This window comes from Epargyreus clarus, unplaced genomic scaffold, assembly GCF_041222505.1.
Source record: "Epargyreus clarus isolate Ecla_fem2 unplaced genomic scaffold, WU_Ecla_fem_2.2 ptg000024l, whole genome shotgun sequence".
In the NCBI taxonomy this organism is placed as follows: domain Eukaryota; kingdom Metazoa; phylum Arthropoda; class Insecta; order Lepidoptera; family Hesperiidae; genus Epargyreus; species Epargyreus clarus.
The window spans coordinates 6,099,091-6,152,854 of record NW_027332231.1 but is presented as its reverse complement, the minus strand read 5'-3'; the positions used below and the strand labels follow the sequence as shown (position 1 = coordinate 6,152,854).

Genomic DNA, 53,764 nt, shown 5'->3' with positions numbered 1-53,764 from the left:
CTTTCGACTGTGTTGAATTATGACTAATTTAGTATCAAACAAAGAACAGAGAATAAATTATGCAAAAAAACTCAATGTATGGCTAAACGTTATAAAATCATTTGATATAACGCATAATACAGACAGGTGATAAGAATTGATAAGATTAGCACTGTTTGTTATGAGCGCATTTTATTATTTTGCACTATTATGGTTTGATAGTGTACATTTAATGATTGACAAAATGGTCCTTGGGATTTGCTAAAGGAAGTTATATAAAAATATCAGTCTCTTGTTGTGTGCGCTTACGTTCACATTGATTTATAGTTTATTGTCGTTTAAAAAGTAATAAGTGTTGTTTGTTGTTTATGTTGTGAGCGAAAATGATTCGGAATCAAGAAGATGATCGACTTACGGACGAAAACTCGAATATTAATTCAGGAAATCAGATACAAAATAAGCCATACAGAGTTACGGTGGAATTTCCTTTGTTTTTCATTATGATGGCAACTATGCTTATGGGTATTTGAGTATATTTTTATATAATATTAATTACAATAATAACGGTGTACTAGGTAAGATATATTTCTGTGACTCAGCACAGTTGTTCTATAAAATGAAATATAAAATTAAAGTTAGTGTGTTGATGCTATAACGGTAATGGTGGTGCCTTCTTGTTTCTACCTTCTATATTTGGAAAGTTTTATAAGGTTAAACTTCCGGAAAGTATTTTGCCAACTTTTAAAACTTGTTAGTAATGCTAACTAGGTACATCTGTGCTCTGTGCTCCACTTCATATGTGCTCGCTTTCTTGTTTAGTCCAAGTAGCATTTGCCGGTTTTATTAATTTATGCCATGCCTAGATAAAAAATACGCCTTGGAAAATCAAAAAGACGTCTTTCAGATTATTACGATCACAACGTCACCATCGAAGAAATAAATAAATATTTTCTACGTTCTATTTATAAATGAACATACAAAGCATTATCAAAAGTGGACATATAAAATCCGTTTTAGAAGTTAAAATGCAGTGTGAGTCACAATTAATGTGTAATACCTTTATCGACCAAATTTACGACGAATAATTGAATGCGTAGTACTTAGGTATGTAAGAAGTAACTATCTACTTATTATTTACCTAACGTAAATTTGTAACTATTTACTTACTTGATTGCTACAACGAGGTAAATCAAATATATAAATAATAGTTTTTATCGTGGTAACAAGTAAATACGTAAAAATTTACGTACTAAAGGGCAGTGGGGGTCTTACTTTTGAGACCCTGGTCATTCTAGGATGACCGAAATGTAATTGTAATAGCCAACTGATGTAGAGTTGTAACATCCCGTGAATTTTGTAGTGAAATCCGAATAGCATGATAGAACCGACGAGGTTGATCACAAACACTGTAGATACGTTGCTATATTATCAATATTAGGCATGTTAAGAAACAGTCTGTAAAGTATTTTTGGCAATGGAGAATACTACCAGGCGAAGCGAGACGAGGAGGCTATGTTTACCTAATCTAAATAGATAAATATTGCAGGTGGCTATTTTTAAAATAAAGTAAGCTAATTACAACGAAATTAGTCAATTAAAACTGCGATGGAAAAAATAAGTTACAAGCTTATCTTAGTCTCTAGTTCCACTCTCAGCATAATTGATTCAATCACGCTATATTCTCTATTATGAATAATAATTCAAAAATGCGGTTAATTACTTTAATATTAATTTACTTACACTATGTGATATTTTTAAAAGTATTTTCTATCATGTTTTAGGTTCAGCCCTCACCAATATTATTATGTACAGGACATGTGTGTATGCCTTACACCACACACACGAAGAATGTAAAGGATTCCTTTCTCCAACTAAAACAAACGAAACCAATTATTTAGAGAAAGATGTTCAAAAATACACTACTATGGTGTCTACTGTGAAGTCAGTACTTGACGCGTTAGGACCAGCTATTTTATCGCTATTTCTTGGAGCATGGTCCAATAAGTATGGAAGGAGGCCTCTTATAACATGGTCACTTTTCGGTAAGGTAACTTAATGTCAAAGATAATTTGAGTCTGACCAATAGTCTTTTTACATTACCTACATATAATATGTAATATCCTATATGTATAATATGTAAGAAGAGAGAATAAGTATAGTCCACGTAAAACTACTAGTCCGCTCTGAATATAGAAATGAATCGCGTCGCCATAGTACCTAAATTGTATGACTACACCTGCTCGCAACAACTTCGGAGCGGACTAGCAGTTTGGCGCAGACTATACCTACATATAATTGTACAAAATAAATTGTATGATATCGGTGACAATAATAAGTATTATTTTTTAGGTATGACTTTAACAACAATGCTGACCGTAATTTATACCATGATAGAAACTTTAGGTCCATGGTGGTATATTGTGACAATATTACCGACGGCCTTAACCGGGGGTTTTGTGGTGCTATTCACGGGCTCATATTGCTATATAAGTGATGTCTCTCCTCCTGAGAAATCAACGCTTAGGTAATATTCCATACAATTAAAGTCTACATGCCTATTTAGGTACAAAGTAAGTAGGTAGGTACATACACTGTTTATGGATCATTCATAGATTAGTAAAGATACTTCGGCGCCTTAAATTGAATGAAGCCGCAAATGGCTTATTATAGTAAGTTCTTTTTTTGAATTCTTGACAAATAAAAACATTTTTAGAGAAAATTTACGAATAAATTAGTAATACTGCGTAATTTACATAATAAATAAATAATTTATAATAATAATTTTAAATATGTTAGGGACATTTTAGCACGGAGACGTGGCAAAACTTTTTTACGCAACTATTTCAATTCTCAAAACTGGGCACATTTTCTTGTTAGGAGTGAGTAATCTTTACTAATCTATGGGATCATTATTAAAGTTACATTGAAAATAATTGTTTAATTGCAATCGTAGTAATTTTCAACCAACACCTCCCTTCTATCAATCCACATTATGTCGCGCATTTAAATTTATCTTTTGAATATAAAATTGGATAGGTACCTACCACGCGTGAACATGGTGATAAGTTGACCTACACATACATATTTGTATCAATACATTTATATATTTTAAATCAAAATAAGCATTACGTTGCTTCATTTATAGGATGAATAAATAAGTTAGTTAAGAGAACTTTTCTATCGCACACTCGCAACTTGCAATTTTTTAAATAACTCCCGCCAACGAGTTCGAAATACGAATAGCTGAAATGAAAAGTGTGCATTTCGACTTATTAACTTATTCACGCCTGGTTCGAAATTGTCTACTCAGAAAACAATGAAGATAAAAATGAAATTAAAACATGTAGGTGCTTTATTAGGTCGGTAAAAGTAGATTATACACAATTTAGCTGAAGTTACACATAAACTGAATACAATAGTGCTGTAGTACATGAATATAATACTCAATTTTTTTAATTATTTTGTAGGTATTTGTTTTTTTTATTTGTAAAAGAACAGCAAAAAATATACAATCTTTCAGGATGGCTGTAGTAGATTTTACAGTTTCAGCGGGAATGGTAGTGGGATCGTTAATAGCAAAGGATTTGATTTTGTCAATTGGAAATGTATTTTTACTTTTGTTTGGAACGGCGTTAAATGTACTAGCATATTCGTATGCAAGCATCTTCATACCAGAATCTTTACCTGGCGCTCTAGAGGTAACCTGTTGTTATTATATTTTTGTTACACTAAGTACTATTTTAAATACAGTGTTCAACTGCTTATTCACTTGTTTGCAGGGTGGGTTCACTAAAATTCTCGACATTTCTCTAGTGAAAGATATGGCACGTGAGTGTCTCAAAAAGCGACCGAATAACGGAAGAGCACAGATACTTCTCCTCACAGCATCGAGAATAATTTCAGTATTCGTTTTATACGGAACATCAATTTTAGAATATATGTATACGAGAAAAAAGCTACAATGGGCACTTTCAGATTACAATATATTTACTGCGGTAGGGACAGTGATAGGCTTTGTTGCCGGTTTCTTAGGATTAGTTGTAGGCCAAAAGATGTTACGTATTAGTGACATTATCTTCGCAATATTTTCGGTGGCTTCAAAAGCCACTGAATTCTTTATTAAAGCATTTGCAGTTACATCGTGGCAAATGTATTTAGGTAAGTTTCTTGTGGTTTCCTCACTACTGAATTCATAACAATTACTTAACATAGCCTAGTAGTTAAGAAACTGGGTCTTTTAATTGAGGGGTCCGAGGTTCAAATCACCACGCACGCACCTCTAATTTTTCAAACTTATGTGCGTATTACAAATTAATTATCACTTACTAGACAGTGAAGGAACACATCGTCAGGAAACCTGCATACCTGAGAGATTAAAAAAAAACTCAAAGGTATGTGACGTGAGTGACGTCTATCAGTAAGCACTTGGCCAGCGCGGTGAACTATGGCCTAATCCTTCTCATTATGAAAGGAGACCCGTTCCCAGCAGTGGGACGTTCATGGGTTGATGACGTCTTAACAGACAATTAAATTTCAAAATACGATTTCACTCTCAACCCTCACTGATCAAACACTCTCCTGCTTTACTTTCTGCAATGTGATCTCTCTGTGAAAATAATGTTAATATTGCTACAAACTTTATAAAACTAGGCAGTGCAATCAGAAAAACGACCTAACCAGACGGAAATCACACACATTTTTTCATAAGAAAGTACAATTCCGATTTAATGATGATGTTCAATTCTCACTTTCCAGGTTCGGCAGTTTCAATGTTTGATGGACTATCTTCACCTTTGATAAGATCGTATTTGTCGAAGAGTCTATCAGCGGACGACATAGTTAAGGTGTTCGCGATGATGTTCGCTCTCGAAGGTGTAACGCCCTTGATCGCTCCCATTGTGTTCACAGCAGTGTATACAAGTACCATAAGCACTTTCCCGGGAGCTTTCTTCTTGTTAAGTGGAACATTGACTTTTATATCTGTGATATTATTAGGGTAAGGATAATTTATATCTGAAACATTATTTAGAGTTTTCTAAGCGCCTCTTGTCTACTGTTTTCCATGATGTCATAAGCGACAAAAAATTAAGAATGCCATTCAGACAATATTGTTCGTGCTTTGACAGTTTACCTAATCTGATTATTTATCTAATAATCAGATTAGGTTCTCTACAGCCAATAACATTTTACCTTGGTTTGTTTCAGATTAGTTAAATATTGCTCATCTAGGAATAATCAAATGGACTTCCAGCCTTTGGATAATGAGGACGTCGACTGTGATGAAAGTACTTAAATTATTGGAAGTATTATATAAATATAAAAAAGTATTATAATTATATTAAATAACTTAATACCTAGTACTGATGGTCTTTAGATGGAAAAACCCAACGAACACGTTTTTTCTATAAATTATATCAATAATACTAGAGTGAGGAAAACAGTGAACATATGTTATAGGTACCCTATTATAAAATATTATCTTATATGAATCTGCTAGTTTTGTGAGTCATGCATTGGTACTGATTGTTCACAACATATTATATTGTATCTACCTATGACGCGCATGATATCTAATTCTCTTAACGATACCTCGTTCATGGTTAAAAATAACTGCCTGTAGGATATTTTACTGCCGAACTGAAAGGTATTTTTAAAACTTGAAAATCATCACTTTATAATAAATAGTCGTCGTCAACCCATTACTGACCCACTGCTCGGCACGGGGCACTCCTCAGAATAAGAGGGATTAGGCCATAGTCCACCGGGCTGGCCAAGTGCTCATTGGCAAAGTTGACAAAATGTATCATATTTTTTAATTTTAAAAATGACGGTCCTTGTACTTTTTATTTCTTCGTAAATACTACAGAATTAAATAACACAAGTAATTAGAATTATAGCTCCTTATGACTAATATGACCCTTCAAAATGCTCTCATATTCCGGGGAGAGGAGAGGAGAGTGCAAATGGGGTATCATCTCACTGAAATTCGTCAAACAAATAAAAATGAAAAATAGTCGGTAGATAGCTTGTCAATGAAATAAGCCTTAGAGCGTTTTCAGATTATCCGATCCGATATCGGTGTCGGACGACGATAGCCGACATCCGATAGCCGACACCATGTGCTATTTTCACATATTTCCGACAAAATCGTTCCGATACGGCCATTTGCTCGATAGCTTAGTGCGGACAGGTCATCATGGCAGACTATAATAGAAAACTTTATTTGCTGTATCTCTTATATTTGAGACGCAAAAAAAGATCTGTTCACAGACAGTATTGGATACATCCTATTGTGGAAGCTAGATATTCAGAGGGAGCATTTTACACTCTTTTTAGCAAGCTACAACACGCACCTAGAAAGTTTTTTAATTACTTTCGTATGAGTGAATCCACATTCAATTATTTGCTAATTCATCTCACAAACAGTATCAAGAAACTTCTCGCCAATTATTGTCTCGGAGTATTTTATTTTTATATTCCTCGTGAGTTTTATCCCACAAGCATGGTTTAGATTCTACCAGTTCAATTAATGTAATTATATCGTATTTAAATGATGACGACGCCATGATGACAGCCAAACTAGTAAACAAGCTCAAAATGGCCGCCGCGCATCGGGCTCTACGCACACAGAGACAATTTAGATACACGTAGAGCACACATACAAACATTATCGCCCGACGGCTCACGGGCGTCCGATGGTGTCGCCAGCATATCGCTGTCGGCTCCGATATCCGATATCGGAACGGACAATGTGAAAGGCAGGTACATGTTTCATACATTTTACTTACCCCGATATCGTATCGGCGTCCGATACCGATATCGGATCGGATAATGTGAACACGCTCTTACCTGCTTCATACCATTAAAAGCTCCGACAATTGCTCCGATACCCATGACCAGGCACCCTGTATATAGATTTGCTGTGACTCATATTAATACAGAAAAGTAGATGATGGGAATTGATAAGATTAGCGTTGTTTATATTGAACGTTTTTTATGTTTTTATACTGTTATGGTTTGGTAGGGTGACAAAATGGTCTATGGGTTTTGCTAATGGAAGTTGTACAGAAATCAGTCTTATGTAGTGATCGCTTACAATTACTATAATTTATAATCTATTGTCATTAAAGTAACAAGTGTTGTTAAGTCATTAGTTATTTTGTAAAAGAAAATGATTCAGAATCAAGATGATCAAGTTACGGATGAAAACTCAAACTCGAACATTAATTCAGGAAATCAAATACCTAAGAAGCCATACAGGATAGCGGTGGAACTTCCTTTGTTTTTTGCTATGATGGCATCAGCGCTTATGGGTATTTTAATTTTAAATACATTTTTAGAATGTAACGAACACTTAGTACATTTAATTAATAATTGACAAAATAGTCCATGGTAGTTCGACTCCGGCGGCACCACCGCCACATCTATTTCTACCTAATAAAAACAGTGTTAAATACCTAATAACCCTGCTATGTTTGGGTTCGAAGGGTGCGGTAAGGGAGGTATACTTTTCCGAGGCGTTCCAGCAAAACCGGTAAGGTTTTATAGATGATGATTCATCAGTCATCTTTAATTGAATATCTTGAATTTGCTTTAGATAATCGTACTCGCTGATTAGTAAAATACAAAATAACATATACAAGCTCCACAGTAAGCCCTTACTTAGAGATCAGGGACTATAAAGTTTTAATTTAAAATTATGTCTTCCCTGGCCTGTTACCTACATACCGAACTATCTTCTTATGTCCTTGTCGGTAAATGGTTTTGTGGTAGTAAGGGATCAGCGTGAGATGCCGAAATAAAGTTGTCTTCATTTAGAAATATGACTGAATTTAAGTGTTCGTGTATTTTTCTTTGTCTACGTGTAGGGTACCCACCATACAGGGGATCCGAGTAAAGGTATATAAATAACCCATAACTTATGAGTGTAGGAAACTTTGTTTATCATGTAATAGGTACACCATTTATTGTTGATGAAGGGGAAACTTACAAAAGGTACCCGATGCCGTGAAAGCGACACGGGTTATGTGGGAAATTTATCCACTAAACCCCCCTAGGTGGCCATCATTAGTTAAAATAGAGGACATTGGGAACGCTGCCGGAGTTGTTGAAGTGTCGTGTTCTGGTCGGGCCCTACCTTTGTGAATATTTGCGCTCACTACACGTTCAGATATTTTCATACATATGCCGCCACACACACCATCATCCATCCCAGGGTCGCTGGTTCGGCTGGTTCGAGTAAGAACTCTTGCTTTCCACAACCCTGGAAGCTCCTTTTTATCATAAGCATCCTCATCTTATCATAAGCAGGAGATACTGTAGCTCTGTTCTGGTCTCGAGACTACAGGACAATCATGCTATCTACTAATGTTAACTATCCACAACATTTACACCATATTGTGGATTATTTTTAGCACGTGTATTTTCGCGTAATCTACCGAGAAGTATCTTACATAGAGTGCAATAAGTGGCATGGAAGTTATTGCGTTATGACTAATGAGAATCTTAACGAAGTAAAGATAATGAATTATGTAAAAAGACTTATAGACGTATGACTAAACACAGTAAAATAATTTGCTATATATATTAATACAGACTGGCGACAACTATTGATAAGATTAGCATCGTTTATAATGAGCGGATTTTTATTACTTTACACTATTATGGTATGGTAGAGTACATTAAATGATTGATAATATAGTATTTAAGCTTTGCTAGAGGAAGTTATCGTTCCTAAAAATAACAAGTGTTGTTAATTGTTTATTTTGTGAAAGAAAATGACTCGGAATCAAGATGATGGACCTACGGATGAAAACTCGAACCCTAACTCAGGCAATCCTAAGAAGCCATTCAGGGTTAGGCTTCTTGGGTGTCTGATTGGATCGGTGGAATTTCCTTTGTTTTTCGCTATGATGTCAACCTCACTTATGGGTATTTGTTTTTCAATAATTTTATTTTTAAAATACAATGAAATTAGACAAATCAAATTCGTCTTTACAGATGGAAAAATAGTTTCAAGCTTAACCTGGTCTGCGGTTCCAGAATAACTGATTCAATCACGATTTATTTAATAAGTGATAAATCAATAATGTTGGTATAAACATACTTATATTCGTACCTATATGATATTTTTAGAAGTCTTCTTTCATGTTTTAGGTTCAGCCCTCACCAATATTCTTATGTACAGAACGTGCGTTTATACCTTAATCAACTCACACGAAGAATGTAAAGGATTCCTTTCTCCAATTAGAACCAACGAAACCCATTTAGAAATAGATGTTCAGAAATACACTACGATGGTGACTACTGTGAAGTCTGTACTTGAGGCGTTGGTGCCAGCTATTCTATCTTTATTTCTAGGAGCATGGTCCAATAAGTATGGAAGGAAGCCTCTTATAAACTGGTCACTTTTTGGTAAGATATTATCATTAACTAGTGGTGCCCGCGGCTTCGCCCGCATTTTAAAGATAAATAATGACATACATAAAATAGAAAATTCGTACATTCATTGGAATGACAGTGGTGCCATCTGTCGAAAATTGGTCTTACCAACTCGCAAACCTTCGTGGGCTCTTGGACAACAACTTTGCAAAAGATCATCACTTGATCAAATGCATAGTTTCCGATTCTATAAAATGTATATAGACAAATGATCATTTTCATATAAATAGATAGATGATCGATTAACATGGATAAGTAAAGTAACTGTAGGTAAATTATAAAATCGAATTTCGATCTTCTGGGTTGAAAGATCGATTCATTGAATCGATCCGTTACTGGAGATCGATTAAAATAATCGACTTTTTGGTCCAAAAGATCGATTCTCCGATTAATCGATCTTAGATCGCCATCCCTAGTTCCCGTGGTATTTCCGGGATAAAAATTATCCTATGTCCGTTCTCGGGTCTCAGGCTATCTTTGTACAAAATTTCATTAAAATCGGTTCAGTGGTTTAGGCGTGAAGAAAAGACAACCAGACAGACAGACAGACAGACAGAGTTACTTTCGGATTTATAATATTAGTAAGGATAAGGATATAAAATGTAATATTAAGGATTTACGTAATTTTGAGTTGAGTATTTTTGCAGTTTCCGATATATTCAATATTTTCTGTACGTCCGATCAAAAATCACTCGAATCCAGAATTTAGTATCACATTTTAAATACCTAATGAGTAAGATCAATAATTATAGACAATAATGGAATCTGCAAGAGATCGATAACAATAACGAGAATTATTTTCTAGGTATGACTTTAACTACACTGCTGACCGTAATTTATACCGTGATAGAAACTTTAGGTCCATGGTGGTATATTGTAACAGTTTTACCGACGGCCTTAACCGGGGGTTCTGTGGTACTGTTCACGGGGTCATATTGCTATATAAGTGACGTTTGTCCTCCGGAGAGAACAACGCTTAGGTAATATTCCGCATTATTATAATATAGGTAGGTACAGGTAGATATTACAAAGTGCATAATTACTCTATTTTTGATTGTAATAGTAAATTAGGTATATTTTGGTTTAAGTTTGAATTTATCCTTTATTATAAAAGCTATGGTATAAAAAAATTGGTACTTAGTTATTTATACTTAGTAGTCAATTGTATAGCAGCAATTGAACGCTTCAATTTGCAAAAGGCAGCAAAAATATAATACACTCTTTCAGGATGGCTTTGGTAAACTTAACAATTGCAGTGGGAACGGTAGTGGGATCTTTGATAACAACGGATTTAATTTTATCAATCGGATATGTATTTTTACTGGTCTTTGGAACGGCGTTAAATGTACTAGCTTATTCGTATGCAAGATTCTTCATACCAGAATCTTTACCTGGCGCTCTAAAGGTAACCTGATGTTATTATAAATGTAGTTGCACTAAGTACTATTAGAAATGCTGTGTTCAACTGCTTATTCACTTGTTTGCAGGGTGGGTTTACTAAAATCCTCAACATTTCTCTTGTGAAAGACATGGCACGTGAGTGTTTCAAAAAGCGACCGAATAACGGAAGAGCACAGATTTATCTTCTCACGGCAGCGAGATTAATTTCATTATTCGTTCAAAAGGGAACGTCAATGTTAGAATACATGTATACGAGGGAAAAGCTACAATGGGCACTTTCCGATTACAATACATTTTCGGCGGTGGGAACAGTGATAAGTTTTGTTGGCGGATTCTTGGGGATAGTTGTAGGCATAAAAATGTTACGTATTAATGACATCATCTTTGCAATTTTTACTGTGGCATCAACGGCCACTGAATGCTTCATAAAGGCATTTGCAGTCGCAATATGGCATATGTATGTAGGTAAGTTTCTTGTTGATTTTATTTAATTCACAAATTATTCGATACAATAAAAAATCATTATTCAACGGACATTTTAATGTCAAGATGAGATTGTACCCTCACTCGGCAACCAATCCCCTTATGTACTTTCTGCAAAGTGTTGTATCTTCCATCAAATACAAGTATTACTTATATTCTTAATATAACCAAGTATGTACAGTACTTCATATATCTGACATTATAATTAAGATTATGTATTCAAAATAATCATTTTCCAGGTTCTACAGTTTCTTTGTTTAATGGACTATCGTCACCTTTGATAATGTCATATTTGTCGAAGAGTCTACCGGCGGACGACGTAGCTAAGGTGTTCGCGATGATGTTCGCTCTCGAAGGCTTTATACCTTTGATTAGCCCCGTTGTGTTCGCAGCAATTTATACAGCATCCATAAGCACTTTTCCAGGTGCTTTCTTCTTGTTAAGCGGCATATTGGCTTCCATATCTGTGACATTATTAGGGTAAGGATTATATATATCTAAAATCTAAGTTAACAATTTCAAATTATTCCTAGTTCAGTTCAGTTAGCATTAATTTCTATAGCAACAGTGTCATATCTTGGAATTTCACTCTTATTTATCTTATATTTTATTTACTGTGCATAAAATATTATTTTCTCTTCAGCCATAACAACATTGTACCTTTGGTTTGTTTCAGATTAGTGTTATATTTTCGAAAAAGCGGTCAGGGCGGCCATTGAGATATCTTTTTTTATTAAAATGAATTGTTTCCACGACAGGAATTATCATTTGATATCATTAGAATTTTCCCTGATTCACTTCAGGGGAGAGTTTTGATTTCACAATGGGTTTCAGAGCATCATAGAACCGCGAATGGATACGGTCCTATGACGCAAATCTTTCCGGGGGAATAAAATGAATAAATAGATAAAGATATATATAACAATATAGTTAAATATTAAATATTGATTGTTATATTCATAGCTGTGTATCCTGGTGTCATGTTGATATAAAAATAATGTAGTCTTATAATCTGCCTCATAAGTCTTGACTGTGAGCGATCCCTCAAGGAATTAAGAAATCGTGCCTTATCGCATCGCGATATGATACGCTACGATGAGACATGTCCCGGTCAGCTCACTATTCATGAGGTCAGTCAGAGACCATTGAGATACCTAGATAAATATCTACTTGTATTTACTATCCCGGATTTATAATACTTTTTTAATCGCTTTACAATATAAATCACTAATTATTCAAACAGAGTAACATTCTATTTTACATCACTATTCCACAGAATTGTCCCGAAATATGTGGGAGTAAGAACAAGGATGAAGTGTAATAATACCTAAGATATATGGTACATCTTTTTGTACTTGCACGACCATGAGGACAGTAAGATTTGTATAATTTCGATTATGTATAGTTTTGTATACTTTTGAGGAAAATGATAAAATAATGATTATGTGTGTAATGATATAGACAGTTTTCGCTACTTTAGAACTACATCCAACGCATTTGTTGTATATTTGAAAACGCTTGATAATATTTTCTAATTCACTAATTGTTAGCAATACTCACTGATTAATTTGTGTTGAACTTTGCCATTTGCAATGTTGTAAATTGTAATAGACTAGGTTATTACCTAATTCCGCATATTGGAAAGGTATAGTCCATTCCAAACTGCTAATCCACTCTGAAGTTGTTGCGAGCAGGTGTAGTCATACAATCTGCTATGGCGACACGATTCATTTCTATATTCAGAGCGGATTAGCAGTTTCACGCGGACTATACCAACTTCCTCTCCAGTGTAAACTAAAGGGCAAAATAAATAAAAACTTCGTAATAAGGTGAAATATTTTATTCACAATGTAGTCTTTTACAATCGGAAACAAGCGTTTTAATCTATAAAGGTTTTTTTTAAATGTCAAAAAATATTTTAATGTCTAATACAATGATACAGTACCGCACGAAACATGAGCCACTGCTAGAGTAGTGGATAGCGCTTAGTAGTCGAAAAGAATGGTTACACTGTATTCACGGAAATGAGTTAAACGGACACAAAAGGGAATGTAGATCTCGATTTGTTTCAATTCCCTTTCACCTTTAGTTATATTTGGACAGCGACTCGTAATGTAGCAACATGGTAGATTATACTCCAGGCTTACCCTAATTGAAGGGCCTGCGACATGTGGCTATCAGTACTAAACAAGTCAGTCAGCCAGCTAGCCAGCTAGCCAGCCAGCGAAGGTGCATAAGTAGCGCTCATTCAACTAAATCTGTGCATAGTTCAGGCACTAAATGAATCTCTTTCGGTGAATACATTATATGACTATTATTGCTCATTTTTAGCGATTGTACATCGCGCACTACTTTAAAAATACTTCAAGTATATAATACTTCAGTATATAAAAAAATACTAGCAGTTACACCACCGGCCATCAGAGCTCATTCTGTGCTTAACAATATACTTAATTTGTAATATTTTGTCCTTGACAAAACTAGCTGAGCCCAACCTTCTGCCAAGCCAGCCTACTACGCATACCCTGAAGTTGTTACGAATAATGTTATAATTAAGCATGTTTTTTTTCTTTCAACAGAAATTATGCCAAGCATATCGATATTTATGATGCCGCATTACCAAATTACACAATGCTAGAACTAAATTATTGAACATATAAGGCCATTTATGCTTGCACTCACAGTACAAAAACTTCATTTTTGTCTTTAGTGACTGATACTGAAAAGTAATGAAAATATTTTATTGGGACTTGCATCCAATATAAATTACCGCACATGAAACAAAACGAAAAACCTGCACCATTTATGCAGGATTATTAATATAACTGTACGCAGACGAAATCACGGGATCTCTTTGGAATATACAATAATAATACTATTATTGAGACTAGTAACGAATTACTTGTATAATTTAGAGTTTCAAAGTTTGTGAAACTTAATGAAACTGTATTTTTTTCTTAATTTAAATATGTTGATCCAAACGTATGTTCGATAATGTAGCAATAACAATAAAATAATCTACTGAAGTCTTAACATTTTTTTCATTTTGTACCAACCGAATGCTGCAGTTATTATTGTACACATTTACGGCTTTGTAATAATGCATTATGCATAACCTATTCTACTTATAATAATAATCACAGGCTATGTCAATATAAAATCTATATTGATAGGTTATTTTTAATTTGTACAGAAAAGTGCCTGTTGTTTAACAGACATTTTAAATTCAAGAGTAATGTATGAGAGAAGCAAATTCAATGACAATTGTATGGCTGCCATACTATAATCCGTAGTTTTATTTATGTTGATGTTTATGATAGAGATTCTACATGCACTTGTTACGAAGCAACACTTAAAACTCAAAACATGCACCCAATTATTTATACTAAGTCATATCTATGCTTTTATATGCCGTGAAAAATGACCTTAATGTTATTTAAAAGATATAAAAATATATATCATGTAACTCTTTTAATGAGTATGACTCTTATAATAGTATGAGTAGGCCATTTTGAAAAAAATTATATACATAAGAAAAATCACAAAAAAATTAAAAACTATTTCTGACTGAAACGATAAAAACATTTTATGGTTAACTAATTTTGGATATGTTTTATTTATTTTGTTTCTTACGCCTTTTTCGTCTGCACTATTTATTTCAGTAGATCACAATAAAACAAAAAATACTTATTTATAGTGTAATTAACTGTGTTGCTATTGGTACTGAGTTTACAAGGCAACACAGAAGGATGGCTATCTACCCAAATCTTGAGTTATTTCATCCGAATATAATTGTTTAGGAAGCTTGTCATATATAGATGCATGGAGTTAGGGGTTGCTCGTAACATACTAATGAGGATGAGTGAGAAATGCGAAACGATAATAACTAACGATTTGATACATATAAGACCTGTAAATAAAGTTTACAAATAAATGTTAACCTAAATGTACCTATTTAAAATTTAAAGTGAGCAACTTTTATAATACACATCACAGATTTAAGTTACACAATAAACAATGACACTTTTGATCAATTTCTGGACTGGCTTGTTAATAGTGAAACGTATTTTTATAATATCTATGAATAAAAAATAAAGAAAACTTAACACTCTAATAGTTAAAAATAAAAAAAGAAAACAATATTCTTGAAGAACCAAATTAACACGTTAAGTACAACTAAATGATGTATGTAACTCCCCAAGCAAAGGACTTGTGCAAATACATAAAGGTGTCAAACAAAATAAGTAAAAAAAATCAGGTTCGGAATATATGTCTGTGGCCCGATACAAGTCAACATACAAATATAATTGGTCACACATACATCAATTTAAAAATCAAACAATATTTCACCTTCTTAGTCTGACCACACGGTATCTAGATATATTATCTTTGGAAAGTGTATTATGAAGATGGCTCCATAATATGGTACGGAGTTAGAACTTATGTTACATACTAATTCTAAAATACTTGTCACATTAAAACACAGTCTTGTACAAGAGTAGGAGTAGAACACGTATATCGAGTAACTCATGGATCACACAAATGTTAGAGTTGAGGAAATTTTGTTCACACTAAGCCACTTTGAATGGGCTGGCCATACGAGCACCAATGTTTATACACGCACCACTAGTTGCACGAATATCAATCAAACAAACAAATGGTCAGTAGACACTACCGCCAAAGGACACTTTCAAGAAGTCTCTTATATCTACCATTGCTCGTCGGGCTCCTCCCCCTGTAGATCAGGTTTAGCATTGTTAAAGTCCTGAAATGTAAAAAAAGACTATTAGGAATCATGTTATGTCATTGTGTTTATTATAAGCCATTAAGGCCATCTATAAAGTATGTCACAGGAATTTTTGATTTATGAGCCTTGCGCTAATTGTCATATTCGTGAGATCCTGAATGTGTGATGTCACATATTTTCCATTTTTACACTTAGATCTAGGTAAAATTAAAACAGCAATATTAAAGTTTTTACTAAAAATTTTCAAATGACTAGGAGTAGTCATTTGAAAATTTTTAGTAATTATTTTTAGTAATTAAACCATTGTTACAGACTATCTCACTTAGTTGACCCTTAACCTGTGACGCAATTTACGGATGGCCGCTTATTATTTATGTTATGCTTAAGCTTATTCTTAAAAAACTGATAAAAATATATGCAGAATATAATTGACTATAGAAAACCTAAGAATATGGTGCGATAAAATTTTAAGTAAAACCATGCACTTGCAAAATTATTTTTAAAACAATTGCATGGTGGACTATAAAATATGAAAAAATATATGAAAAACTAAGAGACTATGCAAAATAAATCATCAGCGTTACTTTTTTAATAAATACATGAACTTATTAAAGTTACCTTAGTCCACGTTATTGTTTGCTTGGACAATTAAATGCATGTAAAATTTGCTTTATCATTTATTTAAAACATTTTAAAAACTTCATAGTAAAATCTGTATATCATTATTCATCATTCTACCATTACAATGATTTATATTTTGACTATTTACATTATTGCAATAGTAATAATGTTCATACTTTTTAGTTTGTATTATATCACCAGTCATTTCCGAAACTAACGAAATTGTGTTAATATGTATTAGTTGGTTCCAGTTTCAAAGTTAACTTTAGTCACTACATGTGTCGAGATATAAAATTTTATTTGTAGCCAAATAAAACGATCTCCAGTTCACTACTACATCCAGAGAGGCTTGGTATGGATAGCTATGGATGGATATGGAAGCAACGTATCTGTGACCTACCTCCAATGAAACACTAATTCTATCTGGGGTTGATGGGTGGCAGTAGTCACTTACCATCAGGTGGAGGGCATGCTTAGAAGATATATGTAGTTATAAAAAAACATAAATATACTGACCCTAATATCGCTGCCACCATACTTGTTGCCCTTATAGGTGGCAGTGCCGCCGCCTTTCAGGAAATCTGGCACGGGCTGGTCAGCTTGCTTCAGAATCTTCGCCAAGTCTGCTACCAGGTCCTTATCCTGTTAATGAAATTTAGTGTCACAAAATGATCGCAGTTCTATTTACAGTCATAGAACAATAGATGTATTTATACTGTAAGATGTCTACATATATATGTTCACAGATCTATATATTTATATTTATAGACATTTCAAAGTGGTTTAGTCTCACATGTAGTAATTATGATCAAAGGATAAATTTGAAACATGATTATACTGATGAGCTATATTACTGAACTGAGTATTGTAACTCAGTTTACCAATGAGTAAAAACTGTTAGTCCGCTCTGAATATAGAAATGAATCGCGTCGCCATAGCAAATTGTATGACTACACCTGCTCGCAAAAACATCAGAGCGGACATGCAGTTTTGCGGGTATTATACATTAGTACTGCTTTAGCTATCGCCAATGAAAATATGAAAAGTGGATGTTGCTTGTGTTCGTTGCACAATTCCTTACCGAATCCTCATCATAGAACGAAACAGCCTTTCCACGGTTGCCCACGCGACCGGTCCTGCCGATCCTGTGCACATATTCGTCTATGCTCTTCGGCAAGTCGTAGTTCACGACAATGTCAACATTCTTTATATCTATAAGTAAACAATAACATGAATTAAATATCAGTAAAAATAAATAATAAAATAATGTAATGAACAATTTGTAATGTGTATTCAGAGAATTTAGTGGGTAAGGAGTGAACACACACTATCCAAACATACAGTGTTATTTATTATAATTAATAATCTCCACATTTGACAAATGACGCACACATTAGTTACATTGAGGGTACAGTTAGTCCGGGGGAAGGTGATGTGCCTTAAGTGCGTGATGACCTACTGAAGCTATATTTCTAAAATTAAAAAATAGAAAACAAAAATGTTTTAAAATGAATGTAGTCCATCAATCCGCACATAGCCCATACCCCTTTCATTGCGAGGGAACCTGTACTCACTACCCTACCAGTAAAGAGCCAATGACGGAGGTCACTTGAAGTGCTACGTATGTATACTCATAGGACCCACCTAATCCCCTGGCGGCGACGGCGGTGGCGACGAGGATGTAGTGGCGGCCGCTCTTGAAGTTGTGCAGCGCCTCCTCGCGCTCGCGCTGCATGCGGTCGCCGTGAATGGACGACGTCAGCATCTGCTGCTCCGACAGCATCGCCGCTATGAAGTCCGCGTTACGCTTCGTCTCCACGAAGACCAGGATGCGTTTGCCGTCTGAAAATTGCTTAACGTTACGCAGTTTGTCCACCGCCACCGAGCCGACGGCGCCGAAGTAGCGTACATACATTTACTTTAGCCGCTTGTCCACCGCACGTCCGTCACCGAGCACAGTCATCCCGGCTAGACCGGCACCAAGATTTTGACGGGCGATGTGCCGGCAATATAAAACACGTTGGAACTTGTCCACGCTGCCGTCACACGTGTGACAGATGGAATAAAACAAACCGCCGATATCGGTCGCGGTGGACAAACTATCGCCGTCACGTCATATTAAAATCTGCCCGAAATAATCTTGTTCTCGGTATCGGCTCGGTGACAAGTTTAAATTGATGAATGGCGGGAACTTAACTGCCAAATTAATATGAAAAAAATATGTATTTTCTTAAAATTGAGGCTTTTCCTTTGGTTTGTCATTTATCATTACTTCCCAGATTTTGATCCTTATAAGCAACACTATCAGATAGTGGAATAATATACAGGGTGTATTTTTTTTTAAAAATGAACTCGTTCGATTCCCGGCTAGGGAAAAAGTTATTTTAAAAAAGTAATGATGCAGTTTTAATTTTTATTAAAATCGGCCTCGTAACTCCTTTCAGCATTTTTCGCTAATCCTTATAGTTTCGGATTTGGCCCTGAAGGCCCGAAAAATTCACCCTGTATAAGGATGCAAGAAGTGGAACTATTATAAAAAATATACAACAATACACATAAAAACATACAGTGTTGCAATATTGACTAGCCAACTCTATGATGTCGAATATTAGAATTTTTGTAAAAAAAGGATCTTTCGTAAATGTATCGTTTCGTATTCTATTGTAAAAAAAGAAGCACGACTTCAAAAATCAGTTTAGAAATAATTTATGTATATAACAGTACTCACTGTTCTCCTCAACAAGTTCGTTGAGCTTTTTCCGTTTCTCGTACTTGCTGACCTGATGGAAGATCTGTTCCACATCGGTGCTGGCCCCGCCCACTATGCCGACGGCGACGAACAAGTAGTTGTTGAGGAAACGCCCGGCCAAATGTTGAATGTCCTCAGGGAAGGTCGCCGAAAACATCAGTGTTTGTCTTTGGCCCTGTATAATTTGTTTAATTCATTATATTTATTATTTTACAAGGTAATTGCAATGAAAAGTTTGAAGGTGGTACAACCCTCCATGGTTTGACGTTGTTGGCACGATTACCAACACTAGTCCTACTTTGTGATAGCAGCATCAAGCACTGCAAAGTTCTCTTTTAAAGTTCTGCAAAGGTAGTTACAGCATTCCAGCTTTGACCTTGAGTAGGACCTTCGTCCTATAAGGATTTACTTTAGAAGTGTGCAGCATGGTAAGTATTGACCACTTACTGTCACTACATTGTATGTTCGTTCGCTTACTTCAATTTCATAAAGAAAGACACTGTCAAATTAAAAAAAACAACAAGAAATAAAACAACACAAATGACAAATAATTTTCAATCGTTTCACTCACACTAGGCACCATGGTGGGGTGATCCATCATCTTTTCGACATTGGGCATAAAGCCCATGTCCAACATGCGGTCAGCCTCATCGAGGACCACGAAGCGAATACCGTCGAAGGAGACACGGTTGCGCTCCACGAAGTCGAGCAAGCGGCCAGGCGTCGCTACCAAGATGTGGCAGCCTCTCTGTGTAATGATAATGATAAAATAAAATTTATTTACAAACATGTTTTTCATAACATCACTTTGTTTTCCATTTCCTTCTAAAAAGCGTCGTTTCACTTGATACTCAAGCCATGAGGTTGCATAAAAAAATTGATTTAGAATGAGCGCATTATAAACCAAGTTAAATAAGAGCTGGTAATAATAAAATTAAAAAAAAAACTAGCCAAGCCCCTCCTCAAATGATATATCACAGAGTACCTATTTGTGATGAAACACTACTGGAAACATAATTTTATTGAGAAGTTGCTTACAGATATATTGTCTCCTTGGTGACGAACTGCAGTGCCACCGTACGCCACGGCGATCTTCAAAACGGAACCATACGAAAACTTGCGAGCCTCATTAAATATTTGTAGAGTGAGCTCCCTAGTAGGCGACACAATAACAACCTGAAACATATTTTGAATTTAATATACGACATATAGGTTGATATGAAGATATTTTTAGAACTCATTTTTTTTATAATACAGTAGTAGCAGATGAGCAGTCCACCTGATGGTTAGTGGCCATGAACATCTGTTGTCAATCACAGATAATATTAGTTTCCGACATAAGGTTGGCCACAGATGTGCTGCTACCACTGAAGACAAAGCTGAAATGGCTCGGATAAGTATGTCACCCTTACCACACAATTCAAACCAGAACACAGCAACATTATACACTGCTGTTATTAGGTATTTAAGTAAATTTATACTGACCTGAGGTTGCGCACATCCATTTGGTCCAACGACAAGTTCACGGCTGTCTTGTAAAAGGGTATTGATTATAGGAAGCAGAAATGCAGCCTGAAATATTAAGAAATATTCATTATAACACATTGAAAGGTAAGACTTGTATTTTGAGCAATAGTGTATCAATGTCATTTTTATTCTACTTATAACATGCAAGCAATATGAACACATATCTACAGATCACAAGAAATATAAATACTATTGCTTGTCACAAGTAAAATAATAATTAAAAGGTATATTTACAGTCTTTCCCGATCCAGTCTGCGCACAGCCCATAAGGTCTCGGCCACTCATAACGATGGGTATAGCATGCTTCTGAATAGGCGTTGGCTTTTTGTATCCAGACTTCAATATGTTATCCAGGACATACTTCCGAAGGTTTGCCGTTTCAAAGCTGTCTATCGCACGAGGTGGATTTTCGCCACTAACCTAAAAAAATAATTTAATTTTGAGATATAGTTTTATCGGTATTTTACTGCCGTTATAACGTCGTTTAGGTCAACTGTAAAAGATTTTGGGGTCCAATGCGATATTACAATTAACTAACGCTATAACAAATCAAATAGAAACGAGTAGCATTTCGGCGTGAAAATGTCATTTCAAGTAGTTTTTGGGGCACTTTATTGATTTGAAATTAAAAAAAAACTGTTCTTATACTTCTATACCATTCTGAGATAATGGCCTCCCATTCTGAGAGGTAACCTGTGCCCATGGGACAAGTAATAAGTTGACAACTACAGGTACTCACTTTAACAGCAATACAGTCAAACTTGTCAAAATTAATCCCGGAGCTGATGGTGCTGCTGAATATCTCCTGCTCGTTGTCCGTGGGCTCCGGAGGCACGTACGTGACGGGTGCCTTCTTGTTCTCGTCGTCGGGTGCTTCGCCCTCGCCGCCGTCCGCGCTGGAGCGGCCGCCCCGCCCCCCGCCGCGCCCGCGACCTCGGCCTCGCCCGCGCTCACCCCGCTCTCCCCTATCACCCCTATCGCCGTCATCGCCGTAACCATCACCTTTATGGGCAACAACAATAACAGCAATAGGGTAACAATGGTGATTATATGCTGATTGTTTATTGGGTAACATCAATAATAGCCGGTAGTGTAAGACTCCTGATTAGTTTTTGAATAAGATTGGAAGTTGATGAGGGAAGTATTTGAAGGTATGCCATCAAAATGCAGACTGCTTTAAGTTAGAAGTGGGTGGCGAACCTTTTATACTTAATCACAATCGAACCATAATGGTTAAATAACTGAACTAATTTTCAAAGTACTTACACATTTTTTACTTTCATTATTGTTATAACAGCTATCATTATTTAATACTCATTTTGTGAGAATTTTAAGTGTGTACCTATTCAAAGTCACGAGATAAAGACCAATGACAGACTGATGGATAGTTGGAACTTAGCAATAGGGTTCCATTAGAAATCTTCAGGTAAAAAAATGAGAAATTCCATATTTTATTTCACATGCCATGAGAACAAGTGTTTAAAATATAGTCTAAGAAGCACTTAATCAATATCTACAAAGAACTCAAGTGCTAGACACTTGAGAAATATGAGACAAGTGCCAACAAAACAATATTTAGAGTGTGAGTTAACATAAAAAATTACTAGCATAAGAAACAGTCTATGCATGTCTATGATACTATTTGAATTTTCAAAACTTCAAAATAAATACCTTGTTATTCCCTATATAATTTTGTCTTACATACAGAGATACTTAGTATGGAGTTTCACATGTTTTAATTACTTATTATGAAATAATCTTATGTATTATGTATTTATGTATGTTATGTATCTATATTAATTAAACCCTGTAAAATTAAAAGCCTCTAGTGTTCAATATGAAAGTAGTTTAGGCCCATACAAACAACCAATCATTTATAAACCTAAATAATATTTAGAAAAATCTATAAAAAAACAGTTACTCAATAGATAAATTATGTGATATTTATTAAGAAAGTGTCTTAACAGTGACATACCATTTGTATCAAAGTCTCCGCGGTCTCTATCCCTGCCGCCGCCGCCCCGGCCCCCGCGGCCGCCCCTGCCGCGTCCCCCGCCCCTGCCTCCGCGACGCTCGCCAAAGCCGTTGCTGCCTACATCCTTTGTGAAATCTGTAATCATTGTAAGGACCCTCAAATTTAATTCACTACTTCCTAACAAAAAATTACTTAAATACTTAATTTCTAACTCTTCTGTATTGCTTTTTTTGTATACAAAAACTTATTAATTAAAAAAAATGCATGTTTTTAAAGAAGAACTCAACTTCATAATCTATGGTACTGAATGCTCGTTGAATGTTAATGTAATAGAAAATGTGTGTAAAAGATAGTATACAAACTAGAACAGTAATGGTATGCTTAGACCAGAAAATCCATAACATATCGAAAACAACATTAAAAACGTTTTGTTTTTTATACATTGAACTATTTCCTAAATTGTAACATTGGTTACAGATAATTGCATCAAGTATACATACCACCAAAGTCCTCTTGAAACGACTGAAATCCTCTTCCTCGTGACAAACTGTGACCCTCATCTACCTCTGAGCGATCATTATAGCAATTATTTGTTGTAGGAGGTGGAGGTACTACCTGTAAAATACGGACAAAGAATATGCTTAAAAATGTTGCACCTGGCATAGATAATATAAATTTTATGGTAACCTGTGAGTATGCCCCACTGCTGGGCACAATACTGAGTATCGGAAGAAGCCTACGCTCAAGTCTTATAACAAAGTCTTATTAGAAAAATGATCATGTGGATTGAATGTTTTTCATCTAGATAATGACTGATAATTCTGCACATGAATGTTACTATAAAGCCTTTTGTGTAACTTGAAATATGAAATGAACAATGAAATTATTCTTCATTGTATGTTTGCACCAATCAATCATTTTCAGATAAACATTTTATGCCTATGTATGGATCTTATGCTGAACAAAGGTTAATGAAATGTGATCCTCTTATTATAAAGCTGTATTAAGTAGTGTCAAATTCCGTTATTTAAATATTGAAACTGTAGTCCTTTTTATTTAATTTTTACTTGCAAAGTCAGCAGATGAAGTTGCCATTTTGCATATTAGTTTATGAATGTATGAATATATAAATTTTGATGTATCCTCATTTTGAGAATCGACAAACAGACAAGATGTATTACATTAAAACTTACAATTTCAGAAGCATCATCCCATTCGTCATCCATTATCTGTAAGAGTTATAGTTTGATATAATAAAGATACAGAAAGTACTGTACGCATACAAGTGTATAATTTAAATAAAAACAAATCCAATCGAATTTAAGTTAGTCAAAAATACAAGCTAGCTTTTTACAACTTTGTTGATTGAAAAAAAGTAGCTACTACAAATTTTGCAGAGCAATCATTGAGATAACATAAAATCTAATAAGACCTAGCTTATTTGTCGGTTGACAAAATTCGCAATGCCTACCCTACACTTCAAAATAAAATTAAAGAAGTAATAATAATACGTTTATAGTCCCCTAGACCAATTGAGATACAATATTTTAGTAATTATTACTGTAAGCATACAGATAGGTGATACTGAAGACCTTTAAATACATTTTTTTTAAATAAAATATATTTAGACAAGCAACAATACGATCAGATTTTAAAAGACCGGCAACGTAGATTACACGTGCTTGAATTAGCATTTGACAACAACCCTTAATTCTATTATACGTAATATCGTTTATATTTAATACTCACTGCTTAAAATTGAAGATTAAGTGAAAATTTACCGAGTTCTAACGATATAATAGAAAACAATTTCAGACAAAGACGTCAAGGCTGATCTATGGCGGCGAAAAAGGGAAGGAGGAACAGACTAGCGATGCGCGATTGTTACTAAAAACAATCGAATTATTCGATTGTTATTGTGTTCGATTGTATTCGAATAACTATCGAAATTCTTCGATTGTATTCGAATAACTATCGAACAATCGAAATTCTTCGATTGTTGGTCGATTGTTCGATTGTTCGTCGATTGTTCGATTGTTCGATTGTTCGTCGATTGTTCGATAGTTCGATTGTTCGTCGATTGTTCGATTGTTCGATAGTTCGATTGTTAGTCGATTGTTCGATTGTTCGTCGATTGTTCGATTGTTGGTCGATTGTTTAGTACACGCAAAACTAGTAACAGCGCAGTCAAGCGATACGCGATTGTTACGTAAAAATGGAACTATCGAAGCTATTTGGTTGTTGGTCAACTATTTAGTATACACAAAGCTACTAGCAGCGAGGAGCCACTAATTTCTGTGTTTAAGAAATCTGAGTCAGTCTTATATATTTGGTGGGGGAAGCGCACGTGCGTCGTGCACCCTTCCGCTGCTTTGTTGCATTCCGTTATTTAATGGTGCGTCCACACCTTGCTTCTCGCACTGCTCACTGCGCCTCGTGGCCACACACTCTCACACCCTACTCGCGTTGTTAACATTATTTTTCTTCAAATATATAGTATTTCACATAGTAATTTTAATGTAACTATGAGTACATAATTTTTTGTGATAACTTTTATCTATAATATACGCTAAAAAGACATATTTTATATTTTCTGAAAATATTTTTCTATAATATGCGCCATGGAGACGTATATTATATTTTTCAGATGACCTTTTTGAAAACGTTGTTATGAAACGAACTTAGGGGATGACTACGACATCTGGATTATCGATGATACTCCATAGTATTTGATACAAAATGATTTATGGTATAATTATTTCTCAACACAACAATATATAGTACAATTGACTAAAATGTAATACAATACTTTACATTTTCCAACCAGTGGCAAGTGACGATAACTTTGCAACACGACGCACCTGCACATTGTCCTGAGCACACGCATGTGGCCGCGCGGTATAATTTGTATTCGGTCGTCGATTGTTATTCCAAGGTCGATTTTTATTCGTACGTCGATTGTTATTTCAAGGTCGATTTTTATTCGAACGTCGATTTTTATTCGTACGTCGATTGTTATTCGTACGTCGATTTTTATTCGAACGTCGATTGTTATTCGTACGTCGATTGTTATTCGTACGTCGATTGTTATTCGAACGTCGATTGTTATTCGAACGTCGATTGTTATTCGATTGTTTTTTTGTTACTACGAATAAATCGACAATCGATTGTTGATTCCGTCGATTGTCGATTTATTCGATTGTTTTTTTTAGAACAATCGCCCATCGCTAGAACAGACAGAATTTTTAATTTACAAAAATACAGATGGAACGAGTGTCTATGGTTTAAATTAGTGAAGTGAAGTTTAGATGTGGTATGGTTGGATAAATTATACAAAGAGAATATAATCACTACGTTTTAAAATTATAATGCTGCTTTAATCCATAGAGGAAGGAGTTTTTATTCAATATAATAAAATAAAATTTGTTAACTATTCTACACATCAGAAATCATATTTTTAAATTTAATTATTATGTTTTTTGTTGCATTAAATAAATATTAATCCAAAAATTCATAATAATATAAACGTTTTCAAAATTGTTAAATGTTATTTAAATAATTCGCATTAATACAAAATGAGAAAACAGATTATGCATAATTGATAATTTTCAAATACTAATTTACGAAATCACGTTTATTTTCCTGAAAGTTAATTTATAAATAATTTAGTAATAGTAATAATATTCTTAATTAATATTATTAAAAATTTAAACTGAGCGCTCTCTGTCTATAACTGCTGCTAACTGATTTCATACTCTTTTGGTTCACTAGCGCCATTTTTTGGGGGTTTTTGAGCTTTTATTTACAGATTTACAAGTGAATACTTTTGCAAAAAAAGTCTCCATATGATCTCTTTAATTCTACCACTCCATGGAACTCAACTCCAAAGCTCAACTCCATTGATGTTGTGGGCGTGCTGGCAAAGTTGTAGGCAAGTTGTAGGAATATTGTAAGAGTACTCAAAGAGTACATAATATTATAGGTATGCCTCTATGGTATTCTTCACAGATAGGAAAAGATTCTATTTGGTTTACATCCTGGCAACATTTTTGTTTAATGTCTCACTTTATTTTATCTAAATAACGCAGTCAAAAGTACTCTGTGATCGTAGTGCAAGGCTGTAGTGGTAGTGGTGACCTTACAAAGGTTTATAAATAAACATTTTGACTATGTATTTAATTCAATCATTGATTTATTATGTGCACGGGTTATTGTGGTCGTAATACATGATGAATGAAATAATGAAGAAGCTTTCAAACGTTCTCTCTTACGTGTTAACTTAGATGGTGTAAATGAAATGATTGTTGGCGTCTAGTCTGCGGCGCAAGTTTACAAAATAAACGATGGCCGATATGGAGCCAGTCAAGGTGTCGGTTGTGACTGACCGGACACCCAACATAATACCCTGTTCGAGTACTTATACTGCGGAGGAGCTGTGCATATTTTTGTGCAAGAAGCATAACATACCTCCGCTAACGCGTACTCTATTTGCGCTCAGAATCAAGGGTACGGACTATTTCCTCAAAGATAACAGCAAAGTTCTCTCCAGCTCTAGGGAATATGAACTTAGAATCCGGTTTAAGGTACGTACGATCCTTTAGTAGCTTCCAAATTGTGTTTTTTATCTCTTCAACATGATTGAAGTAATGTTATATTGTCAACAGACTTGTACTAAATACATTTCCTATTAGGATTAACTGCATGTGTTATTGTTGAATAAATTGTCCGAGAGAGCTTCATTCAATCAGATCTCAGGTCATTATCCAATTGACTACAATTAGCTTTCCTGACATGTCTCATAAATTTAACTGTAATCATGTCAAACTTATATGTCTACATAAAACATGATGTTTTGAGAATTCTCAAAGTTTATGTTGATTTTATTCCACTTATAATTCAATACAGAGACTTCATGTAAAATACAATATCTGATAAGAGACTCATGAAATGGTGCAATAAAAGTTTAACTGTTCGGTCTTGTTTAATATCTATTACTAAAAATTAATCTATCAAATGTTTTATCTCACAAATATTATTTTTTGGGAATTTCTACTTACGAGAAAATGTTAAACTTTGACGAATGTTGGATAGATTAATTGTTATTAATAACAAATTCTAGTCAGCGGCTGATATTGCTTGCTTAGAATCATTGGTCAAATACTTGGCCATAATTATGTTATGTTGATTATGTTGATGTTGCATAGATTATGTGATGTTGGCCCACAGGTACCAAGACTTGGTCTGCTGATAACATTAGATGAAACCACTTATGATTACTATTTCCAACAAGCGAGGAATGATGTTAATGACAACAAAATACCAGAAATAAAGTATCCAGAACATAAGCAGGAGCTTCTGGGGCTTGGTATAGCTGATATGTGAGTATATATATTAATAATAATGTTACACTAGGCATATTATGTTAAAATTCTGACATGTATTCTAAACTCACAGTCCCACACTAGGTATCCCTGTATCGTGGATGCCATGGACATACACAAAGACGAATACCCAAATATCCAGACCTAGAACAGATACCTAAATTCATAATTTATATATATTATTTTGAATGTCTGGCCAGGTAATGAATTAGGAACCCTTTGTTTGTCATACTCAAATGGTGACCGCTCCGCCACAGGGATAGTCAATGACGTGTATTGATTAATTTTGAAATTGAGTTGACCAAATAATGTGTTACATTACTTATAGTTTTGGACTGTAAGAGGATACTAGCTTGTAATGGTTATTGTTTGCTTGTAATATAGGTATAGTTTTATAATCCCAGGTTGTATAATCAATATAATGTTTAAATTAACAACAAACAGCTTTACCAACTTTCTTGCAATGTACATAGAAAAAGAGCCTCTAATTCTTATCCTCATAAATTGAAATAAATCTGTTCTAACTTTACTAAGAATTTAGTAAAGTTCTATAAGACCTTTTTATCCACTCTACAAAGGCACACTGCGAGTAATTGTTTAATTAATATGAAATTGATAAATGTCATGAAATGGAACATGTGACGCTTATTGCTTTATGCTATCTATTATACATGATTCATAATAGTTTTTATCAATAATAATGTCATAGGTTAAATAATACTCAGATAAGAAAAGAAGATGCTCAACTGAGGATAGATTATCACTAACACAGAAATTAAATACTGCATATTATAATGTATTACAAAGTTATTGTTACTTTATAGTAAAAACATAGACATAATGAACGACAACATATATAATTTGGCTCGGTTACTAAGATTTTTATGGTCTAATTGAGAAATATATTGCATAGTATGTTATTATGCAACATATTTTACAACCAGAGATAAGATTGGTGAAGAATGTGTTATTTGTTTAAATCGTCTTATTTGTCCATTTAGTAATTTAAAATTACAAGCTAATATTATAAGCCCTAATTTGTTTCAATCTTGCTTTTGAAATGAAATATTATAGGGGACCATAATTGCTGACCTAGTATTTTAAATGTAAATATTTTTTTTACTTTATGGTATCTTTGTAGTATCTTTAGTATCTTGTATAATTGGTATTAATGTGGTTTCTTTAGTTGCTGAGTTCATTGGCCTTGGTATTAAGTATTTAGTATATATATTGATTTAGGGGTACCCAGAGTATTTCCCACGCATTGGTTAATCAAAATATCCTTGTTTTCTATTACTACTGGGTACTGATTGTCATTATGAACTAATTTTTATGCCCTGTCACATTGAGGAGTCGTTAAAAATAATCTAAAATTATATTAAAAGTTTTTCTGACATTTGAAAAGTATCCATGAAATTTTACCAATTTGTTGAAATTTTAAATATAGTGAAAATTTACTTAATTTCTGCGTTGATGGAGACTGTTTAAAAATAAATATATTAATGTTAATAATTACAAATTTATTATGTTAAATATAGTGTTATGAATGTATCAAGTCTGCCAATTACTGGAAACAATAGACTATTAAAAGTTAATTGATCACCTGTTTTGTAAGCACAATGGGTATCACAATTAATCAACTGGTATGATTTCTGTTTGACATTGTTTTACATTTAAATGTATGAGTATAAATCATGGACACAAATCATAAATGCAACAAGTAAAATCGTTAAACGTTATTCGTTAAAACAATACATTTCGTAATTTCGTTTTACGGCCGTAGCAGACTAGCTGTTTTATATAAGAAGTATACCAAATGCGCATGTAGTCAAGCTGGCTACTGACGCTCATGGACATCTGTAACGCCAGATAGAAATAGATTCCTACCTCAGGTTGGTCACAGATGTGTTGCTATCCCTGAGAACTAATTAGGATGTCTTGGATAAGTATGTCTTGGATAAGTATGTTTGAAGGTGGTAGAACTTTTTGTGGTTCGACTCCGGCGGCACCACCGCCACACCTATTTCTACCTAATAACAGCAGTGTTAGGTGCTGCTGTGTTCCGGTTTGAAGGGTGTGGTAAGGGAGACAGACTTTTCCGAGGCGTTCCAGCTTAGTCCTTAGGGGTAGCAGCGCATCTGTGGGCGACCTCAGGTAGGAATACCTAATCCTATCTGGGGTTGATTAAAGATGTCCATGGGCGGCAGTAGCCACTTACCATCAGGTGGACTGCATGCTCGTCTGCTACTCTTATATTATAAAAAAAAAAATGTCTACCTTTCCATACAACAGCGATTAACACTGCTGTTAATAGGTAGAAATAGGTGTGGTGGTGGTTCCTAAACCTTATAGCTACTTTTTGCAACGGGTTTACGCTACGCGTTTTCGTGATTGCACGTTGGTCGCGGTATCGAAATGCGCGCTTAAGCGGTCCTATTAATCGCAGCAAGTGTCGAAAAGTAGCTATTACAGGCGTTTAAACTTTTTAGTGGTGTAGTCACGCTCGCTGCATGTATCGTCAGAAAACAGTCAAATCGCAGGTCCTTGAAGATAGAGTAGCATGTTTGCTAGTGCCACTATGCTTTTTTAGATTATGTATATATTAAGTCAATCTATTTAAGTTACTTTCGTTATGATGACGACTTACCAAACAGCATAAGTAATAAAACACCATTTTACCGGTAAAGTTTTAAGAACCAAAAAACGGCGTAGGAATAAATATTCTGTGAAATTGTCACATAATGCAACGTTAAGGTGATGAGTCAAATTGTAATTTATGATAATCTATACAACATAAAGCTTGGTCGGGCTAAGGACCTTGAGAATGAGAACCTGTTGGACTTGAAATTATTTATTTGTCTACCTATCTTCAATAGATTTTTTTTTCTAAAAAATCTAAATACACACATTTAATCATAGCACATTTACGCGGCTGATATTCAAGAAAGTTTTTACGACCTTCGTGGCGGAGCGGTCATCATACCGATCTGACGCGCAGTGGGCTCCGGGTTCGATCCCCGGCCAGACAGATATATGAATAATGAATTTTGATTTACGTTCTGGTTCTGAGTGTTTGTGTATTTATCTTTGTGTGTGTCCATGGTACCCACGACATAGGAAAGGCTAATGAAATATTATTTGTATGCCGAAAGCGAAATACAAAGTTTCATAGTAGGTATCTGCTTCAAAATCAAAAGATGTTCAAACAATATTATCCTATTTTATCCTCGTAGTGCTCATTTACGCTATATAAATAACCTATGAGTAAAATTCCAGCACTCTAAAGTGCAGCGGTTTCCCTTAGCGTTGATCTCTGACACAGCAAAACTACTCATTTAGTCAGACAGTCATCTCGATGTAATATATACATATATATGTATGTGTAATCTACCCTTTTAATTTCCTTTGTTTTGATACCCTACTCGATAGGTTTGGTATTTTTTTTAAACGTGTTACTATTCGCAAAAAAATCCACCATTTACGATCTATAAAAGATCTATCCGGTGATTATATTACCCCGTTAGGGGTAGATTTTCATTATTTTTATCGAACAAGCCTAATACAACATTTTATAGTGTTTGCTTCAAAATTGACGGTTGTTCAAATGAACTTTTAACCCTTATTTTACCCTCTACGAGGTTGATTTTTGGGAGGAGATAGATAGGTGTGTCCTTGTTCTTACCCAGGAAGCCAAATACTAAATTTTATAGTAGTTGTTTCAAAATTAAAGGATTTATAAAAAAACTGTTTTTCCCTATTTTAGCCTCTTGGGGGTGGAATTTCCAAAACGCCTTTCTTAGTACTTATTTACGCTATATAACAAACCCATGTGCAAAATTTCAGAACGAATTTGTAAGATCGAATCAAATAAAGAAAGACAAACATACAAGATACGCGCGAAAAACATAACCTTTCCTTGGCATTCGGGTAAAAAAATAAACATAACTAAATGATTATTATTTTTTCTTACGACACAGGACTCGTGCCATTGTTGAAGAGAAGTTACCACTGAATGATGTAGTGAAAAACTACAAGAAATATATTCCCAAAGTTATTGTGAAGAAGCATGGACCGTTTCCGAAGAAATACGCGCATCACTACCTTCCCGCACTTTGCTCTGCTGGCCATAATGTGAAGTATGTATTACTATCTTGCTATTGTTTGTTTGATACCTGAAATTATGTAAGCTGTGGTGGTGTCGTGATCTTAATTTTGCATCTCATGCTACGGCTCTAGAGTTCGTATGTCAGGCAGGTCTTAAACGCTGTTGGGCATTAAAAGAAATATTATTACTTTATTTCACGGTGAAGAAAAGTATTGTAATATAATTGGCGAAAAGTTTAGGGAAGGAGACCAACCACAAAACGCATCGTTCACAGAAGCCATTTATATATTTTATCTCTACTTTTTCCTCAATAACCTGTATTACAGATGGGCGCAATCGCATATTTGCATTGTTTTATTATCTATATGCTAATATTATATGCTTAGATACCAAATAAATATTTCTATTGTTTATACTGTTGGTATGTACTGTTTTACAGAGGAACATGCAGTCAATCTAAAAAATAAATGTATTCGGTCACCATTGATTACTATGATTATATAATATTTTTTATATCAGAGGTTGGTGTGAGATATTTTTACATTTGATTCAACATAACAGTCCAGTATGGGATAATCCATAGCGTTAAGTGGCGACTAAAAAAGTGAGGGCAATTGTAGTATAACAAAACCCATCATTATATATGATGGTTGTATATCCGTCGTATAATTTGAATATTTTATAAAACTGGCGTATCTTGTAGGAATACTTTATGAGAAGAGATATTAGAGTAGAGTGTTCTAGAAGCTTCCGAAAAATGTACTAAAATAATTATTTTGTTTCTATTTTCAGCCACATAAAAAATCTCTACCTACAACAGTTGTATGGTCTGGCACCTAACTATTTAGCGGAGGAATATGACAATGTGATGTGGCAGAACGGAGCTGACGTGGTCCCGGTGCGGTTGATCGTGGCACCCTTTCACCCCCATCAACCAGGCATAAGATTGTATAATACATTGAAGAGAGACGTGAGTTTTATTTGAGTATTGTTAGTCATAAAGGTTTGAAGAAATTGGGTATCTTCGTAAATGGGTCCAAGCTTCGATTCCCAGGCAAAGCTGTGTTTTTTAAACTGTGTTAGAAGTAATTATCAATCGTTCTAACGGTGATGGAAGAAATCGCGAAGTAATCTACACGCCTGAGAGTTCTCAAGAAAAAACTCTCAAAGTCTACCAATTACGCACTTAACCATCGCAGTGGGCTATGCCTTAATCCCTCCCTGTCACTCTGAGAGGAGACTTCGTATTTATCATTATTAGGGATCTTAAGTGGCTTTTGTATTGAATTATTAATATTGGCTAATATAATAAAATACCACAACATATCATGAATGACTGATAAAATTGTGAGATCTAAAGTAACTCCGGCTCCACATGCTGTATTAGCTTAGGTTGGCATCATATAAATCTTAAAAAGATAATTTGCGTAGTTATTTCCCGCTTCTTCATAATGAAATACGGCGGAAAGAAGTGGTAGGTCATGGAAGTTCCAAAACCTGTAAAAATTACCATTGAATAAAATATTTTTATGTTTAGTAGTGTTGAATAAGGTAGGTATTTGTATTTTTTTACTTTTCTGAAGTTGGCCGTTAGGTAATGTTTTTAGAATTAAACTCATCTTTTTCCTGCACGTCTTTATAAGGTTGACTAATTTTAAAAATAAAATAGTCCAGTCAAAACTGATAACATCCATTGAGACATGTTTGCCTATGTTTAAAATGTTGCGTGCTCATTACGTTTGGTGATTATGTACTTTCTTATCTTATCACCGAAAAATGTGGATGCTCTTCCTTCTATAGGAAGAAGGGGTCAAAAATAAGGGAACTTTTACTTACGTATTATTCGAATGTTAATGTGAAACGATTACTTTGCTGATTATTTCTTATATTAAGACATTGGTTAGATTATTTTAGGTTGTGCACAAAAATTGTGCGTAAGAAATGTTTACGCTCATTATGTCAAGTCACGGCGCTTGTATCCTATTTAACCTTTGCAAATCTGACCTTAAAATTTAATAGTATAACAGGTAGACTACTTAACTTTTTAAAAGTAACTTTGAAATATTACTTTACAATGGTAAGTGTTCCCGGGAACTGTTTGATCTGGTGCCTTTGTCATCATTCCTCTAACGCACTGCACTACTTGCCGTAAGATGAAGTTCCATTCTCACCAACTGGACTCGCGGTGGTCCTCCACGGTTCGGTTTGCATGGACGTTCTTGCCACGAACGTGCAAGATGTGGAATGAACTTTCTTCTTAGGTATTCCCGGAGCGCTATGACTTAGGGCTCTTCAAAAAAGGTGCAAAAAGAGCTCTTTTCCAAAGCCAGCGATGCGTTGGCGACTCTTCTGGTGTTGCAAATGTCCTTAAGCGACAATTACTACTTTCTATCAAGTAGCCCGTTTACCTCTCGTATAGATATAACCATACAATATATTGACCTTGTATAAAATTACTTTTCAGTGGTTTCACGTGTGTACTATAGAAGAATTGATATACTTAACGAGGAATGGTGACAACTCCCTAGAGGTATCGAGGCGGGGCACTCCGTTGTTTTTCAAATTTAAGTGCGACGAACAACTGTCGTCATTTATATCAGTTTGTGATGGTTACTATAGGTAAGTATCTATTACAAATCAATTTTATATATGCGCATTTAAATGAAATGTGGTAGAACCAGTGTAGTTCGACCAGGGATGTACCACCACACCCAACTTTAGTTTTTTTTAAATATAATATAGGAGTAGCAGACGAGCATGCAGTCCACCTGATGGAAAGTGGCTTCTGTCGCCCATGGACATCTGTAATCAACCCCAGATAGGATTAGATATTCCTACCTGGGGTCGGCCACAGTTGAGCCGCTACTCCTGAGGACTAAGCTGGAACGCCTCGGAAAAGTATGTCTCCCTTACCACACCCTTCAAACCAGAATACAGCAGCGCTTGACACTGCTGTTATAAGGCGGAAATATGTAAATATGAAATAGTGCCGCCGGAGTCGAATCACAGACGGCTCTACCACTTTCAAAAACTCCCTAGCGCGAAACAGTTCTTGATTTTCAGTGGAGGGTTGTACATATCTGCTGACTTGCATAGTTATGAGGCGACTGTCTTAGTCATCAGGGCTTCTGTTGATCCGCTTCGGTTATAAGCTCTATTGTAATGTTGATCTATTTGGGTGTCAGTGACCACTTACCATCAGGTGGACTACATACTACTTTTCTACTTCAATCTTACAAAAAACCTTAATTCTTAGGATAGGTTCCTTGTTAATGTTTTTAGCGACATCCTCGCTGACCTGTATTGTACCTATAGTAATCGATGTGTACGTTAATATGTTGGTTATTGTTCACAGGCTGATGGTGAAATGGACATTCAATTTATCCAAAGATGACGAGACTCCATCTCTGAAAGAGTTGCAAAGGACGAAGTGCCATGGACCCGTTGGGTACGAATAAAACTAAATGTTTAATATTTACAAAATCCTTCTTCTTTTTGGCATTGACATTTTCTAAATTTATATAGGTACCTATTAGTTACAAAAAAATAATAATTCTAAATAAAACATATGCCGATAGTGTATGTAACCGTAAATTATGAATATTTTAGCTTATTTTCATGTTTTTATTTCTAAAATACACACGAGGTCCTTATTATTCAGAAGTATATCATTTTTTTATTTTTCCAGTGGTGCATTTTCATACCGAAAATTAGACGAGAAACGTGGGAAAAAACATGGTTGCTACATTCTACGACAGTGTCAAGATGATTACAATGCGTATTATTTGGACGTCTGTAGTAAAAATAGGTAATCATTGCGTTTATAATTAGCAAGTAGTGAAATTATCATATTTTTAAAAACGTGTTTTTAAATGATAGGGCAGATAAAACGTTTACATACTAACAAAACCAAATACAGTAAAACCCGTTTAAGACGATTTCATAGGGACCCAACCAAAAATGCGTCTTAAGCGAGAAAGCGTATTAACCGGGATAAGGAAAATAAAACTTATCAATTATGCATTTATTGATTACCATATGATTAATCAAATCAGGTAATTATGATTCCCTGATCCATCGGGTGTTATTTGCTTGTCGCATTTGGAGGTAAATCAACAAGCTTGATATTCTTTAGTTCAATACCTTTCGGATGAGCGGGACAATTATCAATGAATAGAATTATGCGTCTACTTTTAACCTGGAAGTCTTCATCTAAAAATTTTAACAAGTCGATGAAACAAATTCCGGTCATCCAAGCTCGAGATTGTGATCATAATATTATGTTACAGGGAGCGATCTTAGTAGATTTATCGTTCGGCCAGTTACGAAACTTTATATACATTTTCTTTTATAATTATTATGGTTTTATCTTTGTCATCGTTAATTATGTTACTGATGATTACTTGAAATAAAACCCTCGAGTATGCACATATTGCATTTTGCATCATGAACATAGGGTTTTGTTCCAATCTATGTTAAAATCATTATTAATTTAAATTTACAGCTCTACAGAGACGTACAAGATGGAGTTCAAAGGCCACGGTTATGTCTTCAACGAGAAGGAGGAGTATTACAGTATTGAGAGGCTAGTCAGTTGTCACCAAAATCCTGAAGGCAGGATTTTTCTAAATGAGTGTATACCTCCATCTGAATATGGTATGTATTGTCATCCTACTCAGCTATGTTATAAGCTTCAAGGGTTTACTTTTTCAAAACCTTAATTGACGTTTTATGAATTTCTCAGATTATTGGTATTAAAAAGATCTTGATTTAATATGCGTGTAAAGGGCATATGAAATATTAAGGTCAGATATTCTAAAACCTAAGCATTACTAATAAGCATCACTAAATCTTATTAGTTGTACGTGTGAATTTCTCTAGACTTGGATTTCTCTAGACCAGGAAATCAAAACCGATACTAAGTCGAATCATTGATTACATGGAATATAAATATTAAGTCTGCTAAATATTTTTTATTATTCTGTGTAAAATAAATAAAAAAAATAAAAAATAAAAAAGCCTTTTATTCCGTGCTCATTACATCTTTACAATTTACAGTTTTACAATTTTTATGTATTAAATTAAATTAAATTATTAAATTTAAATTATTACATTTTTTACTTATATTATTAATCAGCTTAACGTAATAATAGGAACTGCTAAATTATAGTTACATAATTACATTACATACATACATACATGTAATTATGTAATTATTCTGTGTAATTGCTTCTTAATTGTTGTGATGGTAAATAAAATAACAAATTTGATCTACATTATTGTTACAGACAAATCTCAGTTACTACTGTGCGGCGAGCCGGTAAAGAAAGGCGTGCGTATCGACCAAGCGGAGCTGCAGGAGATACTCAAGGATAACAAGAGTCCTCGCTGTTTGCCTAACAAAGACATTTTGTTGTATACAGGTATTGTTTTCAAGTATACATGTAAAATACACATAAGTAAAAATAATTATTTGACGAATGAGTGGCACTGTGGCGATATTTTAATAAAGGTGTAATATTCAGTTTTGATGATCTTATAATTTTTGTCTGTGATAAGCTCTGTTAATTTGACCTTAATTATTGAAAAAAAATCTAAGAAAATACTCCTATTTTTCTTGTCGCATATTCATAGATAAATGATGAATACAAACATACTTAGAAGGGTAACAATGCATGTCTAATCTAGTAGATGTGTTTAATACTGCTTTCATTGGATTTTTTTTATAAGATTAAAGAACGCTGTCTTGCATTTTAGCGATATTTGCATAAATTTGCAATTTCACGAAATTTGGCATTATTAATGCACTAAAATCATTCCTGAAGGCAATTTATATAGGGTTTTCTTAAAAAATGATGATTGTTTAAATTTTTGATTACTTTTACAGGTTCTGAAAAAGTAGGCTCAGCTAATATTACAGCTACATACAAAGCCCTCTGGAGGCTGGACGAAACAAAGAAATTAGTAGTTGCATTTAAGACACTACAGCGTGAAAAAGCAACAGACTATTTGAAGGTAATTTTCATCAAAGTAATTATAACTCTTTAGCTCTTTCTATTTCTTATATTTATTTGTAATGAAAAAGAAAAAAATTCACCCGGTTTTTTGTACGTTACTTTATTACGTACAAAAAACTTACACAATACATACGTAAATTTTTATTCATCATCTTTCGTAACTTTTCATTAATTTCACAGGATTTCATCGAGTTAGGTAGCAAGTGGGCGTGTGTGCAATCCAGTTCGATCGTGCGGCTGTACGGAGTGACGCTCAGTTCTCCAACTGCTATGGTTCTGGAGTACTTGCCATATGGACCTTTCGATGAATACCTCAGGTTAGTTTTTATACTGCAACATGTTATTGTATATTACATAACTTTGTCTAAATAAGATCACTGTTTAATAAGTAAGTATTAGCAATGGTTTCGCAAGCCGCCCTGATCCTAAGGAGTAGCACATTACGGTACCAGCGTAAGGAAATATAATGTATAATCATTCTAGATGGTGATTCTTCACCATTTAGTATATTGCCTAAAAATGACCGTTATAATTGAGATTATATATGAGACGTGCGTAGTGTCGATGCCGGCTGGAAGCGGCGCGTGCCCGCTTCCCACTGTTCGCTAACCGCTATTCGCTGCCTGCTGTCCGTTGCCCGCTGTTCGTTGCCTGCGTTCGACTGGTTCGGCTGGTCCGGGTCGGAGCACTCGGGGCTCAAATATAGGCTTATAATGTAACAAGATATGTACGTGTTAATATGCAAATATAAATGTTTACATGTGTGTATGTAACGTGTATAAGGCTATAATATACATGGGGTCGTCGCGATGACTTTTCTTGCCGCCGCGGAGCACCACAGTCCCGTCGTAAACTGAACAAACCGTTAATCCCGCTCCACATTCTCGCGAAAATCTTGCGAGAACGCGAGAAAAACCTGATTCGTATCGGTTCCACATTCTCGTTTCTCGTGCTTTTCTTGTGTTCTCGCGAGATTTTCGCGAGAATGTGGAGCGGGCTTTACAAGGGTAACTGTTACTCCGCCGCCGCGGCAGCGGTGCCTTTCACATTGCTGCGTCGAGAGTGATCGCCCATAACGTGTCCGCGTCGGTCGCAGGGAGAACCCGGAGCGCGTGAAGCCGCTGCAGCTGAAGAAGGTGTGCGCGGGGCTGGCGCGCGCGCTGTGGGACCTGTCCGAGGCGGGCGTGGTGCACGGCGCGCTGCGCTGCCGCCGCCTGCTGCTCGCCGCGCCGCTCGCCGAGCGCGCCGCCGTCAAGCTGGCCGGGCCCTCGCTGCGCCCCTACACGCAGGACGAGTGAGTACCGCCCTCGGAGTGGGATTTTTTATAGAAGAGCATGTAGTCCACCTGATGGTATGTGGCTACTGCCGCCCATGTAAATCTGTAATTAACCACAGATGCGCCGGCCGCAGATGCGCCGTTACCCCTGAGGACTTAGCTGGAACGCCTCAGAAAAGTATGTCTCCCTTCCCACCCTCTTCAACAGCAGAGTTTAACACTACTGTTATTAGGTTCTAATAAATGTGGCGGTGGTTCCACTTGAGTCATAATAGTTTTTATAATAATTTATTTATTTTTAGTATAATCAAAGCCATCAAATTTAAAAATTAATCATATTACGTACAGGCTTAGAATCCGCGCAAAACTTCTAGTCCGCTCTAAATATACAAATGAGTCGCGTTGCAACAGCAAAATGTAGATATTAGCGGGACGAGGACAGCGCGGGACCCCCCGGCACCCGTCCGCTGCCAGCTCTCGTCCACGGGTACATAGCTGTGTTAGTGTGCCCTTACTGTTGGTACGAAGTATATTATTATGCTTGTAGTAGGTGTGCGCTAGGCTGACGCGCCCGCTGTGGGACATGTTCTATACGCAGCCATTAAGCTACTGTGGCCCTACTAGCAGAATCATTGTGTACAGGCTACAGTCGCGCGCGTCTTATACACTGCAGTTAAAGGTGTGTGGCGTTGTGAAAATGAACGGGCGTAACCTCGTCAACTTGACGAGTATTTATAGTGTCTTTTGAGCACTTAGAAAAATAGTTCAGAGATTTTTTAGTGAGGGACAGAAGCGACAATTTTTTTTTACTTTTATTTATTTGCTTTTTAATGTAACCAGAGCTATCAAGTATAAAAAATTAATATTATGTACGGCGTTATCGGTCTACAACCTAAATATACCTATACGAATGCAAATTGCATGTTATTTAACCATTTATGTTTTTTGCAGTGTTCACTGGATCCCAGTGGAGTTCTATTCTGACATGAATCTCGCGAAAAGATCCGTCTTGGGTGACATCTGGGCTTTCGCAACTACGCTGTGGGAGATATTTTCCTACGGCCAGTCACCCAACGACACCAATCCTGTATTAACTGCAAGGGTAAGTGAATATTTCTCATTGAGCATACAAATTTTATTTTATTCGTTTGATAAGCTTAATATACCTGTTCTTTAATATACCTGTTTAAGGTTTTCAATTTTTAAGTTTGTAGGGCTTACCGAGCAATAATATGTCTAAGTAGGTATGTTGGTGAAATAATTGTATTTTGTTAGGCATAATAACTTATTAATTCACCCGTGTACAGTTAACGGGCAAAGTAAGTGTAGTAAGTTTTTTTAAAGGAACCAAAGATTACAAATATTTGCATAATATTTCGGAAAACCTTTTTTCGTCTAACCATGGAATGATAGTGGATACATAATATATAAAATGAGGGCTGACGTAAAAGTCAATAAGATGGTAAAAAATGATAAAAAAACCCAATCGCCAGAAATTAAAACGCAACGTAGAACAACTCAGACCAGTAAAGATTTTGATTCCCTTAAAAAAGTTATACTAATAATAATATTCTTTATTGTACCCAAAAGTAGAACACAAAATAAAAACATAAAATTTTAAACAATACAAATGACGGTCTTATCGCTTAGAGGGGATGAATTAAAAGAATAGGGAGGGTGCAAATCTTAAATATAAAATTCTCGTGTCACAATGTTAGTTACCGTACTCCTCCGTAACGGCATTACCGATTTTCACCAAATTTTAAATGCATATTCAGTAGGTCTGAGAATCGGCTACTATCTATTTTTCATACCCCTAAGTGATAAGGGTTGTTTACCCTTAAAATTTATTTATTTATATGGCAACAACGTTTGCCGGGTCAGCTAATAATATATAATAGTTTAAGGACTAGTTTTCAATGTGTTTCGGAAGCTACGGTTGTTGATATGTCGTGTCGTTCCCAGAGCTACACGATGGGCGAGCGGCTGCTGCGTCCGGCGCGCTGCCCGGGCGAGATCTGGGCGCTCGCGCGCGCCTGCTGGCAGCCCGACCCGCCGCGCCCGCAGGAGATCATGCGGGACGTCAACCACATGCTGCACAGAGGTACCACACACACACAACACGCGGCCTGTACACACACACACAAACAAGCTCGCACGTGGGTGGCGCACACAATACGCCTCCAGTGAGCACACGCAACAAACTCATAAACGAATGCAAACAAGCAGTCAGTCACACATGCGAACGCACATCCATTCACAATCATACGCGCTCACATAAGTACACTCACATGCGCAAACATACATTTACTCTCACACGATCACACTTAATTTGACACACATGCGTACACATACAATAACACTCACACGCACTTACATATATTCATGAAAACATGAGTATGTTTTCATTAATATATGTGTGTAACATATATACACATTCACTTAACTATTTCTGCCTTATAGCGGAATCGTAGTACTTACTGTTGCTGTTTAGTTTATTTGAAAGATATAGTTGTGGTTTGTATGGAAAGATTACTTTATCGATAAAATTAATGTCTATATTATGGTACTCACAATAACATTTTATTATCTATACTCTTCACAGAATATGTACCTCTCCATGAATATGAGGAACCGAATATACCTTTGGATCATCATATGGAGCACGCAGATACTGTTTCTAGTAAGTATTGTTTTTATATCTACTTTCATTGTTCAATCACCACATCTGCCAAATAACTCTTTTGTATATTATGTCCTCAATATAAAAATTAAAATAGTAGTTGATTAATTATATCCGGGCAGTAGAACAAACATTTTGTCAAATTTATAATATTAGGAAGGTCTTTTATTGTTTTTATTAATTTTTGTTGTTCTTGTTTTAGGTGATAGATTTATACCAAGCGAATCCAGTGACGCCGCGAGTAGTAAATCCCTAATATCTGATACCAGTGTGCCGTCTATGAATGGCACATTGTCGGACCAATATGATAATCCAGTGAGTATTATTAATCACAATGACAATACCATTAATGAATATTTGAATATGATTCGTTCCAGATTGAATAGGAGTCATTTGTTTTGATCACGGATGCTGTGTATATTGATAGATAATAGTAATAGTCCTGTTAATTTACTCCTCTAGTGGACTTGGCTGTAAGTTGCTACTGCCGTCCATTAACATCTGTAATCGACCCTAGATAAGATTAGATTTCTAAACGAGGTTGGCAATAAATACTTGGTACTTCTGAGCACCAAGCTGGAACGCCTCGTAAAAGTATGTCTCTTTTTATGTTACTCTTCAAACACAGCAGCGATTAACACTCCTGTGATTAGGCGGAAAGAAGTGTGGCGATAATGCCGCCAGTGACGAAGTACAAAGGGTTCTAGCAATTTCTGTACAACTAAATAAATTTTAAATTAAACGAATCTGCTCTGTGCCGTTATTTTAGGTTCTAGCAATTTCTGTACAACTAAATAAATTTTAAATTAAACGAATCTGCTCTGTGCCGTTATTTTATGTGCCGTTATTTTAAAAGGAACTTCAATAGTGAGTCAGTAATAGAAGAATGAGGATTATGACGAATAACGTACAGACTAGGGTTGTTGCGAAAATCAGCATCAGCATCCGCTGATTATCAGCTTTCTTTTAAATATCAGCATCAGCATCCGCATCCGCAACAAAAGAACTGATTTTTAATGCTGATATTGAAGTTGTAACGTGTTCGTTGAAGGCGGGACCGAGCTTAAATCACGTGAAGTTTTAGCCAATCACAGACGGTTTATAAACATAAGTTGTCACTTGTTCCCTCATCAAATAATCATTCGATTGTATTGACAACGTAATTTGGTCAGACATCAATGACTTTCGATCATAGTTCAATCAATCAATAACAGAATTATGTATTCAATTCATAATGCCACATCCAGTGAAAAGTGCAATATGACCAAATATTTCGTTATTGAACAAAGATACGGCACAGTGTAGTATTTTGTAAAAATAAAAAAAAACAAATAAATGCCGACTTCTGTGTCACTGCAGAGTGGAGGGAGCTGAAGTGGATGTTGGTTTGGTACATGGTTCTGAAGTCGGTACTAAATATCTTTCGTTGGATAACGGCGCAAACAGCGTGTTCAATATGAGCGCCGGCTTCAGAGATATGTGCTGAGCCAAAATTTGTTTCAGTTGATTTTTGCTTTGTAGTGACATGGAAGTCGATTGTATTTTTTAATTATTTTTTTTTCACCTTTTTAGTGATGACATACTAACAATCTTACAAACGCATAATCATAATAATCATAATCGCACTAGTCGCCCTTACGATAACCAATGGAACCACTATAATGTGACAATGTGACAATAATGGAACCACTTTGGAAATATCTTTTTTTCCAACAAAACAAAAATCATCCAGTTCGGTTCATAAACTACGAAGTTATTCACGAACAAACATAAAAAATAACATATATACGGTCGAATTGATAAACCGCCTCATTTTGTGAGTTCGGTTAAACAGACTATTCTCGTAAGGGACGTACAAATACCTCAGTATAAAATATATTTATATTTAGTATTTCTAAATATCAGCATCAGCATCAGCATCAGCATCAGCTGATATTAATCTGAAAAAATCAGCATCAGCATCAGCATCCGCTGATCTAGTAAAAACCTGCATCAGCAACAACCCTGGTACAGACCAACTTATCGCATGCAATTCGTTCACAGTTCGGTCAATTCGGCGACAGCAAGAGCTCGGTGTCGCTGGACAGCATGAACGCGCTGACGTACGCGCTGCGCGGGGGCGTGGCCGGGAGCGGGGCGGGGGGCGGCTCCGCGTGTGGGCGGAGCAGCCGCGCCAGCGCCGGCGTCGACGACGGAGAGTTCGGAGGCTCCGCCCCCCGCCTGATGGAGTCCATCGTGTCGCAGGGGAAGACGTACCTCGTCACGTTGACTAAGAAGATTGGCAGTGTGAGTTATCTCTCTCTTATTCTCTCTAATTTTCTTAGCATTAAACAATCCGGTATGGATTGTTTCGTGTATATTTTTCAAGGTTACTTTAATCACGCTATATCAAAAAAATGAGAATGAATCTATAATATGATAGCATTTTCTTACATTTGAAAAAGAATTCAACCGATTGAATTTACTTATTTAACTATAATAAATAATAATCTACATTTTATTTTAAAGAACTTTCACTCAATATAAATGATGTATTTTTTTAAATACATTTTAATAGACATAAATATAAAATAACATACACCATGTAGATAAAAACATTATTATCAATATTGTAGGGTAACTATGGACATGTATACAAAGGCTGGATGGAGCGCGACAATCAAGAATCTCAAAGAAAGGAAGTGGCTGTGAAAAAATTAACGAGGCAAGAGTCTGAAAGGAACGGTAGTCTGTATGAAGATTTCAAGAACGAACTCGAAATTATGAAGGTAAACAGTTAAAGTATAGATTCATCTTGTTATGCGACGTAGGATGTTATTCCTGTCGCGCGTCAACATGTGCGAAGAAGTTTCGACACACTCGCACACGTGTCCCAAACACATACATGAATGATGTTAATGTGCATGAAACGATAGCATGTAAGTGACACTTATGAGGGTAAGATGTGCGTTTGGGCGTAAACACGTGCGACCTTTATCTGAGAGTCTGCTTGTTAATGATATGTAATAGTGCATTGATTTCTACAAATTTACATTATTTATTATAGCAACTCACGTAGTGCAACGGTCGCCATCTATAACGCGGAGGGTTCCAGGAGGATATGATCGCATATAAATGACAATGGGATGTTATGTTTTGTGTGAAACTAAGGAAATATTTATGTTACAACTTAGTACAAATTAAATCTAGGCACTTTATATACGTTCAAATATATCATGTTATTTATTTTCCAACAGTCGCTACAACACATCAACATAGTGGAGATCCTGGGTTACTCGTGGGACCACGGCTCGGACGTGCTCATAGTAATGGAGTACCTGGAGGAGGGGTCACTCAACTACTACCTCAAGTTTCAGGGGGATAAGCTTCGGATCTCACATTTGCTCAAGTACGCCAGGGATATTGCTACGGTGAGTGGGTACTTCGAAATGGTTAAAACATCGACTTTTTTGTTGTATCTTGTATAGTCCGCGTAAGACTGGTAGTCCGCTCAGAATGTAGAAATGAATCGCGTCGCCATAGCAATTTGTATGACTACACGTGCTCGCAACAAAGTTGGTATAACTATTTATGATTCGACTCTGGAAGCACGAACGTCATATTCGTGCCCAATAATGCCTATTTATGCCAAATGAGTGGTTGCTCGTTTGTTATTTCTATATTCTAAAAGAAAAAATAAGGAAAAAAGCGCATGCTGCTGGTAATAAATGCTACTTATGGACATGTGAAATCAATTTTGGAGTTCTATTTAAGGTCAGTCGCCGATGCATTGCTGCCCCTGAGGATAAAAGAGGATCACCTGGAGTAAATGTCTCTATGACAACCTTCAAACCAGAATACAGTAGCTCTTAACATTGTTGGTACAGTGTGTCAGTGTTATAACTTAGAGACGTGTAGAATTTGTATCACCTTTATTAAAAAAAATAAAATATATAGGCCTTGTTATGGAAATGTCTTACAATTTTTCGCTTTCCTTTCAAACTCTGATCCACCGCCGCAATAAAAAAATGCTATGGCTGATGAAGTTCCTTTACGAATTGTTCACAGGGCATGGATCACGTGTCCGCTAAAAACGTAGTGCACCGGGACCTCGCGACTCGGAACATCCTCGTGGTGAACAAGTACCACGTCAAAATATCCGACTTCGGCCTAGCACGGATCATACCCAAGGAGGAGAACGCGTATAGGATTAAAACTGAACGATTGCTGCCTATCAATTGGTAAGTATTTACCCTACTCGATGGTGGAGGAATAACGTACAAGTTTAATTAACGTAAACGTAATACAAGTTTGTTTTTTTGTTGCCAAATGAAACTTGTTCGATTTCCGATTAGTGTAATTAGTTTATAAAAAAAAATCTAATAATGCAGTATTAATTTTCATCGAAATCGGTTTCGTAACTCCTCTAAGCATTTTTCATTTATTCGTAATCCTTATACTTTCGGATTTCACGACATGCACACTTAAAAAAATCACTGTATATTATTTTAGTGGCTATAATGAATCGGTTGCGTCCGTAGGTACGCGCCGGAGTCGGCGGTGGAGCCGTGGCACTTCTCGACGAAGAGCGACGTGTGGTCGTACGGCGTGACGGCGTGGGAGATCTTCACGCGCGCGCGCCAGGAGGTGCCCAAGTTCGACACCGAGCGCCCGCGCGAGCGCGCCTCCTGGTAAGCAGTATGCTAGAGACCGCGCCAAACTTCTAGTCCGGCGGGCCACCGTTACACCTATTTGTAATGTGAAGCAGTTTTCGAGCTTCGGTGGATGGTGTGGATACCGGCTGATTGTTTGGGTGGTGGTCGAAGGCTTTACTACTGCAATATCCATTTCTAGCGTGAAGTAGTTCTTGAGTATTATTGGAGGGGTGTGGATGCCGACTGACTTACATATGAATCGACCATCTTCTCGGGGGTGGCAACGCTTCTGTGATCGACTTCCGATAGAACCCCTGTTGTTTATGGAATAGGTACAGATGTCCATGGATGGCAGTGATCACTTACCATCAGGTGGATTGCATGATCGTTTGCTACTTCTATCTTGCAAAAATATAGTATACTAAGAAATAGATATAATAATTATTACCTAGTGGTATGAACTTTAGCTTCACACACGAAGGGTATTTAATAATAATACGAGTTGCTAATTTAATTCTTCATTACAGCTTCCAAATACCGGAGGGATGCCCGTCCGAGATATTCAGGCACCTAATGAAAGACTGCTGGGCTTTAGACCCCACCATGAGGCCCAAGTTCATTGACCTCATTCACATGTGCAAGAGATTCATGGACGAATACAAATGAACCCCTAACAACGGTTGTATCACTGCATTTACTTATTTGACAAGAGGTCACAGTTTTGTGCCTGCTTTAAATGGTCCGATTAAGTGCCATTAATACATTTTCTCGTGTTATGTCAAGAAAAGCCTGTTTGCTAGTTAACTATTGACTCTGTATGGCTAGATTGATATAAGAGGAGATTGCAACTACACATGACAGATTTTATGACGTCATTCGTTAAGTGACGTCACACGTTGACGAGAGACTATGGATTTTTGTTGGTTTGAAATAGAATGGGAAGTGTTGCCAATTTTTTCCGTTAGGCCATTTTCCCTGTGTGCCATGTTTAAATTGTTTGAATACGAATGCGATAGACATTGGTATACAAATACATGGATTGGAGTAGTTTTGGGAGATATAATTGATAATTTTCAGATACATACCTTGCCAAACATGAAAATACGTTATTATACTGGATAAAAATTGGCAATACTTATCATTTTACTGAACTTTAATATTGACAAGAGACAATGGTTGCATTGGCTTGAAATATTAATAAAAATATATAATGTGCACAAATGAATAGGCCATTTTTATACAAGTCGTGGGCTCTAAGCCATAGAGGCGTATACCATACCGCTACTTTTTAGGAGACAGAAAAAATAAAAAATAAAAACATTTCTTGTAAATAATTAACTTATTATTATGATCTATTGGAGATTATGTTTTGACGAATTTGGAAACGAATGACGTAATAAACCAAAACGCGGCCATTTTTATACGTCTCTATGGTTGAAGCCCGCGAAGTGTGCTTCATAAATATAATATCTGTATTGCATTCGCCAACACATGCGATCGCGGATATAAGAAAATATAGACTCCTAAATAAACACAAAACCAACGAATTGATTTGGACTCTAAATATTTAGAATTTGTTACAATAATTAATTACTGACGTGTTTGTTATTTCAGATATTTATTAACGATTTATTTATAGGTAGGTATATATTTTGAACGATTAGGGAATGCTTTTTATGTCCACGTGTTTTTGAAATATATTTATGTATTATGTCAATGTCAATTTTGAGCTTTTCCGTCCCATAAGCAAAACACGAATACAACGAAGTAGATAGGATTCTGAAAAAAATGTTAAATTTTACAGTTATATTACTTAAAATACAGTTACTTATTATTATCTAAATAATAGAAAAAAAAAACACAGGTAAGTATCGGAATTACAAGATTACAATTTTGGAACCTGACTAAAGTCAACTTTTTTGAACTTTACTAGAAAAAGTAGAAATTCATATTTTATTCAGTAACGTTGAAAAGCGAATATCATTTGCGACTACAGTTTACAAGAGCTTTTGTTTACTTTACGAAGATTTTTTTGTAACGTAAGCATTTTGTTTGAGAAAGGCAAATCGCGTAGTATAGTATATGTATAGAAAAAAATATTCTTATGTATCTTACATACAGAAAAATAGCGGTTTTATTATATGATTTACTAAGCGTAATTTTGCCATTTAAATTAAGGTGCGATTAGGGTATAGCATACGAGTTTCTTGCCCGTACCGTATGTAAAATTTTGAAACTGTTCCTTGTAGTAAATGTATTACTAAAATATGGTATATTGATCGTACTGATTTTGCGCTTGTGTCATCTCTTTGGTAAACAAAATTTACTGATAATTTAGAAAAAGCAAAAGGTAAACGCACACGAATTGGGCGTGAGTTTCAATTAAATACCGATTAAATTTTCTTACGAACTTTCTGAAATTTAATAGATATACAATATCTTTGTCTTTATTGTATACAATAAATGTATAGGTACGGACAAATTATATGAAAATAAATTATTCACCTATATGGTGACATGTGTACTCTTTGTATCTCATAAATCACATGATTTTTATAGTTATTTCATAGTTGTATATGTTAGCTATTATATGCTTGTTGCAAGATTTTGTGCATAGCTTAGTGGTAGGAGTATACTTGAATGTATTGTGTATATACCTTATGTACGATTTTGTGGTTCCTTACAGCATTTGCCTTAGTAACTTTATGTAGTTAACCTGTAAATAGTATGTTGTTTTGGATTTTATATATTATTAATATTAATATTATTGTTTTAGTGCAATCGAGTTTTATTATAGTAAATATTGCATGTTTTGTACCTTTATTATCCCAAGGTTTATAAGGAATTTCTCGAATGAGTGTGAAGTAAAGATTATTTTATGTAATGTTAACTTGCGTAAGATATTTTATCGCATACGATTTTCTCGCCCACTTCATTCGAGAAGATTTTGTTAAATCACGAAAACCACATCATATATTTAAATATGGCCAATTTTATTTTAAACAATTTAGATGTGATTGAAAATGAATTACTTTAAATTAAACAAATATTATATGATGCGATTAATCTTGACCAAATATAAATTGGATTAAAAGAATACTTGCCTATTGTAGATCATTGTACCAAGTTCTTTATTGTCAATTGTAGGCGTTATTTCTGAGATTACGGTGAGGTTTTAAATTTGCTAGTCTTACCATTCTCAAATGGTCATGAAGGTGTTTCATAATAATATATTTTACGTATGTATATGAATTTGGTAATAATGTAAAAAAGCCTTATTAGGATAATTTGTTGTAACCATGTTGCTTATAATATGGACGAGGTTTTAATATAAACACGTTAAATCATTTTGTTTATATAATTTACATTGTTACAAATAATGGCTGTAATAGCAAAATTACGAAAATATGTTTTCTAAACTTAGTTATCTTTTGACAGATTCCACATAATAGGCTGTTTAGTAATGCATACAGTTCTAAAATAAATCAATTTGTAACTAGATATACTATCAATAAATATTGCAATTAATCTTATTGGAAACAATGCAGTAAAATTTGAATCGAAACATGTTTATTATATTTTTGGTTTATTTTTTTTTGCATTCTAATATTTGTAACGCCTGACTTTATTGTTTGGTTATTTCTTGGCCAAATGAGAAATGCCGCAAATATGAATTAAATATTTGCAATCTATTCATTATGTATTTTGATTATAATCTATTAAATCACGTGTCTGTATAATCAGATCAAATAATATTTCGAAAAGTTAAGTATGGTATGTAAGTAAATCGCATTTTTGACAAGTTTTATAATGTATGTAAACATTACTTTGAATATTAAACCAAAGATGATATTAAATTATCGTTTAAATGTAATTGTTAGTGGGGTTGAACAATTTATTTTAAGAGTACCTATGTGTAAGTGTAATAAAACGATTTATGTATATTTTTTTGTAATGTTATTATAAGTTATGCAATCACTGTTGTGACAATTAGTTTTATTGGATATTTCATTGACTATTTCACACTGAAATTTGTAATAATGTTCATAGAATTTATTGTAATATATATTTTAGAGTAAAACTTGAATTTTAATGATGATTGAATAATGTGATTTGATTTCGGTATTGTGATTAAATAGACTGAGGTGTTAATGTAACGCGGTGCTAAGATAATTGGCCTTATTTGCTTTTTATTAGAGTATCACTTTTGTTGAATATACTGCACGTTGTATACACGCTGTCATTTGTTCCAATGATTAGTTAGCGCATACTCTTATTCTATTTGATTAAAAAGTTCTTAAACTGTTTGTCGTTACGTATATTACGACAGAGATTTTGAGAGAAGTAAAAGGATATAGGACACAAAAATATCCATCCCATCCTAAAATTTAAACGATAGTTTAACACTACAAATGTGTAAGGTGGTTGATTCTACAAATATGTAAGATGGTAGTAGGAGTATAGTTCGAGTACACCTCTACCATGAAACATTTTTGCTATTCAGTGGAAGGCTTTATGTTACGGATGTCCTTAGGCGACAGTGGACCAGGTGGACTATACACTTGTCTGCTATTTCAATTCAAAAAACCTTTGATTTCAGTGGCATACTAGGATTGAAGTTGCTGTATTGCTAATCTATTGCTCGTCTATTTACCGATTTTTATTACAAGGTACAGTCACAAAAAATCTTCATTTGCTCGTGTGTTCTGGTTTAAATGGGAGTCATCATTAACCCATTATTCTCCCACTGCTGGGCACGGGTCTCCTCTCAGAATGAGAAGGATTAGGCCATAGTACACCGCGCCGCTGGCCAAGTGCGTATTGGTAGACTTCCCACACCTTTGAGTTTTTTTTATAAATCTCTCAGGTATGCAGGTTTCCTCACGATGTTTTCCTTCACCGTTTTAGCAAGTGATAATTAATTACTAATACGCACATAATTTCGGAAAATCAGAGGTGCGTGCCTGGGATTTGAAACTCGGACCCCTCGATCGAGAACCCGAGTTTCTTACCCATTAGGCTACCACTAGGCTTAAATGGGAGTATATTCACAATATTTAATCGTTAACTATTCATTTGGAACATATTTGAAACTACATGGTAACACAATTGGCAGCTTATACTTTTCTATATATTTATACCGTTTTTTGACTATTTAAGTTTTTTTAACTTAAACATTTTTACTAGTATCATTATACTATAAATTGGTGCTTTTTATGGTACTAGTATGTTTAGAAGTTTATAAAATAAATTATGAATTAATTTTATGCCTTTAATTGCCGTAAATGCTTGTTCAAAGGGAACTCGCAGACGCGAGTGCGGTCGCAGTCTCGTGATTGGCGGTCACATTGCCAGCTGTTTGTTCTTAATTTGGGAATTATAATCCCGCTATCCCGTGGGATAGCAACCGCAAACGTCGAAATTTAAATTGCCTGAATTATTTTATAAAATGTCGCGTTTTGTATGTAATCACTTCAATGCTATATGTTTAACATTTCGGGACCGTGCCCGCGATTTCAATGTGAGTAAGTGACTCGCACGCAAACTAAGTCGTAGGACTACGTTGGTGCTTTTGTATCGCTTTTCTATGCAATGCTCTGCCGTTTTTATATATTTTTGCCCCGTTACCGTTTTCAGTGTTATATCATGACTACTTATAAGTAGGAATCCGTGTAATTGTTGTGTTTAAATCGATGTAATGGAAAATAAAATTGTAAATGATTTTTAAATAGTGCTTTCAGTGAAATGATAAATTTTACTATTTACTATGTGTCTATTACTGCTGTATATAGGTACCTAGATGTATAATAATTTTAAGTGTATGAAAAGTAAGTTTATAATTTAGGACAAGATGTTTCGAACAATGTATTACATAAATATTTAGTTATAAATTATTTATTTTACCTCCTAAATGCCATTGACAAAGACAAAACATTATTTTATTTATTCTATCCTTTTAGAATGACAGAGATAATGTTCCAAGCAATAATAGTTGGCTATTATTTTTGTTATTAATAAGAATTGTATTGTTATGATTGAATTTTGATGAGCTTTGTTCATATTTATAACTTGAAATAAAAAATATCTTCATTTATTCTTTAAATATTATATTATTATCTATTTAGTTATTTATACAATAAAACTGTGTGTTACATTGAGCGAAATTATGTCGAGTCTGTTTATTTGCCATGAATTTTACATATTAAATAATAATTGGGACATTATAAATTTCGTTTTTATTTATCCTCTTGAACAATTATATCTCTATATGATACTACATTTACCAAAATGTGACACTATTTTTTTCTAAGGTATGCTAAGAGTCATATCATGGGGCTTTTAAATAAAAATTAAGCTACTAAAATCCACCTGAATTTCCTTAAATATGAACTCTTTAAACAACATCTACCAATTTTATATTTTAGTACCACATAGTCTCGTCAAACTGACGCAGACTAAACATTTTTATGTTAGAATATTGTAGACATATGCCTCCTGTTGCACAAGATATTACGACAGTGGCTACACTGTTTATGTGGCAGGCTTACTTGGAGGTTTCGGATGTGTTCAGACAAGCGTATGTAGTGATTGATGAGTGTTTGTAACAGACCACACAAATGTCTATATGACTGGAGAATTAGCTACAAGAACTTAGGCGTGCAGGTTTCCTGGCAATGTTTTCCTTCACTGTTAACCGATTCCGTGCGGATGGCACAACAGTTGTGCCATGCCATTTCTTTTGTGT

At 35.1% G+C, this 53,764-nt stretch overlaps 4 protein-coding genes across 6 annotated transcripts; 3 read left to right on the top strand and 1 right to left on the bottom strand.

Moving 5' to 3' along the window:
- Positions 1-218: 218 nt before the first annotated feature.
- LOC140752482 (probable peptidoglycan muropeptide transporter SLC46) lies at positions 219-5,339 on the top strand. 3 transcript variants are annotated; one of them, XM_073086808.1, is made up of 7 exons: positions 219-501; positions 1,761-2,021; positions 2,329-2,503; positions 3,500-3,677; positions 3,759-4,137; positions 4,735-4,975; positions 5,185-5,339. In XM_073086808.1, exons 1-7 carry the CDS (start codon positions 363-365, stop codon positions 5,270-5,272), a joined length of 1,461 nt encoding a protein of 486 aa, XP_072942909.1. In that variant the 5' UTR covers positions 219-362; the 3' UTR covers positions 5,273-5,339. The 3 variants fall into 3 exon arrangements, with proteins under 3 accessions (XP_072942909.1, XP_072942910.1, XP_072942911.1); XM_073086809.1 differs by having other exon boundaries at positions 359-554; XM_073086810.1 differs by lacking the exon at positions 219-501 and adding an exon at positions 564-1,083.
- Positions 5,340-10,298: 4,959 nt separating this feature from the next.
- Positions 10,299-11,950, top strand: LOC140752489 (probable peptidoglycan muropeptide transporter SLC46). Its single transcript, XM_073086822.1, has 4 exons — positions 10,299-10,427; positions 10,648-10,825; positions 10,908-11,286; positions 11,544-11,950. The coding sequence occupies exons 2-4, from the start codon at positions 10,649-10,651 to the stop codon at positions 11,786-11,788; spliced, it is 801 nt and encodes a 266-aa protein (XP_072942923.1). The 5' UTR covers positions 10,299-10,427; position 10,648; the 3' UTR covers positions 11,789-11,950.
- A 1,179-nt stretch (positions 11,951-13,129) lies between these two features.
- Positions 13,130-24,791, bottom strand: Vlg (vasa-like). The gene is made up of 14 exons (XM_073086805.1): positions 24,673-24,791; positions 24,117-24,152; positions 23,424-23,538; positions 22,924-23,058; positions 21,688-21,950; positions 21,183-21,368; positions 20,907-20,993; positions 20,460-20,597; positions 19,993-20,169; positions 19,401-19,596; positions 18,317-18,514; positions 17,754-17,884; positions 17,189-17,314; positions 13,130-16,069 (listed from the first exon to the last, which is right to left on the bottom strand). The coding sequence occupies exons 2-14, from the start codon at positions 24,147-24,149 to the stop codon at positions 16,013-16,015; spliced, it is 1,842 nt and encodes a 613-aa protein (XP_072942906.1). The 5' UTR covers positions 24,150-24,152; positions 24,673-24,791; the 3' UTR covers positions 13,130-16,012.
- A 2,225-nt stretch (positions 24,792-27,016) lies between these two features.
- On the top strand, positions 27,017-53,247 carry hop (tyrosine-protein kinase hopscotch). Its single transcript, XM_073086800.1, has 22 exons — positions 27,017-27,506; positions 28,150-28,301; positions 32,282-32,440; positions 33,202-33,379; positions 34,874-35,028; positions 35,765-35,857; positions 36,098-36,217; positions 36,914-37,065; positions 37,698-37,832; positions 38,297-38,424; positions 38,607-38,743; positions 39,523-39,720; positions 40,654-40,804; positions 41,668-41,806; positions 42,308-42,385; positions 42,588-42,700; positions 44,429-44,671; positions 45,001-45,153; positions 45,622-45,795; positions 46,433-46,605; positions 46,906-47,055; positions 47,547-53,247. The coding sequence occupies exons 1-22, from the start codon at positions 27,267-27,269 to the stop codon at positions 47,683-47,685; spliced, it is 3,360 nt and encodes a 1,119-aa protein (XP_072942901.1). The 5' UTR covers positions 27,017-27,266; the 3' UTR covers positions 47,686-53,247.
- The last annotated feature ends 517 nt before the right edge of the window (positions 53,248-53,764 follow it).

Coding starts and splice junctions, on each gene's coding strand:
- LOC140752482 (XM_073086808.1), top strand. CDS start 363: ATGATTCGGAATCAAGAAGATGATCGACTTACGGACGAAAACTCGAAT. Junction 502..1,760: donor GATGGCAACTATGCTTATGG/GTATTTGAGTAT, acceptor ATCATGTTTTAG/GTTCAGCCCTCACCAATATT. Junction 4,138..4,734: donor ATCGTGGCAAATGTATTTAG/GTAAGTTTCTTG, acceptor CTCACTTTCCAG/GTTCGGCAGTTTCAATGTTT.
- LOC140752489 (XM_073086822.1), top strand. CDS start 10,649: ATGGCTTTGGTAAACTTAACAATTGCAGTGGGAACGGTAGTGGGATCT. Junction 10,826..10,907: donor CTTTACCTGGCGCTCTAAAG/GTAACCTGATGT, acceptor ACTTGTTTGCAG/GGTGGGTTTACTAAAATCCT. Junction 11,287..11,543: donor AATATGGCATATGTATGTAG/GTAAGTTTCTTG, acceptor ATCATTTTCCAG/GTTCTACAGTTTCTTTGTTT.
- Vlg (XM_073086805.1), bottom strand. CDS start 24,149: ATGGATGACGAATGGGATGATGCTTCTGAAATT. Junction 23,059..23,423: donor GTTTCAAGAGGACTTTGGTG/GTATGTATACTT, acceptor CAATGATTACAG/ATTTCACAAAGGATGTAGGC. Junction 16,070..17,188: donor ATGGTGGCAGCGATATTAGG/GTCAGTATATTT, acceptor TTTACATTTCAG/GACTTTAACAATGCTAAACC.
- hop (XM_073086800.1), top strand. CDS start 27,267: ATGGCCGATATGGAGCCAGTCAAGGTGTCGGTTGTGACTGACCGGACA. Junction 33,380..34,873: donor ATAATACATTGAAGAGAGAC/GTGAGTTTTATT, acceptor ATTACTTTTCAG/TGGTTTCACGTGTGTACTAT. Junction 40,805..41,667: donor ATCCTGTATTAACTGCAAGG/GTAAGTGAATAT, acceptor TGTCGTTCCCAG/AGCTACACGATGGGCGAGCG.